Genomic DNA, 72089 nt, shown 5'->3' on the forward strand with positions numbered 1-72089 from the left:
GAGCTACTGAAAAGAGCAAATGAACAAAGTAGGTAAGTTACTTAGAACAGTTCTTGAAACATAATAAATACTAGCAATTATTGTTCATTTAAATTAATTTTTGTATTTTCCAGTAATTATACTCTCCCTGCTAAAAGTTTCTCAGCATGTGGTCTTTCTTTTAGGGGGTGGTACTGGATAGATGCCTGTGGCTGTTCTTTTCTGTGAGCACATATTCAATGAGCGCTCAAAGAGCTCTGATTCCCTGGAAAATAGTCACAGATTTCTGTTTAGATTTCCGTCAACTTTCTTACTTTTTTGCTACGGCCTGGGATAAATTCAGAGACAAAACCACCAGAGTCCAAAGTTAATCACCCATCTTCTCCTCTGAGGAGTCTATTGACGCTTTATTTTCCTGTTTAAATTATTGATAGGAGTAACAGGAAAGAGAGAATGTGGAATTCTAGCATGATGGCACTCAAAGGTGATGAGGGATAAGATATTGCAGTGTTGGACCTGCGAAGAAACATCCTCCTCCTCCCACCAAACACATGTACTGGCACGTTGAGCGCCTGAGTAAAAGTATTCAGGAATGAGGGTGTCAGAGGAAAAACAAGTGGAGAGGAAGGGGAAGTCTCATCTTAGGAGCAGACATGACCTAGTCCATCATATTGAAGAAAGATGGCTGGGAAATGAAGGAAAAAACCCCACTTGCACTTGCTTCTTACCTGACTGCACCTCTCACCCACGGTGCTCCATGTAAGCAAGATGCAAACATGCAGAGCTGCACCAGAAACATAACAGAACTGGAGATGTGTCTGTCATGTTCCACAAGGTGATGGTACCTCACAGTTCAAGCCAGATATTCTCAGTCGTGCCTACTGTGTCCATGTAATTTTTTTTTTTTTTTTTTTTTTTTTTTTTGAGAAAAACAAAAACACTGCATCACCCAGGCTGGAGTGCAGTGCTGCAATCTCAGCTCACTGCAACCTCTGCCTCCTGGGTTCAAGCAATTCTCATGCTTCAGCCTCCCGAGTAGCTGGGATTACAGGTGCATACCACCACACCCATCTAATTTTTGTATTTTTTATAGAGAGAGTTTAGCCATGTTGGCCAGGCTGGTCTCGAACACCTGACATCAAGTGATTCACCTGCCTTGACCTCCGGAATTGCTGGGATTACAGGCCTGAGTCACTGTGCCTGTTTCTGTGTAATTATTAATGACACCTCTTTCACTCCCAAGAATGGGTCCTTTTTGCATGATAATTATATCATTATATCTGTATCATATATCTGTACACTTTATAAACTGTTTAAAAATGCCACTAGAAATGTAGCATTTGAAGATGAAGCAATGCATTGGTTTTGTGTTGCTGCTGTCACAAATTACCACAAATTTAGTGTCTTAAAACAACAAAAATGTATTATCTTACAGTTGTGAAGGTTGGAAGTCCAAAATAAGGTTCAGCGGGTTAAGATGGAGCTGCCTGCAGAGCCTCATTCCTCCTGGAGACCCAGGGGAGAATTGTTCCCTTGCCTTTTCCAGCTTCCAGAGGTGCCCACGTTGTGAGGCTGGAGGCGCGCTACCCCTCTTCAAAGCCTGTGAAGGTGAGACAAGTGTTCTGATGTTGGGACACACTGACGTGGAGTCTCTTACCTCTTCTCTTCGTTTCTGAGAACCTTGTGATTACCTTGGGTTTCTCCAGATAACCCAGGATCATCTCCCCATTTTAAGCTCTTGACTATTCACATCTGTGTGGTCCCTTTTGTCATGTAAGGTGACAGAGTCCCAGGTTCTGGGAATTTGGGCTTGTACAGTTGGCGGGGGTAGAGGGGGCAGATGATTCTGCCTACCACAGGTGATTACAGAGGCTGTGACAGTCAGGTCTGACTCGGAAGTGGCAGCTTCCTCTTCCGAGGAGATGAACTCAGTGGGTTTGATGGAGCAGGACACTGCAGGCAGAGTCCTTCAGCTCAGACCAATGGGGACATTGGAGTGAGCATGTCCTTTCAGAGTTCTAAAGAAATAACACAGCAGCAACAACCACCACCTCACAGCCTTGCGTGGAGGACTAACAGAATGATCAGCATACGTATGGGGGTTAGGGAAGAAAATCGACAGCATGGCACAGGCAGCCCGAGTCCCTGGCACCCTCCATGCAGGAGGAATGAGCGCTCGCCACAGCGCCAGGAAAGGTGATCAGGAATACTCAGGGCTCATTACACTCAAGAAGGATGCAGGAAACAGCACCAAGAAGTCACTGTTTTATACCTCCAAGTAAAGGTGTAAAACACTGTTTTATACCTCCAAGTAAAGGTGTAAAACACTGTTTTATACCTCCAAGTAAAGGTGTAAAACACTGTTTTATACCTCCAAGTAAAGGTGTAAAACACTGTTTTATACCTCCAAGTAAAGGTGTAAAACACTGTTTTATACCTCCAAGTAAAGGTGTAAAACACTGTTTTATACCTCCAAGTATAAACAGTTTGAACTGTCCTGGGCCAGCTCAAAACTCCTCTGTTCTTCCTCTTTTGTTGTGCTTCAGCCTGCCTCTCAGCTAGTGGGAAACTTGTCCAGGGGGACACCCAGAGCCCATCCTCCACTGAACCCTGAGTCCTCGGCCGCCAGCCGCAGGGGCATTTTAGAAGCCTGCAGGTTGGGGACTGCAAAGGGGGTTGGTGGATTTCTTAAGGCATTGGAGCTAAAAACGATGTAGGAATGACTAGGGTAACACTGTCAGGATAGAATTATATCCGTCTTCAAAGCCTCATGTAACATTCCAGAAAGAGCATCTTGGCAATCCCATAGGGGCATCTTTAAAGCTGCCCCCAACCACTTGCAGGTGCCCTCCTGGCCTTTTCTTAGAGACTTCACAGAGTTACTCTGAGGTTTTGCTTCTTGTGAAAACAGTCTGAAGTGTCCTCTCCCAACAGGTGCCTGTGGCAGTGCATCTGGTTCGGTCACCTTCTGTCATTTGGTCTGGAAATCGCCGTAACAGAATTTCTATTTGCTTTATGTAGTATAAAGTATATACATATATGTAAATTATATGTACGTATTTATGTGTATATGTAATATCAAGTATGTGTACTATTAAGTATCTATACACAACATAATTAGATACAAAAATCACACACACACACATGAATTGTCTTTTCTGGGAGAAGCACATGGCTGCTGAAATGGTTGTTAAAGCAGGTGCACAAGGATTACCCATAGTGTAACAAATGTGCATAGTCACTTTAAGAACCTAGTTAGGATGTTAGCTTGTGTCCATGTGAAAGGATAAAAGATGGCATACAATGGTATGATTCGTTGTAGCACTAACTATTAATACCCATTGCCAAGGTTGTCGGTTTGTATGTCCCCTTCTGTGCCCTCTGTAAATGCACTCCAGTCCAGCATTTTATTCCTTCTATCTCCAGGCCAGAAATCCTTAAATGGCATGTAACTACCATTTAATGGTAGGAGCACAATCTCCTACCTTACTCAACAAAAGGACTAGAGTAGACCCTTTGCCCCATGTCTGCAGTTGCAGTGTAGCATGGGGTCAAATCTAGACTACAGGACCATCTGTCACACCACCACAGAAACATAGAGAATCTGAGACCAGGGTCACCTCAGCATAGTGCCAGATGCTGGATATGAAGCTGTTTCTGGACCCTTGCCTACTATTTCTTCCTACCACTACATTACATTCCAGGTTTATGCTCAGAGGAATGAAATTAATCCACCTTAATTTAATTGCTTAGCTTAGTTATTCACTGTCTATTCCACCAGACACCCTCTTTCTGTAGGGAAAATCAGCGCAATTCCTTGACTGTCCTGAGCTCTACTTCATGTCGGCAAGGCAGGATTCATTCTTGGGTGCTGTGTGTGCAAACGTGTCTGGCTGGTACACCATGGGCTGGAGTGTGAGTGAAAAACCAGCCCCACCCACATTTTCACTCTTGCTACTGAGCCATGTCACGTTTCTCCTGGCACAGGTTCATCTCTATTCTCCCACTGTCAATCATCTCAACTTGACTCAAAGATCCATCTTTCTGTTAGAAACTTTCTACCCTGCGTCCATGGGATTTCAAAGTTGTTGCATTGGCTGTCAGTTTACTGACTAAATCTGCAATGATGAAAGCATCCCTAAGAAAACTCTTGCAGAAAGATATGGTGCCCCAGAACCAATTTGCACTGCCCCTCATTTTAGTACCCCAAACATTTCACCTAAACATTTCAAGCTTCTGTTGTTGGAATGAGACAAAGGGGGCCTTTGACTTAATTATACTCTTTAAAAGCATCTTCACTCATCTCTGCCGAGGATTCTCTTCCCTGTGTGAAAATGGACCCACCTTGCACAGAAATACACCAGGGTGTAATGACCACAATTACAGGCAGTCAGAACAGCAGCACAGCAACCCCAGAGCTAAAAGCATATCTGATTTTCAAATGATGTTGGAGTTGCTCGCTAAAACCCATACTCTATCTTGCCTGGCAGGACTAGAGGAAAAAAGCAAATGTTCCTCATATTTGAAAATTCAATGACATTTTATTTCCATGTTACATTTGCATTTTTCAAATCTACGTTTTCTTTTTAATCAGGGTCATGGATTATACCTTCGCTGATTATATTTATACCCACTTACGTTTTCCTTTTACTTTCTTTTTTTCCCTCTCTTCCTGCCTTTCTTCCTGCTGTCCTGCCTTCTTCTCTGCATTTTTTCAGGTACATCTTCTTCATGTATTTTTAAATTTAGTGACATATGGTTGGCTTTTGCTTTTTTGGATATCTAGTCTGAGAGTGTTATCTTTTAATATTTTAAGCCACTCCCATTGAATGTTTTTAAAAAAGGAATAACACCAATGTGTCGATCATTTTGTTTTCTGTTTCCTTTCTTATACTCTTCTTTCTTCCTTTTCATTCCTGACTTTCTTTATGCTGTTCACCATTTTTCTAACACCTGCACCTTGCAGGCATAGTCGAATTCTTTCCCTTCCACAAATGTGGCCCAGTCTTTCCAGCTCTCTGTCTGGTACGCACCTCGTCTGTCTATTGTCACTGCCTTCACTTGGCTAGTTCTTATTCATCCTTGATCCTCATATTGAATGATTTTGCCCTGAGAGACCCTTCCTCAGCCCTCTGCTCCTATGACATCCCTGACTTCCTTATCTTAGAGGACTATACACTGTGTCCGTTTTCTGGGTATAAGGATAAGCTCCATGAAGTCAGGAATGATCTCATACACCAGTGCTTAGCATGGTTCCTAGGATAAAGTAGATATAATAAAAATTCAGGGAATAGTTAAATGAGTAGTTGATTAAGTTACTTAGACAGTCTAATTAGCCCACAGATTGTTGAAGACTGTAGGAATGGCTAGCAGCCTATGCTGAAGGAACTTGATCTTTGTTGACCTTCAGCTTCCTTTGTACCTGAAATCAGCTCTCCGTTTTCACATCCATCTTACGCTGGCCTCTACGGAGTGCAGTCCAGCAAAGTGGCACCACGTCAGTGAGTGGATCATTTTTGCAACCTGTGAGTCAGGGTATGAGCTATGTCAGTGTCTCTGAGCCCTGTGCCTCCTGGCTCCAAGTTTGGCAGTCTGGGCTTACTCTCTGTTTCCCGATTTCTCACCCACCAGGTGGAGAGAACAATGATCCCCTCGACTTCCTTCCCTGAAATGTTAGGAAAACTATAGGTTTATTTTCCACCAGAACCAGGTTAGACCATCAGAGCCTCTATACCTGGATCACACTGCTTTGCCTTTTCACAGAACTGCATTGAAGGACATTTTAAGAACCATTCTCCTGAAATTAAAGTTATTTAATATGGAAGTCCCCATGATTTCACATGTTCAATTTTTGAGGACCCATGGGAAAAATCCCACTTGTATATAAGTATTAGAAGAAGATTTGCGCTTCTTGTCCGGCTGCTCATTTGCTGTCTGTTTAATCTTATCATACTAGAAATCATGTATCCATCTTTGACTTGGTAGCAGGGAAGGCTTACAGCAGAAGGTGTGCCTGCCCCTCCACCTGTTTGGCCACAGGGGTCATCCTGGGTCCTGCCTTACTTGTATTTTCTACTCCTTGCCCAGATTGCCGTACCTATTGATTTTATCTCTTTTTTTGTCTTATAAGTATTTTGTAAAACTTCCTTTTTTAAATATTTTTTCTGCCCCAAGGACAGACAGCAAAAAAAAAAAAAAAGATTAATTTTTGAAACCTGGATTTTCACTGCTATTCCCAATCATCACAGTCAATAAGGAGCTGACAAAAATTTTCCTGGAAGTCTTGATCCTCACAAACCCTATTACCATTATGATTATAATCTTTTACTTAATAGAATGGAGAACATTTCTTCCTTTGTTTCATTTTCTGTTTCTCTATTTTCCATGAATTTATTTATATGTGATATAAATGCTTCTGTTTTAATATCAACTTTTTTGAGACAGGGCCTTGCTGTGTCACTAAGGCTGAAGTGCAGTGGTGTAATTACAGCTTACTGCAACCTCGACCTCCTGATCCTCCTGCCAGCCTCCCAAGCAGCTGGGATCACAGGCATGCGCCACTGTGCCCAGTTAATTTTGTTTTTAATTTTTAGAGATGGGGTCTCTTTATGTTACCTAGACTGGTCTCAAACTCCTGAGCTTAAGTCATCCTCCCCCCTCAACCCCTCAAAGTGCTGAGATTACAGGCATGAGCCACTGTGCTCAGCCCTACTATCAATTTTATAGGTTTGTTTGTATGTTTTTTAAAGACAGAGCCTTGCTCTGTCACCCAGGTTGGAGTGTAGCGGTACGATCTCAGCTCACTGCAACCTCCACCTCCCAGGCTCAAGTGATTCCTGTGGCTCAGCCTCCCGAGTAGCAGGATTACGGGTGCCCACCACCACACCCAGCTAACTTTTGTATTTTTAGTAGAGATGGAGTTTCACCATGTTTCCCAGGCTGGTTTTGAACCCCTGACCTCAAGTGATCTATCTGCCTTGGCCTCCCAAAGTGCTGGGATTACAGGCGTGAGCCTCCATGCCCAACCAATTTTGTGTACCATTGCTATTCTGTCAGCGGTCTGATACTCATAAATCCCAGGGCTAGAGAGAAAATGTGAGCTCTGCTGCCTCTCGTATGCAGTAAGCATGGATGCTCTGAGGACAGGCACAGTGCACTCGTGGCCTGGTTACCTCTCACCAGTTCCCCACTTCCAAACTGTGCTCTTTTCCTTCCTTCCTTTTTTATAAACCCATAATGCTTGTAAAGAATGTTCACATCTCTTTTGACAAACACTAAAATCCCCCGAGGGTGTTATTATCTTCATCCTCAATTTTTCACACAAGAAAACGGAAACTCTGATGGGAGTCTAAGGGTGGATGCTGTGTCATTTGCCCAAAGTTGTGCAGCTGGCAAGGGGGCGACTCAGCATCTTCATGGAGAGCATCCTCTCTGGGGCTGGCTGGAGGCGGGTTCAGATCGCAGCTTCTGCATGTTCTCTGTGTACCATTCTACTTAGCATCTCTGCCTTCATTTCCATAACAGCAAATGTGGGTAACAAGTGAACCTGCTTAAGGGCCGTTGTGAAGTTAAGGAGACAACGAATGCAAAAGTATCTAAAACATAAGCTCTCAACAGATGTTTGTCAAAAAGATAAATGATAAAACACTGGGTCTGAATGTAGGCCTTTTGACTCCAGATCCAGTATCCCTTTTCATTAAACTACCATCTCTCTTGGGAGGTGGTTGAGAGATTTGTGAGCCACGTGGAGAAGACTTGAAGGTGTGAATTGGATACCATGGCAGCTGATATCAGGACAGGCCATCGCTAGATGACCGTACCCTGCATCCAAAGTGAGCTTTCCTGTCAGTGTTTTGACTTCTCGTGTGAACAACGATTGACGTGGTTCATTCCTGCAGAGAAGCCCCTTGCTTCTCACTACGCACCTTCTGGGGGCTGGACTGCAAAGGTGAAATGAACAGTCAACACACTGGAAAAGTGATTGCTGGGCTGTAGGAAAGGGCAGGGCTCAGGGCCTTGCTGTCCAAACACTACTCACAAGTCCAGCAAAGGCCGGGTTAAATGAATCTTCAAAGCACTTTGAACGTTCAGGGGAGAATAAAACAGAAGGGAGAAGAGTAGAATAAAATAACCCAGACCAACCCACTCCAGGCCATAGTAACCCCAAGGAAAGACTTACTAATTGTGATCAGCAATCACTGAGATACTAGGTGAGCCTCTTCCATCATTGCTAGTGTCTCACTGGAGTACTACATCTTAGCAAATTCTTTTTTTTATTTTTATTACTATTATTTTTTGAGCCAGAGTCTCGCGGCAATGCCCAGGCTGAAGTGCAGTGGTACAATCTCAGCTCACTGCAACCTGTGCTTCTTGGGTTCTAGTCATTCTCCTGCCTCAGCCTCCTGAGTAGCTGGGACTACAGGTGTGCACCACCAAGCATGGCTAATTTTTGTATTTTTCGTAGAAACAGGGTTTCACCATGTTGGCCAGGCTGGCCTCGAACTCCTGGCCTCAAGTGATCCACCTGCCTCGACCTCCCAAAGCACTGGGATTACAGGAGTACGCCACCATACCCAACCCATCTTAGCAAATTCTTAAGCTGCATCTGCACTGAAAGGAAAGGCATTCACCCATCAGTGATGTTTGCTTTGAGCCCAGGAGAGGGGGAAATGTCCAAATGAAAAATCCTTGTCTGGAGATGAAGTCTGCCCTCACCATCCCACCTATGGAGTTATCTGTGGGAGCTGGATAGAGAACTGTGTTCTTCCTATCCATTAAATAACAGAACGTATTACAAAGGAAAATCGAGTATCCACAAGACAACATTATATTTTGGGGTGGTATGATACTACTATGGCTTTTCTGGTAATTGAAGGGTCTGAGCTATGCAAAATGATTCTCACTGGGAATAAAACATTTGCTTCAGGAACTTCTAAAGGTGAGGGCAAAACAATTTGTGTTTGTTTAAAACATAATGTCATCCATAATTAATGGGATAGCTCTGGCTCAGTAGAGCTTGAAACTACTGTATATATTTGAAGCTGGATTTCTGATTCCTGAGATAAGGAATAAATTTACCCTTAAGCTTTTATTTTATTTTTTTCATGGTAAAGGTTATTTCAGTGACTGAACATGTGGTTCCTTTTCAGTATGTTTTCTAGTGTTATTTACCATCAAGTTATAAGAGCAAGAAAATTGCTGAAACCAGCTTTCAAATGATAGGCCTGAAAACCAGGAGTATTAACTTAGGTTACCAAGAGTTCTTTTAATGCTGTTTCTCCATACCATAATTTGAACTCTTGATACAGTCTTTAGAAAGAGTGTCTTAAAAAAAAAATAGTTAAAAGGGTTTTTTTTCCATCTGGATATATATTTTTAAAAAATTAAAACTGCCATTTGTAAACCAGGGGCCAGAATTAAAAAGTAATCTATTATGACATCATTGAAATCTACTCAATAATTATACATCTAAATGCATGCAAGACAGCAATACAGAATGACTCTTAGATGATCTTATCCCAGTGCAAATGTTACTTAACCCATGTGCAGAACTGTGACAGGGAACATACAAGTGGAATTTTAAAAATTCATTTAGTCAGTCAGCCTTGAAAACTTTTTATTTTTTATTTGTTTGGCTACGTCCTGTATGTGAGTGTATTAGTCTATTTTCACACTACTATAAAGAACTAGCTGGGACTGGGTAATTTATAAAGAGAAGAGGTTTAACTGACTCACGGTTCCGCATGTCCTCAGGAAACTTACAATCAGGGTGGAAGTGAAGGGGAAGCAGGCACCTTCTTCACAAGGTGGCAGGAGAGAGAGAGTGTGAGGAGGGAAATGCCAAGAACTTTTAAACTGTGAGGTTCCTGGGAACACACTCACTATCAGGAGAAAAGCATAGGGGAAACTGCCCCTACGAGCCAATCATTTCCCACCAGTTCCCTCCCTCAATATGTAGGGATTGTAATTTGAGATGAGATTTGGGTGGGGACACAGAGCCAAACCATATCAGTGAGGTTTTATGCTTTGACTAGATTCATAGATAGGCACTTTCCTATGTGAATGCTCAAATAATTCCAACACAAGGAAGATTGTGGCTCCTGACTTAAGTAGAATATGGATATGAGTATCATGTATAAAGGTTCAGGAGGACAGGGATTCAGAGAGGTTCCATAAAGAAAGCTGGTGCACTTGTGGGAGGTGAAAGCATGGTACAGTGTTCACAGAAATCAATAAGAAGAGAAAAGGTAACCCAGGTAGGCAAATGGCTGGAGCAAAAGCAAAAATAGAAGGTTGCCTAAAATAATCAGCAAAGACTCATCTTTTCACCCTCCACAGAAAAGAGAATCACACCAGGAAGATGACTAGGTAAGGAAGAAATGGTTTTTGATACTAAATTGTAGGCCTCTTGAATGGCTAGCAAAGAGGGTTGAAATTTATTGCTGACATTATAAATCCTTAGAGCTGTGTGTGTATGTGGGTATATGTGTGTGTGTTGTTGTTGTTGTTGTTTGTTGAGCTGGAGAATGTCGTGATTAAAACTATGTTTGGTAATAGCAATTTGATAAAGTTAAGAATATTGGACATAAAACAAAGGAATTATCAAACAATTTCAAGTCAATTAGGGAAAAAATACTAAGAAAGAGCAAAAGACTAGCCAACATAATCCCATCAACACTTACACTCACGCAAGGAAGGCTGGCTGCACTCGGCCTGCAGAGGGCCCAAGGGGCCTGGTTAGGAGCTGGGAGAGTGAGCAGAACCATCAGGGGCGGGATGGGAATGATGGAGTGAAGGAAAATGCAAAGGGCCTAGAGAACAACGGTGGCAAGAACCAATGGGAAGGACAAGCCAGTGAGGCTTCTCCTGTCTGTGCTGGAAGGTGAGGCGGTGCCATCCTGTTGCCGTGACACCAACTCAAACCCTCTGCTCTTACGAGCTGGCTCTGTGAGACCCAGCCTCCACCCGCTTCAGACCAGGTGCCTGACCTGACCATTGCATCTTTGGTAACCTAACTCAAACTGTTGGCTGGTGATTATGTCTCCAATCCTTTTATTTGTACCTATCAATGTTCTCCATCTCTGGTTTCCAGTGTCATTAAAGAAGTGCTGACATTTTTGCTCGTCTGCTAAAAATGCTAGTCCATTTTTCACTCTACCTGCATCTTACATAAATCCTTTAACTTCTCCCTACTTCCATTTTTTAATAATTGAGGGGACAGGTTTGGACTGACATCCTTCAAATCTAAAATTCAATGGCTGTCTCCCTCATCTGTGAGGTCTTCCTTTTGTCCGGTAGCCTATGTCCTTTCATTAACTTTCCACAGTGTGGTTTCAGCCATTGAGTTAAATCCTCCAAGATTAGACGTACTGACTTGTACTTATCCAGGTGACCCAGACATTAAGGAAATGCTTTGCCCATAGATTTTTAATCATAACAATTTGTGGAATTAACACAGGAGACAAACATTGAGGAATAATTTTATATCTCTCTAACAGTATATAAAACTGTGCTAAAGAGAATTTTCTGCTGGCACTTTTACATCCAATTGGAGGATAAAAACTTCAATAGGTAACTATTGACAATCAGATGGCAAAAACTTTTTTAAAAACTGAAAAGGTGTAGTACTTAGAGATTTACAAATATGCAATCCTTCTGAAGTGGGGTAGCATTTTATGTAACTTGACATAGTTCCTAAAGTATCAATACTAAAAAGATAAGGAAATATCTGCCCTCTCTTTCCTAATAGGAAGAAACATACTTTATTCAGTTTTATCCTCAAGATTCTCCTGGAATATAAAATTCTCAGTAGCTTTTTGAACTAGAGCCAGTCTTCACTGCATCGGTCATTTTTTCATATTAACCTTTCTAATCGCTGGGCAGTTTGGTTGTCAGAGAGACCGTAAATAGCACACAATGCAAATCAGCAAAAGCAAGGCAACAGAAAATGTTTTGCTGATGGTCACACATTTTGATAGGTCATATTGAAAGTAGGCCTGCAATGCAGGTATGACAAGCTGTACCTCTGTAGACTTGCTGAATTGTCACAGCAAAATCTTGTGTTTATAGAGCTCCTTATCCTGGGGAATACCGATCTACTGGGCTATTCCCTGCCATTCTCTTTTGCACTTGATAACACTTGAAAGCACTAAGAAAGCAAGATCATTCCCATTCCACAAATCGGGAAAATGAGGTAGAGAAGGACAAATTCACTCATCCTAGAAACTAATGCCTGAGTTACATCTATCAGTTTCCAGAATGTGCACCAGCCTCTACCAAGCCCGCCTTCACCTCTGGCTTCAGTTTTGCTCTTAAACTCTCAAGAGTTTCAGCACCTTCTTCTTTCCCAAGGGCTACTTGTCACTTCCCAGTTCTTAACCCCTCAGTTTCTCTCCTTAACTTAAATTGCTGAGCCCCAAAACCTCCTTCCAAGGCGCTTCTTCTCCACCATCAGAGAATAGTTTTCCTCAATTTTTTATCACTGTTATCTGCATGCCATCATAATGCTGATGTAAGTAGAAACCCCTCTATTTCAACATTTGAACTTTTTTCTTTTCTTCAGTGGTCATTCTAATGCTAATGACTGGTTTATTTTATCTTCTGTGTGCCAGGCAGTGTTCTAAGTTCTTGGATAAACACACCTGAACAAAATAGACCCAACTGCCTTCCTTCATAGGTTGTCATTCTATCCAAAGGAAGGTAGATAACAAACACCTGGCGTAATAGACAATTACTTACATAACGTGTTAGAAAATGCTACATGATACAGAAAAACAAAAGTTATATCAGACTAAAGAGAACCAGAAGTGACAGCAGAAGGTCATCGTTTTAAACAGGGTTGCCTGGATGCACTTCATTGAGAAGACTTGGACAATGACTTGAAGGCTGTCTGGGGAAAGAGTGTTCTGGCAGAGGAGACAGGCAGTACAAAGGCCCTGAGGCTAGCACATCCTTCATTTGTTTAAAGAATAGGGAGTAAGTGAGGATGGCTGAAGCAGAGCGGGTAAGAGGAGGGAGAGTGTTGCCATCAATGATGTCAGACCAGGTAGGGCCTTGCAGTCCCTTTAAAAACTCTGGCAGTTATTCCAATTGAAAAGGTGAGCCTCTGTGGGGTTTTGATAAAAGGGTTCACTCTAGTTATTGTGTGAAAATAGAAAAGAAGCAAGGAAGAATAAAAGAAGGCAGACCAGTGAGGAGGTGATAAGAGCAATCCAGGCAAGAGTTTTTGAGGGCTTGGAGTAGAGGGGCCGCAGTGGAGGCGTGAAAAGTGTTTGGTTTTAAATGCAGAGTATTTGGAGGGCAAAACCAAAAGGATTTGCTAATAGGTGGTTTGGTGGCCTGAGCAATAGGAAAACTTGCTGCCTCGCTTAGACAGGGGAAGGCTGCAGACGGAGCAGCTTACATGGGACAGATTAGAAGTCAGTCTTGGACGTGATGACTTTGTGGTGTCCGTGAGACAGTCAAAGGGAGATACTGAGATGCCAGCTGATTAAACGGGGCTGGGGCTTGGGAAAGAGGCCTGCAGGGGCTTCAGCACACTAATGACATTTACATCCCCAGGAGTGGACAAAATTACCAGGAGAATGAGCAGTGATCCAGAAAAGAAGAGGGTCAAGACTGCTGCTCTTAAAGAATTGAAAAGATAGGCCAGGTGCGGTAGCTCACGCCTGTCATTCCAGCACTTTGGGAGGCCAAGGCAGGCGGATCACCTGAGGTCGGGCGTTCGAGACCAGCCTGACCAACATGAAGAAACCCTGTCTCTACTAAAAATACAAAAGTAGTCGGGGGTGGTGGCACATGCCTGTAATCCCAGCTACTCGGGAGGTTGAGGCAGGAGAACTGCTTGAACCCAGGAGGTGGAGGTTGCAGTGAGCTGAGATTGCACGATTGCACTCCAGCCTGGGTAACAAGAGCAAAACTCTGTCTCAAAAAAAAAAAAAAAAAAGGAAGTAACATTGTTTTGGCCACTACTATATCTTCATTACCATTCAATTCATATTTATTAATTTAATATTTTCAGCTTCATAACACAGAAAGCTTTATGTAACCACTGAATTCTCAGTATATACAAAGTTTACTTTGCTTTTGTACCACCCTACCCTTTATCCCTCCCTCAAACACTCATTTTCCACAAATGATAACACTAAAATAATTTTAAAATAAAACATTTTTCACATGGCAGTGATGGCTTAAGTGAAAGCAAAGCAAATCCCTCAGCATTTTTTTTCTCAAAATAGAGAAAAAGGGATCCAACTGTGTGATCAACCACTTAGAGAATTTTGCATCAAATCCATTTTTATGCCTAATTGTTTTAGTGTTAAATTTACAAAAGGATGTATTCATCAAGAAATACCTTGAGAAAACATAAAAAACATAATTAGAATTTGAGCTTTTCTATTTCTTCAAAGACTTTTGTGGAGGGAGACATCAAATTATCATTCTCTAGTGTTAAGAGCAATAAATAAAGGTAGCAGAAGGAATGATAATAGGACTATTATGAGGTCCACAGAGAGGAAGCCCCCATTGTTCACATTATAAGCAATAAAATAAAACATCCACTGCTGGGTTTGATGTCTGCTAGACAAGGAATGCAAGCTTACAGAATGGCTACTGATCCCTGTCCAGAACATATAGACAATTACCCTGAGATCTTTCTATTTGTTTTCCTTTCTGTGAAATGACAGCCAAGCACTACGTGAAACATTCACCAGCATCACTGTAATATCCTGGAAAACCCGAAGGGAACTAGGAATAACAAATCTGAAACACTTCAAAAGGAAGGAAATGTAATATGTGGAGCTATTCGTCTTTACTCAAATATACATATAGACTACACTGGGTGAATATTTGCCTCTAATTTTACAATGTACCTAGTTTAATGGAACAAAATTAACATTCCATTCTTCGTGCAGTTCAAGGTCCTTTTACGTTGTGGTAAAGCCTGAGAAAAATACTTCATAAAGTACTTTTCCTATGTACATAACTTGGGACATGCCAGTTAGCAAATATTTAGCAAACAAATCAGCATCTCTGCTGCTATGAGATAGGCAAGAGCACATTCATTTGGTTTCCAGCTTCATGGGGTTTACGATCCAGTGGGAGGGACAACGTGTGGACGGCAGTGGCACTGAGGGGCTTCCCTTGCTTTGGTCATAGTCCCCCTGTTCTCCATGGGACCTACAGGGCGTGAAACGCGCCACATCTGCAGACACCTCAGGTACCTCTCACCTGCTTGGTACAGTGTGCTTGAACCACAGTGGCCTCCTTTCCTTTTTTTTTTTTTTTTTTTTTTTTTTTTGAGATGGTGTCTTGCTCCCATTGCACAGGCTGGAGTGCAGTGGTGCCGTCTCAGCTTAGTGCAACCTCCACCTCCCAGGTTGAAGTGATTCTCCTTCCTCAGCCTCCTGAGAAGCTGAGATTACAGGTGTGCACCACCACGCCCGGCTAACTTTTGTATTTTTAGTAAAGACAGTGTTTTGCCATGTTGGTCAAGCTTGTCTTGAACTCCTGAACTCAGGTGATCTACCCACCTCGGCCTCCCAAAGTGCTGGGATTACAGGTATGAGTCACCGTACCCGGCACAATGGCCTCCATTCACACCCTCAACATAGTGGTTCTCACTCCAGGACTCCCCATGCTGCTCCCGTCCATCTGGAACATGCTGTCTTCTTCTCTGCTGGATTTACCCAACCATTCCTCAGATATCAGCTTCAATGTAATATTCTCAAAGAGGGCTACCCTGGTTCTGAAAATCCAACTGGACTCTCATGCTAATCTCCCTCAAAGCAGCTATTCGTACACATTTGTTTATGTATTTAAGTGTACTAGCTGCCTCTTCTATGTAATTGTAAGCTCCATGAGAGAGGAAGTGAATCTGCTATATTCGCCTCTCTTACACCTTGGCTAGCATCATTCATGGTCCATATTAGGTGCTTGACAAATAGGGTTTGATTAATAAATGCATTTAATTAAAAAATTCGTATAATAAAACTACCTACACATTATCATAATTCTATGTGGGATCAATATCATCATTCCTGATGTTTACAGAGGGAGAAATTAAGGCTGAGAGACCTCTAGTCATTTCTGGAAGGTCGTTTAATTAATAACTGGATTCTGAAAAGGTGATCTTTCCAACTGTCCACGCTGATGTAAACGTCTTGGTCTAAAATATCTGGGCTCCTGAGTCTGGAGGGAGAAGCAGTTTATAAGGCATGTGTGGTGAGAGTTAAACGAGACTGACTTTGCTTCCAGGTGCCACATCCTGCATCCTGGCGCTTGGAGCTGGACTTGGAAAGATGAAATGTGAAGAATGCACCCAGCTTCTATCCAGGTGAATCTCCAAGAAGCCTGAGGTCTCTTGTCATGTGAAAAATGAAAATACTAACAATGATGCATGGTGGGATGCTGGAAAATCTTGAGGAAGGCCAGTTTCCTTAATTCCATACACTTTTGTCTCAGATTAAGGCAGTGCCCAAAGCCCACACCCCCAAAGCCATGACTGGAATGCTTATGACGGACTTCCTGCCCAAGGGTGTGGCTGTAGCAACACTCTGACCATAACACCCAATACCCCAAGGCTCGAAGGCACCAACTGCAACCTCGTCTGAACATAGAGCGAGGAAATGCAACTTCAACTAGCAAATGTTTTCCACTTCAATTCCTCTAATGCTTGGGGAATCTTTATTTTAATATTTCCAGTTCTAGTTTTACCATCACTAAAGTGGTTAATGACAAGAAAACTATTAATTATCTGGGCAATAGTGTACACTACTGCCATGGACTGTATAATGAATAGCCATGAAATGGAAGAGGGGTGACATTTGGTGAAGGCCTGTTTCTTGGTTGCTTCTATAAAAACTACATTTCTTTCTACAAAACAAATGGAAATGTTTATATGAAATTGTGAGGCTACTTGGTCATTGTCACAACTTCCAAACCCTCATATCTGAGGGCTTCTTAAAAGACCAGATAAGAAACCTAAGAGTTAATATTGCTTTAGGTTGACCCATCTAAAATGACGTTCTCTCTCTTTTTATTGAAATGAAATTCATCATTCAAAGTTTAATTAAAATCCTGCCTCCAATACGGAATCTTCCCCGACTATGCCATATTAGCATCCTCGCTCTTGAACTTGCACAACATTACTCATGTATAAGGCTAATTTGCATTATCAATTATCACTTTGTTTAATCAGCGTCACTCTTGTCTGGACTCTAAGCTCCCTGAGGGCAGAATAATGTAGTCAGGGAAATCCGGCTCTTACGTGTATCCTTTTCATCCCCTTCATCCTCATGCCTAATGAGATTGGAGGCAGGGACTCACTTCTCTTTTCGCTCTGGGTCTGCCCAAAGGAGAAAGGGATTTGGGCTCAAAGCTCTCTCTCTGTTTCTCTCCATTTCTCTGGAGCTATGAGTGTGATACAGACATACACCTTCTGCTGAGAGCCACCTACCCTATGCTACATTGGAGGAAATTCTAATTTGACCAGGTAGACTCTTGGACCAGGCGTTAGTAGTGGGTGGGATTGCTGCCTCATGAAAAAAACACTCTTCCCTGAGGTTATTTTGGTAGGTGGCCTGATCTGTTGGCATTTTGCAGATGAGATCTGCAGTAAGTGGGCTGAGTGTGGCCCCTCATCCGCAGCCTGCCTTGATACCATCTGCAGTTACATGGCTAAATGGAGTCTGGCTTCAGGGAAAGACTAGGAAGCAAAAATCCTTGCTTACCGGCTCTTAGCTTTGCTGAATCATTAACGCAAATTGTTGAATTCAGCTTTCACCAGATATTAGGGAGCATTAGGGACTGGCCCCACTATCTGGAAACTCACATTCCGCTTCCCTGTCAGCTGTAGATATTTGTGTACGTAGTAAGCTCAGCAGGGATCTTCAGAGAACAGAAGGAGCAAGGAGGAATTCTGATCCCAAAACCCACCCCCAAATCACTGCAATCTTATATTAATAAATATTATTCATATGAAGATCTGTTCTAAAATTAGGAATATCAAAAATAGCACATTCTCCAAATAGAATGAATAGAATGGTGGTTGCTGGGGTCTGGGGGAGGTAGAAAGAGCAGCGATGCAGAGGTCAACAGGGACAGAGTTTCCGTCTCACAAGATGGAAAGCTCTGGAGATCTGCTGCACAGCACTGTCCGTGGAGTCAGTGCTGCTGTGCTGCACACTCAAAAACGTGTTCAGAGGGTGGGTCTTATGTGGTGCGTTTTTTGCAATAATAATAATAAGAAATAACACATTTTCAACAAATGCATTTAGAGCTATTCATCTCCAGAGACTCCTCACCCACTGAGTTCCTTTCAAAGGGAACTTCTGCTTTGTTTTCTGGTTTTGCCCTGTGTTTCCTCCCGCTTGAGGAAGGACAAAATGTTTGACTGATAAACACTCCTCCATGCTTGAAGGTCAGATTCCACTAAAATGGTCTCTCCGTGACTGTGAGCAAAGGCTTGTCCCTTGATGGGACACACACATCTGCACATCTGTTAAAGCTTCTGAACCACTCACCACACTGGGATTGGGTGAGTGGGTCTCTCTCGCTCTCTGATGGTGCATTTCCACAATCCCAGCATCTGTCTGTCTGTCAGAAGTACAGGGAGTAGGTGGGTATGCCAGTGAGGGCCACCGAGGTTGTCTGTGTCCACACATGCACCTCCCAAATGAGATCCTTCCGCTTTAACATAATTTGCAAGTCGTGTAACATAAAATATCTTGAAATTAGTTTTATTTTGTGTAACTTTTTTTTAAAATAAGCAATTGCTTGGGATTAGAAACCTTTTGCACAGACTTTTCTCTTGGTGCTCTATTAAAGCACTCACTCTATTGCACTGTAGCTGGGATCGCACAGAGTCGTCTTCCTAGAAGTGAATTTCATGACCGAAGATGATTTGACTCATTTCTGCATCTGTAGCCCTAGCAGAGCTTTGCAACAGATGGGGGGCTCACATATTATTGGCAGAACAAAGATAAACCTCATGCTCCCTCCTCCAACCACCATGTTATATAAACTGTGCACCTTCTGATAATGCTGGCTATTGAAGACCAACTTTCTTCTGCCTTCCTTTCTTTCTTCCGCCTTCCTTTCTGATGCTATCCCACGTGCAATTTTGGAAATTTACCAAGGAAAGTGCAAAACAGAAGGGGATGGATGAGCACTGATGGTGATGGATGTGATTCCAGGGACAGAGGGGTTCTGCGGGCAAGGGTGGCTTTGCTTCTGGAAAGCGCTCGTGAGTTGGAAACGTTCTGCTCTGAACAATAAAAGCATCTCATCTTTTCTATTTGAAGACAGAGCTGTGCACACGATTACTGAGCTGTGTGCTGTGATGCAGTGTTTTAGTCTGTCCATGCTGCTGTAACAAAATACACAGATGGGGAGATCGATAAGCAATGGGCATCTCGTTCTCATAGTTCTGGAGGCCGGGAGTCTAAGATGCAGACACAGTGAGGTTCGACTGTGGTGAGGGCTGCTCTCTGCTTCTCATTCCGGCCTTCAACATCGTGTCCTTGCAGGGAGAAGGCAAAAGGGCAGAACGAGAAGAGCTCCCTCAGTGAAGCCCTCTCTCAGGGTACCTAATCCTGGTCACAAGGAAGAGCCCTCATAGCCTCATCACAGCCTGAGGGCCCCACGTTTTAATACCATCACATTGGCAACACCTGAATTTGGGAGGGGACACATTCAAATCTAACGTGGGCGCATTTAATTATTTAGCTATGTGTTAAACGCCCAGGCCGGAGGGTAGTGGCGCAGTCTCCAATCACTGCAACCTCTGCCTCCCAAGTTCAAGCAATTCTTGTGCCTCAGACTCCAGAGAGCTGGGATTACAGGCACGCGCCACCACGCCCAGCTAATTTTTGTATTTTTCTTTTTTTTTAATCAAAGATGGGATTTTGCTATGTTGCCAGGCTGGTCTCAAACTCCTGGTCTCAAGCGATCCACCTGCCTTGGCCTCCATAATGCTGGGATTACTGGCATGAGCCACAGAGCCCAGCCTGTAATTTCATTTTTTTAAAACAGATTCCTTTACTAACATTTATTTCCTAATGCAGCCAGAAATGCAGGAGAGGTGCTTTAAATTGGAGGAAAAAAATGCTGAGCTATATGCCACAGAAATACTTTGTTTTACGTTTCTTACCCTCCATTTCTTCTTCTCACCAGGAATACTTTTCTTGTGATAGGGTTGCTATGTTGCCCCTCAGCCCAGGCCAGCCAAGCTTGGCTGTTGAGTCAAAGAACCCCACACCGTTCCACGCCACAGAACCTATGTGGCCAATCAAAGCCTGACCACCTGACCAAGGACTTTCCTACCAAAGCTGTCAGTAAACACTGACCAACTTTGCAGGCAATACTAAACTAGCAGTGAGTTAAGAATTCTTAGTGGGCTTCCCACCTGCCAAGAAGTTATTTATCTGCCCATCCTAGCTGCCATGATGCTAATTTACGCAGCTAGTCTCTCTGCCTACTTTACTGAACTGTTTTCAATGTGTCTTTTGGACACTTAATTGATTTTTCTGCTTCCTCATGTGTGCTTGCTCTGGTCTGTTTTCTCCTCAGCTGTCAGAGTCCAGCTTCTAATGTACAAAGATGATCATAGTCATCCATCAGTATTTTCAGAAGATTGGTTCCAGGATCTCCCTTGGATACCAAAATCTGAGGATACTCATGTCCCTGATATAAAATCTCATGGTATTGGTATACGACCAATGAACATCCTTCCATACACTTTAAATCACTTCTAGATTACTTATAGTTCTAATACAACATAAATGCTATGTGAATAGCTGTCACACTGTATTGCTTAGGAAATAATAACAAGAAAAAAGACTGCACATGTTCAGTACAGTTGCAATTTTGTCTGAATATTTTCTATCTGGTTGGTTGAATCCGTACATGTGGCACTCACAAATTCAGAGAGCTGACTATATTTATTCTTTTGCTGGAAATATTTAAGTGACTCATGCTAAAGTACCGACTCCTTTATAATAGTTTGTAAAATGCATCATAATCCTGTTCACATCCCCATCTCCTGCCTAGTACCACTTTACTCTTCCTTTTTTACTGTTTTCCAGCCGTGCTGAGCTACCTGCAGGTTTTGGAAGATAGTGCTCTTTTTTGTCTCTTTGTAAGAGACAAGAAATTACCCTTTCCTTCCTCTTCCTGTCAGCATTTCTCTGCCCAGCTTCCTCTTATGTGTTCCTGTGATGCTCTGTGTGCCCCTTATCTAACATTTATATCTCACTGCAGCATAAATGACAGTTTTCTTGTCTATCTCTTGTCTATCTGTCTCTCGGAGGCAGGGATGTCATAACATGTGCAGAAACAACTCCAAGACCAGGCGCAGGTGCCCTGTAGGTGCCATGAGTAATTCCAGAGGGAAAGGCTGGATGAGAGTTTGCAGCTTGAAGAATGAAGAGGTAGCCTCAGGAGTGCTAACATGTGTTGTTCAGGTAGGAAAAGAAGATTGAACAAAATAAATGGAGAACATTGTCCAAGAGACAGATAGGAAAAAAGGCATTCAAGTCATGTAGACAGAGGGAGGACATGGCGTCAGCATTAGGGAGTGTCTCCAGCAGGATTAGCAGATGCTCGCTCACCCACCTGCAGGTTAGGAAACTTCGGGTTGGGAAGAGTCTATTGGCTCCACTTCCATGAAAAGTTTCAGTGCAACAGTGGATTGGCAAGTTGGACGTGGTGGATCGTGGAAAGTAAAATGGAGAGTCAGAAGGAAGGATGAAAGAAGAGAGGGAGGAAAGGGGGAGAATGCACCAGAGGATTTTAAGTGTATGAATGATTTTCACAAACAGTTTCAATCACGTGGTAGGGCTAGAGGGCCAGTTGCACGTAGTCAGCGATTGGGAGTGATGATGAAGAGAGAGTTGCTTTTGCACACACCTGGACTTGAAGAGGAAGTCTGGAATATCCCGGATGATGGCACGGGGAGGAACAATGCTGGGGAGAGTACATTCCTAGCTGGAAAAGAAAGTGAGGGAAGAAGTAGAACGGGAGCTGCAAACACGAAAGGCCATAATCTGAGTGAGGAAAAGAGAGATCGAGTAACCTGACATCTTGATCTTACTTAGCTCATAGAGGAGGCCATCTGTTGAGAGTTATTGGGGCTTGGGTGGAGAACCTGAGGAATGGGGAAATATTTGGTGTGTCCTCTGTGAGGACACTGATAGGGAGTCCTCAGATGTTCAGGGCTCTGCCTCATGAGTCTCGGTCCTTGACGTTGTGTGTGTGTGAAGCAAATTTACACAATCCGATCAGACAAACCTCATCATGCACACCAAGACTTCCCAAAGATCTAAAAAATAAACTATTTAATGCAAAGTTGTGTGTGTGTGCATGTGTGTGGTGTGTGTGTGTGTGTGTGTGTGTATTGTAACAGGGCTTTGTAAGATAACCCCTCAAGCTTCCCATCCACCCCCTCCAAAACGAAAAAATGCCCAAGGAAAAAGTTTTTATTTCATTGAAAGCTTTGATAATTTTCAAATAAAATGATACTGATTAAAAACCTTTCTGCAATTCTAAATCCAGCCAGGCACAAACATTTGCAATGAAAGGTCTTTCATAACTCTAATGCCTACCCTGAGAGACTTTTCTTTTTCTGAAATATGAGTTGTATCTCAGGAAAATACACAAGCTACCAAAGAAATCATCAGAGAATTCTCTAGAAATCTCTTAAGCAAACATGTAGGTTAGGTCAAACCAGGCTGTCAGAGTTGCCATAAAAATTGCTTTCCAGGGTCATTTTAAATACCTTCCTCCACAGGGACAAAACAAAATTGAGATGGTTAACTTAGATGTACATTTCTGGACCTTTGACCTAATGTTTAAAAGATCTGTGTAAGTTTACTTTGCATGTGTAGAGTTTTAAAGCATTGGCCATTACTGCTTTTGACTTCAAACCATTTTTACAAGCTCTATAAATAGAAGGTATTGATGTTTCTTAAAAAGGTGTTTTCACTCTCTTGCATTTTCTCCAATGAAAAGCTAAGTAGAGGAGTGTGTGTTTCTGTCACAACTACAACTGTCCTTCACCTCAGGACCTAATTTCCATTCTCTCAAAAGAATAAACACAAAAGGAATGCATCCAGCTTGTTGAAAGAGAATCTCTAGAGAGTCGTTTCCCATTTACTTTGGAGCTCTCTTTTTTTCTCTGTCACCAATGCAATATTCCCTGCCTGCAACCCCATGCCACCTTTTGGAACAGACCACATGGCTCTTGGAGAGTCTCAAAGATCTTTAAAAGTGACACTAGCTTTGGTCTCTCCCAAGAGAACAGAGGGTCTCTCGTCTGTGATCATTGGAGTCTCTCTCAGCCCAGGGCACAGGATTCACTTCCTGATCAGGGTCCTCACATGCCACACTTCTTGACTGCAGAGGCTTCAGGAAGACTTATAAATATGCATTAGAAACACACCTCTGCAGAGGGCCAAGCATAAATCCCCATACACCGTCGCTATGCAAAAAGTAAATCGCAGCGCGCTTGCCTCAAGAGCTCACTCTTCTCTTTCTCCCCTTAAAACAATTTAACCTTTTTGTTTTAGAAAGCCAAGATTCTCTCTCTCTCTCTTTCAATTTGATTTTATAACCTTAAAATTTTCTCCCAGTGACAATGTTTGCTAGTCTACATCCTGTCAATGTTCTCCAAATTGCAGCTCATTCACCTACATTCTTTTTATGTCCTATCTACCATATTCATTTTAAAACAATATGCCACTGAGGGTTTTCTAGCATTATCACTTCCATACAGCATTGCCAATATCTGTCTAGGAAGCATTACAGAGTTTTGGGGGTTGTAATGATAGAAGGAAAGAGCCTCCCTTTTCTCAAATGCAGATATAAAAGATAAATACAAAATGATATTGCAGATTACATCTATGACAAAAAAGAGGGGATTAACCACAGGCCTTTCTCTTCCTTCTCCCAGATGCCTGCCCCTCCCCAACTCCGCCATCTGCACTGACTCCTGCACTGGGTTTCCTGATTAACAAAGCCCCACCTATTGATTCTGCTTTAATTCACCCACCCAACCTCCCCCCCTCTTCTTTCGCCCCCAGAAAACATAATTTCTAATGGTGATCCCTTTGTCTGCCGAGTGATGTCCTGAAAAAGCAGGTCCTCCCCTCGTAGGGAAGGTTTCCAATGGCAGAGGGTTTCCAAAGTCCACTCAGGTTACAAATCAGAAGAAAAAAATCAGAGTTTAACCCTTCGAATTTCTTTCAACAGTTTCTGAAACTAGCATGAGAAAGCATTCAACAAAGATTTTATTTAGTGCCCCCAAAATAATAAAGCCCTCCTGCTGAATATTGGAGCTTATTAGCAAACATTGTACTTCACCATACAATCAGTATGTTATTAAAAAATTAATGCCTGTGAAATGAGTTTTTGATACAAAGCTGCATGGCTGAGACTTTTTTTTATTTTTTAAAACATTAATATCCTCAATAATTCATCTTTTATTCCTTTAACCTTACTAAATATTAAACAGGTTAAAGTTAAATATTTGAAAACTAAATACCAGCTCAAGCCTCAGAGAAGGCATAGCCATGCCCCAGCTCTGAGGCTGCTGCCTCTTGCTAGCGTTTTGTCAGACACGGTAACTGGCACGCCTACTGGCCCTGGGCTAGTCACTTTCTTCTCTTGGATATTACCTGCTGGACAATTGAGCTTTTTGCATGCACCTTGTCACCTCTGAGCTGGTGATGACATTACAAAGGGTTACAACAAAAATAAGAACCCCAAAACATAAGAGGAGGTGTGCATTGATTGGCTACCTAGGTCGGGCTCAGAGAAAGGGAAAGCTAACAGTCATTGGCCACAGTCAGCACGGACAATCTGGCTGGGTTACCAGACCACCCTCTGGCCTTTGCTCACTCACCCCCAACCCCAGTCACCATCACATTACCCCCAGTAATCTGGTTAAGTGAGGCAACAGCAGGGGCTCTTCTCTGCTGAATAATCTACATAATTTTATCCGAGTTGATCTGAGTCAAGAGACTTACATTCCTCTCTCGTTTGGCCCCTTGATAGCAGACGCCTTTTCATTATTAGGAGTATTGTTTCTACTAGACTGAGAAATTAATTTTATGATGCATGCTTGGGACATAACTTTCAGGGCAATATTCATCCAAGGGTTTCCATTGCAATTTATCAACATTGCTTACCTATCAGCGTGAGACTTTGTTGAGATTGACAATTACTACACTACTGATGTTAAAAACAAATGATTTTTTTTCTTTGAAACAGTATATGCGTATGGACTGAGAGATGTGGTTACTTTGAAGTAAACAGCTTTCATTTTCAATGTCCGCAATAATAGCAACTCAGGAGTATTCTACAACGGCCTGCCAGAAACCTTCCAGCTAGAACTGAGAAAACTTGCACCTGCTTCTCAAAAACACACACCAAAGAATGAATGCCTCAAGGTCAAACCATGCGGCAATGACAATTCTGACTCCCACAACCTAATAATATTTCAACCTCATAGAAGAACATAAACTCTACCCTATCTAAATTTGACCTTCTGCTTAGCAAGCATCCATAAACAAGCTCATAATGTGATCACTCGAAAAATAAAGTGGAATTGGTAGGTGGCACCAGGATAGGCTGTGGTGACACTGAGGTTAACCCAACCATCCATCCTCTGTCCTCCTCCCGACCCTCCATCAGATCTCCCCAACCAGCATCAGCACAGACACTCTTCATGCTGTAACTACTAAATAGAGGTTTCTGATGACGGTAACACAGTTTTTCACAGTGCAGCGTACGCTGTAAGCTGCGACTGGACAGGAAATACAATGAAAATGCTAATTGGCATCACAGATCCCACTTTCATGTTTTATTAATGACATCTGCACCATATTTGTAAAATAATTTACATAATATGTTAATTCTCCAAAGAGGAGGGAATGGGAGCTCATAATTGCATATGGAATCAGCACTTTCTCTGCCTCTACCAAGACTGCATAATGCTTTAGATTTTTCTAATAGTGGCTCTTTTTAGGATGGGTTACATTTAAAAGTCAGTCAAGATTAAATTTTTAAATCTAGTTTTTGGGATACAGAAGCATTAGTAAATGTTCATGGTGGCTTTAGACCTGGCGGTGCACTAGTTTTATTTTAAAGAATTAGGGAGGATTCAATAGTAAATGAGTGCACACAGAATGAAATGCAAGACTTCTTGGAACTCATAAAAGCACTTGGAATCTGGTTGCTGATACTTTCGTAAGATTTGCTGGATTTCCAGTCTTTTAATTGATTTATTTTTTATTCTGGAACTTGTTTCATATGATTTGGAAATGCCACACTATGCCTTTTTTTTTTTTTTTTTTTTTTGAGACAGACTCTTGTTCTGTCACCCAGGCTGGAGTGCAGTGGGCTCCACTTCCCAGGTTCACGCCATTCTCCTGCCTCAACCTCCCAAGTAGCTGGGACTACAGGCACCTACCACCATGCCCAGTTAAATTTTTGTATTTTTAGTAGAGATGGGGTTTCACCGTGTTAGCCAGGATGGTCTTGATCTCCTGACCTCATGATCTGCCCGCCTTGGCCTCCCACAGTGTTGGGATTACAGGTGTGAGCCACCGCACCTGGCCCATGACCTTCTTAAACGGAGGGACTTGCCAAAATTGTTATAGAACTTTCAGTGAGTTAGGCAAACATACCACCAGCATAAGGAAACCAGAGTTCAGGCAGGGCTGTGCTCCATGGGCACATGATAAAGCTAGAAGAGCTGCCAACTCATAGAATCTAGTGTAATCTAGAGCTGCTTTCGATTTTTAAAATCATGGGCTATGGTTACATAGCCAGCCCTACATGGCTCAACTGACCTCAGCCTTTTTAAAGTTTATCAAGTTGCTCCTTTTTAAAAAAACATTAATGAATACTAGTCATATAAGCAGACCTATTTTGATGATTTTTAAAAACAAAATTGAAATTCTTATTCCCAGTTCACTGCCGGTTTGTGAGTTAAGTTTGTAATTATGGTGTAACTTACAAGCCAGGGTGGTAAGTAAAACCACTATGTTCTGAAACCTGATAAAGGAGACTTTCTAGAGAGCATTCCTCAGCCCTGGAAACATCACAGTAACTGGAAAATCTCGTTTTTCTCTGTATTCACTGCTCTCAAATGAAGAGGATCAAATAGGAAGATGGGGCTCCCTCAAGTTTGTGCCTTTGAATTCTGGAAGATGCTGCTTATTAAATCAAGGCAGTATGTAAAAGTGGCCAAATATATAGTAATGACAACTAAATAAGAAGATGCAGGAAAAGGAAAAAAAATACATTTTGATACATCACCTACTTTCTCCCCTATTTTAGGAGTTTAGGAGTCTCCCAGGAGCAGTGACTACTGAGAATCAAAGATTGTATTCTTCAACCCTGGTCCTAATAAAACACGTGTCACATAGAGCTGGTTACCTTGAGAGATACCAAATGGCCTAAGCGACACAGTTTCTCGCTTCATCTTTAGCAACAAGATAATTTCAGGCCCTTTTCAGGATTTAATTATTTTAGTTATTTCATGAGGTTATTCACATGTATAAGAAGTACATTTCACTCATTCTGTTACTTGTCGATTAATGAGTACATTCATTGAACACCTATTACATGTCAGGTACTGTGCTCTCTGATAGTACTGGTACCTCCAAAGGGTGCCTCACTGACAGAGGAAATTAATTTCTCCTTCCACCTTATTTCCCAATGTCAAATTTCTGAGTCCTAATTAGTGAGTTTGATTATTTGTTGTTTTTTGTTTTGTTTTGTTTTTTTGCCTTTGACAATCTGTTTTCTTTCTATGAAAATGGGAAATACAAAAGGATGCTTGGAATGTTGACACCACTTCTGGGTGGATTATTATCTCTCTAGAGCAACTCTGTCTTGGCTTCCTTATCTATTCAAACATCGGTACCCTTAGCTGACAACTGAACCAAAAAGCTACAGGAAAATTTGTGGGAGGCCTCGTGGTCCTTTCAACAGCAGAATTATTTTCATTGGAAAACTCAGCAGACAACTGATTCTTCAAATACTCTCCCCAACAATTCCCTCAAACAAGCCAAAGAACCTGAGACAAACGTCAATTCTAAGGAAGGCTATGTGTTCATTCCACCAGTGTGTAATACCACAGAGACAGGTGTGAGAGTACTTATCGAGGCCTGCATATCCATATTTAAAAGGTGCAAACCAAACTAGCAAACTACTGAATAAAATATCACCTGCCTTCTAACTGGATAAATATATCCTTATAATTGCAAAATTAATTGAATGTGCATAGACCTAAATGTCTCGCTAGTCTGGAGAGGTTTAGATAAGTAACAAAATAGTTACATACAAAATTCATAATTCTTTTCTTACCATTACTTTAGAAAATTCACTAATTAGGGGGCTACAATAGAGATTCTTCTGCATAATTTGTGTTCTACTGACACAAAGTAAGCAATTTTGGGGGATCATCATAGTTTTTAAATTTTTGCAGCAAGTTTTTTGTTATTTTAGATTGGAATAACATCACGCTGCTGAAGCAATAGACAATGGTATTATTAATAAAATTCACAAAGTAATTTGTAGATTTGAAAATAAGCCATGAGCTTTACATCTAGCATTCAGACATTGTAATCAGGTTGTATAGGATGAATCACCGTTGTTGTAGAAAATATGAAAACATTTTAATTTTATCATATAAATGACTACAATTTACAAAGCAGTTTTTAGTTAAATCAGTAACTAGATTCACAAAGTATTTTTAAAATTCTTCTTTCAAATTTTTCACTGCAAGAATTTTAAATTAAACCAAAAATAGAAGTATGTTGTTCATGGTCAGAGGAGTCTATATAGAAATCCATTTGAAGATCATTTGCATATGAATCTTCTTTATGATAGTCATGCAAAATTTAAATCATGATAATGAATAACAAAATTTTATACCAAAATATGTAAACAAGCTATAATGCCCTTTTGAAAATTTAATAAAACTCTTATTAAATACTTTTATTCTCAAAACTCACAATTTTGTGTTCAATAGCCATCGAGTTCCCATGTAAAAAATTGGTTAGGTGCTTCAAAATTAAATATTTGGAAACACATATGTATATATAAATTTAAGAGCAATTTGACGTATTTAATGTTGCAAAATGTTTCTCAGGCCATCTCATACAACTGTTGTGAAATGTGTGCTAATTCACAAATACCTTCCAAACAAAATTTAGTATATGAAGAGAAGGAGGAACCTAGGTGCTCAGCGTTGCTGAGGAATGATGCTTCATTATGCAAGAGTCTATTGCATCTGTGCTCTCTGAAAAGAAGAATTTGACAAGCTAATTAATTTGTCGTTTCTTTTATCTAAGTGTTTCTGCCTCATATCCCCTCTGCCCTGAAAAGCAGCATCTATCTTTGGTGTTGGCAGCAGCACAACCCCAAACCTTCATGCATTTAGTTTCCTTTATGTCAAGGACACAGCAATAGATGTGGGAAATGTATTTCTGGGAATCTACGGGGTGCTGTTGTGATGAGATATTTGGAGTTATGGGTTGCATTGGAACGTGCTTACAACCTCCATAGTAGCTGAGCAGAAGGTGGACGTGGAAAACTCAATGCAGGAGCTGTTTTACAACTATACAATCATGTGCCAGTGGAATAATGCATTTGCCTGGCACCTACAAGGCCATCACAATATTTATTAAATAAATTAATAAAAAATGAATGAAGACAGAATAAATGAAAAAACTGCCAAGGATAGTGTGCACAGCAAAGTTGTCCTTCAAAAGTGAAGGAAGGATAAAGACCTTCCCAGACATAGAAAAGCTGAAGGAGTTCACCAACACTAGACCTATCTTACAATAAATGCTAAAGAAAATTTTTCAAGCGGGAATAAAAGAACGCTAATTAGTAACACAAAAACACATAAAAATGTAAAACCCATTGGTAAAAGCAAGTACAGTGTCAAATTTAGAATACTCTAATAAGGTGTAGGTGGTATGTAAATCCCTTATATCTTTAGTATGAAGGTTAAAGGAAAACTATTAAAATATATAGCCCTAATAAATTAGGGTATTTTCTTTTTTTTTTTTTTTTTTTTTGAGACGGAGTCTCGCTCTGTCACCCAGGCTGGAGTGCTGTGGCCGGATCTCAGCTCACTGCAAGCTCCACCTCCCGGGTTCACGCCATTCTCCTGCCTCAGCCTCCCGAGTAGCTGGGACCACAGGCGCCACCTCGCCCGGCTAGTTTTTTGTAGTTTTTAGTAGAGATGGGGTTTCACCATGTTAGCCAGGATGGTCTCGATCTCCTGACCTCGTGATCCGCCCGTCTCGGCCTCCCAAAGTGCTGGGATTACAGGCTTGATCCACCACGCCCGGCCAAATTAGGGTATTTTCAATAGACTATTATTATGTAAATTGTGATATCAAAAACAAAGTGTGAGATTGAGGGTGGTAAAAATATAGCTATTTAGTGCAATCAAATTTAAGTTGTTATCAGTTTAAAATAGCCTGTTAGAAGTACGTCAGCCTTATAGTAACCACAAAGCAAAAAAACTATATTAGATACACAGAAAATTAAAAGTAAAGAATTAAAGCATACCACTAGAGAAAATAATCTAAACATAGAAAAAGGCAGCAAAAGAGAAAGAACAAAAGAATTTACAAAACAACAACAAAATAAAAATATGAGAATAGTCTTTCCCAATGAATAATTACCTTGAATGCAAATAGACTAAATGTTTTTATTAAGAATCATAGAGTGGATGAATGGATAAAAAATAAAGACCCGACCATATGCTGCCTATAAGAGACTCATCTTATTTTGAAGGATACAGATGGACTAAAAGTGAGGGGATAGAAAAAGATATTCCAAACAAATGGAACAAAAAGAGAGCAGGAATAGCTACACCTATATCAGATAAAATAGACTTTAAGTCAAAAACTTTAAAAATAGACAAAGTCCTTATATAACAATAAATGGATCAATGAATCAAGAAACTCTAACAATAATTAATACATATACACCCAATATAGGAGCACCTAAATGTACAAAGCAATTAGAGGGAGACTGCAATGCAATAATAATAAGGGACTTAAATATCCCCACTTTCTACCATGGACAAATGATCCAGACAGAAAATCAATAAGGAAACACTGGACTTGCACTGAGCCTTTGACCAAATGGACCTAACAGACATATACAGAACATTCCATCCAACTGCACCAAAATACAAATTCTCTTCAAATGCACACAGAACGTTCTCCAAGATAGGTCATATGTTAGGCCACAAAAAATGTCACAACACACTTTAAAAGATTGAAATCATAGCAAGTATCTTTTCTGATGACAAGAATATGAAACTAGAAATCAATAACGAGAATGTTGGAAAATTCACTAATATGTGGAAATTAAACATTTTTCTATACAAAAAATCAAATATGAAATTTAAAGAGAAAATTTAAAATATCTTGACATAAAAGAAAATGGTAATACAACATACCAAACTTATGAAATGCAGCAAAAGCATATCTAAGAGGGAAGCTTATAGCAATAAACATCTATATCAAAAAAAGAAAAAATATCTCAAATAAAAAACCTACAGTTCACCTCAAGGAACTAGAAAGAGATGAACAAACTAAGCCCAAAGTGAATAAAAGAAAGAAAAACAATAATGCTCAGAGCACAAATAAATGAAATGGAGACTAAATAAACATTAGTAAAGATGAACAAAACTAAGTGTTGGTTTCTTGAAAAGATAAACAAAATTGACAAATGATTATCTAGATTAACCAAGAAAAAAAGGAGAGAAGACTGAAATAAATAAAATTAGAATTGAAAGAGAAGACACTACAGTTGATACCACAGAAATACAAGGGACCATAAGAAACTACTATGAACAGTTATTCATCAAGAAGTTGGATAACCTAGAAGAAATACATAATTTCCTAGACCCACCTAACCTACCAAGATTGAATCATGAAGCAATCAACAATCTGAACCGACTAATAACTCATAAAAAATTAAATCTATAATAAAATATCCCCATCAAAGTTCAGAATCTGATAGCTTTGTTCCTGAATTCTACCAAACATTTAAAGAAAAACTAGTACCAATCCTTCTCACACTCTCTCAAAAAATTTAATAAAAGGGAATACCTCCAAACTCATTTTATAAGGCCAGCATTACAATCATACCAGTCAATGACAAGAAAACCAGAAGAAAATTACAGACCAATAACCTTGAAGAACATACATGCAAAAATCCACAACAAAATACTAGTAAACCTAATTCAATGCACATGAAGAATCATTCACTATGACCCAGTGAAATTTGTTCCTAGGATGCAAGGTGGTTCAAGATATGCAAATCAATAAATGCAATGCACCTCATTAACAGAATGAAGGACAAAAATAACATGATCACTTCAACAGATGCAGAAAAGTTATCCAACAAAATTCAACATCCTATTGTGACACAAACTCTCAACAAATTAGAAACAGAAAAAAAAATGTACTTCAACACAATAAAGGTCATATATACCAAGCCAATAACTAATATCATACTCCACAGTAGAAAGCTGAAATCTTTTCCCATGAGATCAGGACCAAAAAAAAGAATGTCCACTCTTGCCATTTTGCTTCAACATAGTAATGGAAGTCCTAGCCAGAGCAACTAGGCAAGAACAAGAATTTTAGGCTGGGCGCGGTGGCTCAAGCCTGTAATCCCAGCACTTTGGGAGGCCGAGACGGGCGGATCACGAGGTCAGGAGATCGAGACCATCCTGGCTAATACGGTGAAACCCCGCCTCTACTAAAAAATACAAAAAACCAGCCGGGCGACGAGGCGGGCGCCTGTAGTCCCAGCTACTCGGGAGGCTGAGACAGGAGAATGGCGTCAACCCAGAAGGCGGAGCTTGCAGTGAGCTGAGAGCCGGCCACTGCACTCCAGCCGGGGCGGCAGAGCAAGACTCCATCTCAAAAAAAAAAAAAAAAAAAAGAACAAGAATTTTAAAAAGCACAAATTGGAAAAGAATAAATTAAAGTTTCTGTTTTCATAAAACCTGATCTTATATGTAGAAAACTCTAAGGACTCTACAAAAGCAAACAAAAAAAATTGAAAAAAGTAATAAACAAATTCAGTGCAGTTGCAGGATACAAAATCAATATACAAAAATTAGTAGCATTCTATTTTTTTTTTTTTTTTTTGGTAGTGGATTCTATACCCTAACAACAAACTATTCAGGAAAAAGATTAAGAAAATAATCCCATTCATAATAGCAGCCAACAAACAAACAGGAATAAATGTAGCCGAAGAGGTAAAAGACTTGTACACTGCAACTATAAAATGCTGATGAAAGAAACTGAAGAAGACAAAAATAAGTGAGAAGATATCCTGTGTTCATGAACCAGAAGGATTATTTTGTTAAAATGTTCACCTTTTAACAAAATGTGAGCAATTTACAGATTTAATGCAATCTCTATCAAAATAACAATGACATTTTTCACAGAAATAGGAAAAAAATCGTAAAATCTGTATGGAACTTCAACAGACTTTCAATAGCAAAACCAATTGAGCAAAAAGAACAAAGCCAGAGGTATCACTCCACCTGACTTCCAAATATATGATAAAACTGTCATAATCAAAAGAGCATGGTATTGATGTAAAAACAGGCATACAGACCAGTGAAACAGAATAGAGAACATCAAAATAAATCTCCACTTGTATAGTTGATTAATTTCAACAAAGGTGCCAAGGATACATGATGGGGAGAGAGTTGTCTCTTCAATAAATGGTGTTAGGAAAACCGAATATCTACGTGCAGAAGGATGAAATTGAATGTTTATTTCATACCATATAGAAAAGTCAACTCAAAACACAAATAACTTAAATATAAGACCTGACACTGTAGAATTGCTAGAAGAAAACATAAGGAAAATATGACATTGGTCTGGGCAATTATTTCTTGTATAGGACTCCAAAGTACAACAATGAAAGTAACAATGGACAAATGGGATTACATGGAAATAAAAAGCTTCTGTGCAGCAAAGTAAACAATTAAGAGAGTGAAGAGAGAGCCCATGAAATGAAAGAGAATATTTATAAACCGAACATCTGACAAGGGGCTAATATCTGAAACATATAAGGAACTCAAACAACTCAATGACAAAAAAATACCCAACTTAAAAATGGGAAAAGAATCTTAAGGGATATTTCTCAAAAGAAGAGATATGAATAGCCAACAGATGTATTTAAAAAGTCAATGTCTCTAATCATCAGGGAAATGCTAATTAAAACAATGAGATGACATCTGACACCTGTTAGAGTGGCTACTATCAAAAAGATGAATGATAACAAGTGTTGGTAAAGACGTGGAGAACAGGGAACTCTTCTATACTGTTGATGGGAATGTAAATTAGTATGGCCATTTTGGAAAATAGTATGGTGACACCTCTAAAAACTAAAGACAGAATTCCCATATGATCCAACAATTTCACTTCTGGGCATGTATCCAAAGGAATTAATATCAGCACTCCCATGTTTAGTTTATCACTATTTACAATAGCCAAGATATGGAAGCAACCTAACTGATCATCAGTAGGTGAAGGGATAAAGAAAATGTGGTACACAATAGAGTACTATAATCTTTATCTTTTTTTTTCTTTTGAGACAGGGTCTTGCTCTGTTGCCCAGGCTAGAGTGTAGTGGTGAGATCATGGCTCACTGCAGCCTCAACCTCCCAGGATCAAGCAGCCTTCCCACCCCAGCCTCCTGAGTAGCTGGGACTACAGACATGCACCACCATGTGCCTGGCAAATTTTTGTATTTTTATGGAGACAATGTGATACTATTTGACTTTTCAAAAGAAGGAAATTCTGTCATTTGTGACAACACAGATGAGCCTGGAAGACAATGTGTTAAATGAAGTAAGCCTGGCACAGAAAAACAAAGACCACATGATCTCACTTATATGTGAAAAAAAAGTCAAACTCATAGAAACAGTAAAATGGTGGTTACCATAAGCTGAGGGATGAAGCAGTTGAGGAGATGTTCGTCAAAGGATACAAAATTTCAGGTAGACAGAAGGAATACATTCAAGATCTCTATTGTATGACATGGTGACTACAGTTAAAAACAACATATTGTATATCTGAAAAATGCTATGACAGATTTTAAGTGTTCTCACTACAAAAAAAAAAGTGTGTGATGTAATGCATATGTTAAATAGCTTGATTTCGCCATTCCACAATGTATACATATATTAAAACAATATGTTGTACACTATAAGCACACACAACTTTTACTTAATAAAGAAAGAGTAAGATTGGAAAAAGACAGAGGTTAAGTTTCACCTGACCCTCTAAAAAATTGAAAGAAAAAGAACTTGATATGGAAAAATAGAAAATGAACTCTAAAATGTGATCATGACCTACAGAGAAATTCTGCAGGAGCAATGGATGCACCTCTTCAGCTTACCCTTATCTGGCCTCCACTGCTGGGTCCTGAACTCTGTAAGGAAAGGACTTTGTACTATTCAGCCTTGAATTCCCAGGGTTCAGATCGTGTCTGGAAAACAATGCATGTGCAAAAAATGCCTGCTGTTGACTGAATCTCTGCAGGCTATGAGTGGCGTATTACAAGAATTCAGCATTAAACTCTCATGACAAACACTTTGCCTTGGGGCTTAAGTTATGTAACCCCCCCCTCTTTTTGTGCCAAATGGGTGTAGTTTCAGAAAGACTCTTAGTGAGATATATCTTTCACAAGCACTGATTCTATACTACAGTTTAAGAAGAAAGCATTTGAATTTTAAAAGTTTTAATGTAATGTATATTAAGTGAGGGTCTTTAAACAGGAACTTGAATCAGTTCAGGATATATATATATATACACACACACACACACATATATATATACACACACATATATATATACACATACTTTAAGTTCTGGGATATATGTATAGAACATGCAGGTTCATTACATAGGTATACACGTGCCTTGGTGGTTTGCTACACCCATCAACCCATCATCTACATTAGATATTTCTCCTAATGCTATCCCTCTCCTATCCCCGCACCCCCAACAGGCCCCAATGTGTGATGTTCCCCTCCCTGTGTCCATGTGTTCTCATTGTTCAGCTCCCACTTATGAGTGAGAGCATGCCGTGTTTGGTTTTCTCTTCCTATGTTAGTTTGCTGAGAATCATGGTTTCCATCTTCATCCATGTCCCTGCAAAGGACATGAGCTCATCCTTGTTTATGGCTGAAGAGTATTCCATGGTATATATACGCCACATTTTATTTATCCAGTCTATCGTTGATGGGCATTTGGGTTGGTTCCAAGTCTTTGCTATTGTGAATAGTGCTGCAATAAAATATATGTGTGTGTGTGTCTTTATAGTAGAATGATTTATAATCCTTTGGGTATATACCCAAGAATGGGATTGCTGGGTCAAATGGTATTTCTGGTTCTACATCCTTGAAAAATCACACTGTCTTCCACAATGGTTGAACTAATTTACACTCCCACCTGTCAGGTACCAGGAATGATTACAAGAAACAAGTGACCTTTGTTTATATCTAATACCAAAAAGATGGGCTGAACATTCACCAATCAAGCAGAGATATGCATGATGGTTCTTCTCCAACAGCAAAGTGATAAACATCAAATAATCCTGCAGAGCAGGCTATTTCAGTTCATTTTAAAAGATCTCTGTTGCAGTTAATTCTTCTCGTCAGTCACATTGGAAGTCATGTGGCTCAAGGCAGATGACTACCTTATGCATTTCTGTAGCCTCAATACTTTACATGGGGCCCTCAATATAGTAGCCACTCAATAAATGCACAAGGAAGAAAGGGAGAAAAGAAGAAAGAGGAAAAGAATATAGGAAGACAAACAAGAAATGAGGAATAGAAGGAAGGAATGATTCTTCCCAGAGTAACTGGCAACACCAGCTCTGAGATTTTTTTTTTTTCCCCAAGTGAAACCGTTTTTGGGCAGTAGTTACCAAATTTCAAAATGTCTAAGAATAACTGGGAAACACTTTAAACTACATGTTCCTGAGTCCTTCAGTCATCACCCTGTCAATATTCCTACTCAGCAGGTCTGGGGTAGGACCCAGGAGCCTGCTTACTCACAAGTACTACAGAAAATAGGGTCGAGAAGGTCAGGGGACAACACAAAGAAGCACTGCTCTGTGGTGGCGAGCTCTGAGTCCTTAGCAGAATTAATATACGTTCACACTCTGTAACAGACCCCACCCTGCTTTTGGAGAACAATTCTGTCTTTGCCTTTAGCTACCCCTCCACCCTACCTCTGTGTTCCATAGGGTGGACTTCCTATTGTATTCCCTGATTTTTTAAAGGAAAGAATGACTCTAGCCCTGCTTATCTGGCTGCCAGGGTCTATGTCTGTGTCCCTAATCAGCAATTAAAGCAATCGTATTCCAGCAAATTAATATAATTGTAATCGCCTGTCACTCAGCTGCTACCCGAAGCTTGATTTCCATCAAACAACACTTGAGCAAGATAATCTAAAGGATGCTACAATCTAAAGAGTCTAAGTTCCATCTTTGGACCAAATAAAAGACTAGATAAAATTAACATTTTAATAAAATAATACTTCCATATCGTATCTGACTTGCATGAACGGTTGCTTAGAGTTGTATGCAGATGAATACTATTTCTATGTTTACCGTGAAATGGTTGTGGCAAGAGTGTGCATCTTAGCCATCTGAGTCTCCCAGGTCAGTCAGGGGCATGAGAAGAGGAAAGTTCTCTCCTGAGGGTTTCTGAGTATGCCCAAGTTTTTACAATCGAGTTTGTACAGTGCTGTATTTACTGCTTTCCTGTGGCTGCCACAAAGCTTAAAGCTGGAAGTCTAACATGCACTTAGCTGCTTCATCCTGCTTGGTTTCCATTTATTTGGATTTTTCATTTGGTGGGATATTCTGTTTGTTTTATCTTTTTTGTTGTTGTTGTTTATATGATGCCTTAACTCCTTCCTTTTGGAAAAAGGAAAGATGTACATTCTTTAACAGTTGAAGTGTTATTTTAATAAATGGCAAAATCATGGAGGGCTACTTCATCATATATTGTTAATATGATCTACTAGTGAAAATAGTCATTGCTGCTAATTGCAGACAATACATGAGCGTATGAGCGCAGGCTTGGCCACCCAACCCTCATCATGTAGGAGGCTGATCCATCAAGACAAAGTCATTGTTTTCTCTTTACTCTTGTCTATCATTTTCTTGCATCTAATGAAGGAACCTAGCCAGACTGTTTTGTGAAAAATAGTCCACCCTGGAGTTCTGACCTTGTCTGTCTTCTAATCTCTACCTTGCTACGTCGGTGGGCTTATTCCCTCCTGTGGCTCTAACTGCCTCTCTGTGCTGGTGGGTCTCAATCCAAACTTCCAGCTGCAGAATCTCTTCAAGTTCCAGAACCTGTGAAAATCGAATAACCTCTCTGCTACTGTAGTGAAGCTCCTGAGTAAATACTGGACACATCAAGGCCTTGGTATTCCATTCAGAGAGTTACTGTCCTCAAGGAAGATGAACGAGCAGAAGTTAGGATGAGCTAATACCTGTGTGCTTTTAAAAGAAAGTTCTATTTTGCAATCAGGATTGTCTAGATTATTCTTTCTCTGTACATAGAAACTGCCAACAATTACTTTAAAATGAGCTCCATGATCAATTAGGTGTAATGTTCCTTGTCTCCTTAGACACTGGTTCCTGAGGATCTATACGGGCATCAAAGTACACCTGCGGTGTAGTGAATCCCAGACACCATTCATTAAGCTTGTCCAACCCATGGCCCATGGACCACGTGTGGCCCAGGATGGCTTTGAATGTGGCCCAACAAAAATTCATAAACTTTCTTAAAACTTTATGAGATTTTTGTGTGTGTGACTTTTTTTAACCCTCATCAGCTGTCATTAGTGTTGTATTTTATGTGTAGCCCAAGACAATTCTTCTTCCAATGTGGCTCAGGGAAGCCAAAAGATTGAACACCCCAGCCACTCATCACAGGGTGAGCTATTGTTCTATGTGCCACTAAGGAAGAAAAGCACCACCAAATAAACAATGCTGTAAAATGGTCTTCTCATTTCAAATTTCTAAGTTGTACTTATTGCGAGGTTTAATATCTTTATGAGTCATGATTGACACATAATAAACTGCATATCTTAAAAGCTTTGATACGTCTTACATATGGACATACCTGTGAAGCCAGCACCACAATCTAAGAAGGGAATCTGTCTACCACCTCCCAATCCAAATGTTCTCTCGTACCCTTTGTAGTTCCTCTCTGACATCCTTCCTTTCAAACTACACTCTTGTTCAAAGGCAAATACTAATCTGATTTGTCTCTCTCGAAAAATTTTCATTTACCAAAATGTTATTTAATTTTACACCATTGTACGAGTTTCTTTTTGGGTCTGCCTTCTTTCATGACACACAGTTATTTTGGAACTCACCCATGTTGTCATGTTTATCAGTGGCTTATTTAATTCTTTGCTGTATAGTGTTCCATTGTGTGGATGTATCACAGTATGTTTATCCACTCATCTGTGATGGCATTTTGACCTGTTTCCAGGTTTTGAATATTACATAGTAACCTGCAATAAATATTTTTATATATGTACTTGTGTGGACATGTGTCTTTATTTCTCTTATTTTATGGCGAAAAATATAGTCTTTTTGTGTGCATTTGAAACATTGTGTGCTTTGATTGGTCTATAAAAGTCAACTAGGTCAAATTGGTTGGTGATGCTGTTCAAATCTTCTATATTCTTAACAATTTTCTATCAATTATTAAGAGACAGGTATTGAAATCTCTGAATATAATTGTGGAGTTTTCTATTCTCCTTCTGTCTCTATCAGTTCTCCCTTCTTGTTCCATGTATTTATAAGCTCCATTAGGTGCATAAGCCTTTAGGATTAGTATGTTCTCTTGATGAATTAACCCCCTTCTTATAATGAAACATCTGTTTTTAATTCCTTAAGTGTTTTGTTGCCTGAAATGTTGAGGGGTTCCCATTACCCCAACATGACCTAGAATGACAGCTGAGGTCACACATGATGAGGGCAATGGCAACTCCTTTTTTTTTTTTTTTTTTTTTTGTGACAGGGTCTCACTCTATCACCCAGGCTGGAGTGCAGTGGCACAATCTCAGCTCAATGCAACCTTCATCTCCCAGGTTCAAGTGATTCTTGTCCCTCAGCCTTCCAAATAGCTGGGATTACTGGCATGTGTCACCATGCCTGGCTAATTTTCTTTTTTGGTAGAGACAGGGTATCACCATGTTAGCCAGGCTGGTCATGAACTCCTGGCCTCAAGTGATCCACCAGGCTCGGCCTCCCTAAGTCCTGGGATTACAGGCATGGGCCACAGCACCCAGCCGGCAACTCCATCTTGAGTGCTCCTGGCCATCAATGTCTCGAAGATGTGCACACTCTTCATAAATGTTAAAATGTAAAACATCAACGTGTGTTTGATAACCAATGACAATATTATGTGGTGTTTGTGAAGCTAATTAGCAACAGTGATTATTTTTAATGGAAATCTCTGAGGAATAGTCTCTGACAGGTCCTTAATTCACCTTGAGTGATGCCTGTTTAAATGGCCCAAACTCTATTTACCTATACTATAGAGTGATAAGGAAAATGGGCATCATCACTGTGGGCATGACTAAGTTAGGGTGAGAAGTCGTGACTATGCCTCTCTGAGGGGAAGAGGAGTCTCAGAGGTCAGTGAGGTGGCCCCAGACCCTGCTGCCCTCCCCTCTCAGGGGTATGGCTTTACCTGTGCCAGTCTTGAAGGCCCTGGGTCTATATTTTGTCAGAGATTTCCTTACCCTTGTAACTCCATCTGCATTCTAGTCATCTCTACACAGGGGTCTTACAGCATTTCAAACAGAAGACATCCAAAGTTGAAATTCTTATATTTGAGGGGCTGCTTCTCCATCTCTCTTGTCATCTCAGTTAGTGCATAAGCATGGATACAACCACACACGTGCATGTGCACACGCACGTGCTCGCGCGCGCGCACACACACACACGATGTTCCACAGAAGCCATTTCAAATACCATGGCCAGTCATTTCATCCCTTGCAGTCTTGCCTCAAACGCCCCTGTGAACCTCATCTCTCCCCATCCCATCCCATCCCATCCCATCCTCAAATGACACTTGTGATTCTGTCACCTTGAAATTCTCACTCTGTATCGGTGTCCCTTTTTCTTCAATTGACTCATGCCAAGAATATACTTAACTTTTAAATTTACATCTAGAAAGTTCTTCTCATCCTCTGCAACTGAACTCAAAATGTTTTCCCCAGCAAAGAACTCCTACAGTTCCCAGGCAGAGGGGGCTTCTCTCTACACAGCCCTGTTCTGCACTCCAAGCTGCATTTTGGGACAATTCTGTGCCCATGTGCTGACTTCCTGTGTGTTCCTGCTCTAGGCCATGCTCTGAGGAAACAAAGCATGTGTCTACTGATAAATGGAATAGGGAGGGCATTTCTCACCTACCTACCTGTCCCTGGAAATCCCTCTCTGTTTTGCTTCTTTCCTCTTACACTTGCCTATAGATAACTGGTTGATATGGTTTGGCTGTGCCCCACCCAAATCTCATGTTGAATTGTAGTTCCCACAATCCCCACGTGTCATGGGAGGACCCAGTGGGAGGTTATTGAATCATGGGGGCAGTTTCCCGCATGCTGTTCTCGTGATAGTGAGTGATTTCTCAGGAGATCTGATGGTTTTACAAGGGGCTTCCCCCTTTGTTCAGCTCTCATTCTTCTCATTCCTGTCACCATGTGAAGAAGGATGTGTTTGTTTCCCCTTCCACCATGATTGTAAGTTTCCTGAGGCCTCCCCAGCCCTGCAGAACTGTGAGTTGATTAAACGTCTTTCCTTTATACATGACCCAGTCTTGAGTATGTCCTTATAGCAGCATGAGAACAGACTGATACACTGGTTGCCTGTGAAGCACCTGCCTCCTAGTTCTTGCTGCTCCTGCTGCTCTCCCAGCCACTAATGCCTGGCGCACAGGTCTGGGACTGCTCTGTCCAAGCACCTATCTTGTGACCTGCCTGCCCTCAGTCTTTCTTGTGAGGAATCCATGCTTTGGGCGTATACTTGACACTGCCCTTGAGTGGATGTAGATAGTTCTCAGGTTATACTGTGAATTCTCCACTTGATGGGAGGGGATATTTACCTACTCCTTTTGGAAAAGAATTAATTCTGGGGAAAGGGCCTGGACTCCTGGCAGAGTGGACCCAGGAGGACCATTGCCCTGTAAACAGTCTCATGGCTGTCACATCTAAACTGCCAAAAGCAATAATTTGTGATGCTCACACTAAGTCATTATAAAATGAGAAATTAGTGGAACTGGTTGGTTTTAAATCTCAGTGTGTAAACACTATAAAGTTGTAGTTTCATATCATTGATCTTTAATTATGGCCATATGTGCAAATGGGATGCAAAATTGAGCAAGCACTATGTAAATCAGTTAAAAAATTGTGAGTAATCAAATGTCATTCACTATTTTATATATTTCTATCCATGCTACTTTAGTCAAATATTGGTCAGTCCTCTGCCGGGGCAAACAGAAATGAACAGAGCTTGATTCAGAGATTTCCAAAACAGTGAAAGTCATCATGGTTTTATGTATTATCCAAAATTGGGGGAACTTCTATTAATGTACTTATTTTAAAACACAGGAATTCTTCTTGGTTTTGTTTTTGAAGTAATTTGTCTAAAACTTCAGTCAATATTTTTATTTTACTTGAGAAAGTCCTCTTGAACATTTTAAAAGTCAGCCAGTTTTTTTACAATTAGACAAGTATCTTCCAAGAGTTGTGGAGCTTTTAGGCTGAGTTCCCCAGATTACAATGGGAAAGATAAACTTTAAACAGTTTTTATGTAGTCTAAACAAGTAAGTCTACATTCTAAGTTGTCATATAAATTTTATTCAGATGTCCAAAGGTTTTCCAATAGATATGTTAATGTTCTGAAAAGAAAATATTTTAATATACTGCCTCAAAGTATCTGGAATTTTAAAATTTAATATAATTTGTTTTCCCATTCAAAAAGTAATATCGTCTTTTAGTAAAAACAGTAATGCAATACAGAGGATTTCCTTCAGCTACATAATTTTTCTTATTAATTCATAATGCCTTAGCATTTACAAAAAAAACTCACCATATTGTTTACATTAATTTTTGCTTGGCCAAATTCAAAACTCATTTTGAGCCTCTTTTATATTAAGATTGTTTTTTTCCATTTATTAAACTTATTTATGCAAGAGTCAACAAAAGCTGTTTACTTGGAGTCTTGAACAGTGTATAATGTTTTCAGTGTGTTGAATAATTTTTGTTATCTTTGCCTTTGAATTATTGTGGGAAAAAAAGACACAACAGACTAGTCAGCTGGCCTAACTCCTTCTTGGAAATTTATAGTTAATTTCTGGTCCTACATTGACCATCTGTGCCCAAATATCCAACGTAGATGTTTTCAAAAACAGTTTCTGCTCTAACAAAACAAGAGTTTATGATTCACTTTTAGACTTTGTTCTTTCAACTAACTTGTTTGTTCAGGAAAACAGATTTCCAAGACTTGCACACACAGCAGGATCTCTGTGCCCTGTTTTCACTCCTCAGTTGCTCAGATGACACGTCTTTTGGTCCATAAAACACATGTTAGAGATAACTGGAGGAAAGCACAATAATCTCATGACTGTTTTTTCCAAAGATGCACCAGCCTCTGCCTAGGAAAAGCGCAGGCATGTAAAAAGACCCCGTGCCCATGAACAAGAGCTTTTATCATCACCCAGTCTGGAGGGAGGCCAGAATGCCTCTCTCTGTGTATCTCTTTTGCCTGGACCTGAGAATACATCAGCATTTCAATACACTTATCCAGGTTTCATTCCCATTTTTACCATTTTCCTCTAAACAGGCTGCCTCTACTCTCCGAGTTGACTCCATTCTATCGCTTGTGGCTGCTGCTTCCCTAACTCTGAGTCCTTGCCTTCTGCTCCATTTGGTTACAATTAATGTCCAGCTTGTCTTCTAGACCTCACCTACTCTGGGCTCTGGACCCAGGTGAGTAAGTCATCCTTTTTAGCCCTTACCAGTAAATCAAGTCCAACCTCAGGAGAACTACTTCAGACATTTCTAAGTGTATGGGAAAACAAAGCAAAATAAAACAAAAAACAACCAGAGAGGATGTGCTGTGCAAATCTACTGTAGTGTAGACGGCTCCCTCTCTGCAAATCTACTGGAGTGTAGACGGCTCCCTCTCTGTAAATCTATGGGAGGCAGACGTCTCCCTCTCTGTACTTCTAAGCAGTAGAGGAGAAAAGGGACAGGACATTTAGAGCACCTTGTCACTGAAGCATGAGATGGAAAGAATAGGGCCTGCTGGTAAGTTACAAAGTACACGACACAAGTATCCCACCGTGCCGTCCCCGCTCAGCGTGAGCTCCCCATGCACTGACTGTGGTAGCAACGGCATTGCCCTGCAACCTTTCAAGTCTAGTCACTGACGCAGCCCTCTGGTTGGAACTAGAGCTTTGGCCCTAGTTAGGCAAGAGAAGGAAAACTAAAAGACAAAAGACATGCTTGACTTATGCTTGAGTCAGGATTTTCCTTATGTGACAATTCAGGTAAAGACACCCAAGCCGAAGCTAAATTCTGAGGCCACAGGCCCTGTTCTTCCTGACCTTCAGGCCCTGCATGTATTTCCCACAGAGTTTCTCCAGCTTTTAGGAAGAAATGATATCCATGAGTGCTTTTCATACAGTTGGTGGGATAGAAAGCAAAACTGAAAGAACAGTCAGGTCGGCAGGTTTCTGCTTTCTCGTCCCCACTTCCTAGAGAGAGAACCACAGGCGGGTCCTGGGCCTCTTGGCAGCACAGTGTTCAGCTGCTCCTGACACTGCTGACACGTAGTGCTTCTCTCACAGGGTTGTTTGAGGATCAAATAAAAAAGAACTTGGTAAACACTAAATAAATTACCACGTGTTTCTTCCTGTCCCTTTCCTATTTCATTTCTTCTAGGTCCTTCTTTCACTCCTTTGTTCTGTTCCATCCCTTCTTTTTCTATTTTTTTAATTGATTTTTTTTTATTTCAGTAGGTTTCTTGGGGGAACAGCTGGTGTTAACCAGATTAATCTAAATTAGAAACTAAAACAAATTTCATATATATATATATATATATATATATATATATATATATATATATTTCTGCTTACTACGGAGTGAAGGATGAGATGGTACATCTTAGATAACTTTACCAATAGATGTTAATTAAGTATAATTTTCTGCCAAAGGTCTTCAGTCTGAAAATGAATTTATTCTGATGAGTCATTTTATTTAAATAGGCAGACACACAGACTTACAGACAAAGACACACACACACATGGGGAAGTAGTGGAGACGGAAAAGTGAGAGACAGGAAGAGAATAGAAAGAGGGAAAGAGAATCGGAGAAGAGTCAACTAAAATGTAAATACTTGGATGCATAATATGGAGCATTAGTTCTAAAAGTTCTGTGTATTTAAAAAAAAAAATGCCAGAAAAGCTTCATCTAGATTTTAAGCCCAGATCCTTGGCCCCCAGCTCATATGAACTGACTTAGTAGAGCTCGGTGTTAACCTGGAATCACTATTGCTTAACATGCACCCCAGGAACTTTTAACACAGTTGGTCATTTTTCAGGTCATTGAGATTGATTTCAGATCTGCTTTTTACAACAGATTCATCTGGGAAACTTTGACAATAAGGATGTCTGATGTTGAATGAGGTCCAGACATCCATCCATACCCTGAGTGATTCTAATACTCAGCTGCAGTTGGGAGTTATTACCCTGAAGGATTTCAACTTTGGGCTCAGAAAAGCCAGGGTGGTAATCATAGCTCCAACACTCAGATGTGTGGCCTTGAACAAATAACTAAATCTCCCTGGGCCTCTTTATTCTCATCCGTAAATTAGGTGACAGTAATTTTCACTTCAAGCATTGGATCAGTCGGCTCTCACACTTAGCTATATATTAAAATCATCCAGGGAAGTTTTGAACCATGCCGGGCCCCATCCTATCTGAATTTGAATCTTTGGCAGTGGACTAAGGCATTGGTGTTTTTATAAAGCTTCCTAGGTGATTTAAATGTACACTCAAATTTATGACCTGTAGATTGGGGAATGAAATGAGATCCTGCTCTCATTATTAATCAACTACTAGTAGTAATGGAAATAGTAACTGGCATGCACTGTGTCCTTACTAGGACCATTCTAGCATTCCACGTGGGATGTCTTGGTTTTATCACCAACACCCGTGTGGGATAGATTCTCTGTTTTTGTGAAGCATCTTCCTTAGTTACCAGTTGCTAGGTCAGATTTCTCTTTCCCAATGTAGGCAGAAAAAGAACCAAGGTGTGTCAAGGGAAGACACACCCCGCGGGCCTGTGGCAGCAGTGCCCTCTCTGCAGCCGTGGGTCTGTGGGCAGCCTGCCCTGGCCGGCCGGCCTTTGCTGGCAGTCGCAGAGCCTGTGTCTGCGGGTAAGGGGTCACCTACTGAAGGTAGGCACACATCCAAGTGGAATAGAGCATTCAGGAGGGAGACTAGCAAAATATTGTCTTAGGTCTGTGACAAAAGAGGAAAAACTGAAAAGATTGTATTTGATACCAATTAGCAAAAGCTTTGAATGAGACCCATTGCCATTTATTTTTAATGTCTTGAGGGGTCAGTGAGAAGTCAGGAGCATGTTAAATCTTCCTCCTTTCAGTTCGCACACTACTTTCTCTTCCTGGAAGAGTACTGACACTGATGTTTTCAATCTTTTCATCTAGGAAATGGGTATCTTTTTGGTATCCATCTGACCCAAGAGTCAGTACACATCTGACATAAGTAATTACATAGCATATAATTAATAGAAAGTCTCTAAAAGTGCATGTGAGCTGTAAAAGTTTCTCCCACTATGATTATCTATAAAAAATAAAAGAAAAAGAATATCTTGTGTTTTCCCTGCTCTTCATACATAAAAACCATGTTTTGGTACTGGCATAAAAACAGACATGTAGACCAATGGAACAGAATAGACAACGCAGAAATAAATACATGTATTTACAGCCAACTGATTTTTGACAAAAGCATCTGGAACATTTGGTGGGGAAAGGACAGCCAATACAATAAATAGTGCTGTGAAAACTGGATATCTGTATTCAGAAAAATAAAACTAACCCCTATCTCTTACCATACACAAAAAAGAAATCAAAATGAATTAAAGACTTAAATATAAGACTTGAAAGTATGAAATTACTAGAAGAAAACATAGGGAAAATGCTTCAGAACACTGGTCTGCACAAAAAATTTTATGAATAAGACTCAAAAGCACAGGCAACAAAACCAAAAATAGACAAATGGGATTACATCAAACTAAAAAGATTCTACACAGCAAAGGACGTAATCAACAGAGCACAGAGACAACTTACAGAATGGAAGAATATATTTGCAAACTATTCATCTGACAAGGGATTAATACCCAGAATATGTAAGGAACTCAATTCTGTGAAAAATCTAAATAGATATCACTGAAAAGATGACACATATTTGGCCAAAAAGTATATGAAAATGCTCAACATGACTAGTCATCAGGTAAAGCAAATCGAAACCACAACAAGCCACCATCTCACTTTAGTTAAGATGACTATTATCAAAAAGACAAAAAATAAATGCTAGAGAGGGTACAGAGAAAGGCAAACTCTTATGTACCGTAGGTGGGAATGTAAATTAGTACAGCCATTATGAAAAACAACAACAACAACATAGAGGTTCTTCAAGAAACTAAAACTAGAACTACCATTGTATCAGCCAGGGTTCTCTAAAGGGACAGAACTAATAGGATAGATGAATATCTGAAGGTGAGTTTATTAGGAGAATTGACTCACATAATCACAAGGTGAAGTCCCACCATATGCTGTCTTCAAGTTGAGGAGCAAAAAAGCCAGTCCAAGTCCCCAAACCCCAAAGTAGGGAAGCCAACAGTGCAGCCTTCAGTCTGTGGCCAAAGGCCTGAGAGCCGACGGCAAATCACTGGTAAGTCCAAGAGTCCAAAACCTGAAGAACTTGGAGTCTGATGTTCGAAGGCAGGAAGCATCCAGCACGGGAGAAAGATGAAGACCAGAAAACTCAGTGAGTCTGCTCATTCCACCTTCTGTCTGCTTTATTTTAGCTGCACTTGCAGCTGATTAGATGGTGCCCACCCAGATTGAGGGTGAGGCTGCCTCTCCCAGTCCCTTGACTCAAATGTTAATCTCCTTTGGCAACACCCTCACGGACACACCCAGGAACATTACTTGCATCCTTCAATCCAATCAAGTTGACACAATATCAACCATCACAACCATATTATCCAGCAATCCCACTACTGGCTATACATCCAAAGAAAATGAAATCAGGATGTCAAAGAGATATATCCACTCCCATTTTTTTATTTTGTTTTGTTTTGGTTTTGTTTTTGTTTTTTGCAGCACTTTCCACAAATAGCCAAGATACCAAGTTAACCTTGCCTATCAGCAGATGAATGAATAAAGAAAATATGGTACATATCCACAATGGAGTACTATTCAGCCAGAAAAAAGAATTAAAATCTTGTCATTCACGGCAGCATAGAAAGCCTGGATGACATTATGTTAAGTAAAATAAGTCAGGCACAGAGAAATAAAATACCACCCCTTCTCACTCATATGTGAAAACTAAAGAAGTTAATCTCCTAGAAGAGGGTGAATATTGAAAGCTGGGAAGTGAGAGGGGAAGGGTTAGAGGGAGAGGTTGGTTAAAGTATACAAAATGTCAGCTAGCCAGGAGGAACACATTCTAGCATTCTATAGAACTTTACAGTGACTATAGTTAACGACTTACCATATATTTTTAAATAGCTAGAAAAAAGAAGTTTGCATCTTCTTAACACAAATAAATGATAAATGTTCAAGGTGACAAATGTGTTAATTACACTGATTTGATCACTACAATAATTTAAAAAAATAAAAATATGCATACTTTTTCATGTATTTCTACAAAGAGAGTTCCACGTCAGTTTTATGATTGCTACTTACCATAAGAATTAAGTAACAAAAAGCTATGTGGAAGATTTTTTTTCCTCGAGAATCAGAAACGATCATGAAACAGGGCCAGTAATCTTCCTTTAATGAAATGGAGAGTCTAATCCACTACATTTTGTAAAGATGTTAAATCAGAGGAAGCAATCAAATGGGTTCCCATATCAATAAAATGCAATTCTTTATGTTGTTATTATGTAAAACAGTAAGTCAGGCTCTCTGAAGAAGACAGCGTCTAGTCTGATTGTGTTTTTCATGAGCACCTTACAAGTCTATTTCATACGCAGTTAGTGAATAAACAGGTCTGTTTATGAAAAAATCTGTTCATGATGCCAGTAGATTGCATCTGAGGCATTTTCAGTGGTAAAACAATTTGCACTGCAGATATATGTTTATGGGAAATTAGTGGAATGGTAGAGCTTAATGCATAGAAGTGGAGAATTAATGTAAAATAAGTAGGGGAACTCAAGCCACACTTTCTAGTAATCCTTTTAAACCTATATTTCATCCAGAAAGCTTTTTATTTTAAAACCAATTTAAAAAGTCAATAATTATTAAATATGCAGAGACATTTGTATGCTACCTGCTTTGTAGCATTTTATTTGACATGCTTCCAAATTAGGCTATTAGTGTTTTGGTTGTTTGTTTGTTTGGTGCATCTATAGGGATCTGGGTGATGTTGAAATCTATTACACCGGACTCCCAAAAGATAGTGCTTTTCCTGCACTCATAGAGAGGTTGTGTGACACCATAACCAACCCTATTCCTTGACTGGGCCCTTGAGGAACTAAATGAAGAGCAAACTCTTTGCTGCCAGGGTTTTCCAATTCCAGAATTCCACCGTCACTGCCCTGGTCCCTCCTACCATCTGGCCCAGTCATTAAACTCATGCCTGCCCTTTCCAGGATATTTATTTCCTGTTCTCTTCTCTGCTAGGAGAGCCCCGCATGTGGGCTGCAGTCTTCCTCACTGCTTCCTCTTGGATGGATTTCCTTTTGCCTGCTTTCCACCTTGACATTTTGACAAACCAGCAATGGCCCAGAGTTGTTCCTATGCTCTTTTCCCTGAGCTCAAGCCCACCCCTCTGATTGACAGGACTGGCTTTTAGCTTGGCAAGGTGATCCTTTTTTAAGGGCATGATCAGAGGGAGCACATAATGACCTCACTCTGGCCAGGACACTACCGGGTACAGAATATAACTCCTTGGTGTTTGGCCTCCTGAGTCACTCATTCATTACACAAAGTCTTTATCTTTGTGCACATCCTGGAACAATACTCTTAAATAAATACTCTCGGAGGCATTTTACTCCATGGTTATTTACTTTGCATTTCCATGATCTCAATGGAACACAGAAAGGGAGGAGGTAGAAAGCTTGGCAAACAATCATTTGCCACCATCTACGCACAAGGGGACAAATGCGAGGGATATTGTTTTGTTTAAAAGAGAGACACGTCATTGACTTGACATAATCCATCTGTGTTCCGACCAGAGTGGATTAGAAACTTCCACTTGGCAAAGCATGCTAGACAACCTCTATCTTGAGAGAACAGAGGCAATTTGGGTTTGGAGTTAAAAGTCCTGGTTTTATTTCCCAACTTATCCCCTTAGCCTTGAGACCTTGGGCAAGTCCTTGAACTTTTCTGAGTCTCAGTTACATTCCACCATCAAGAAATAATAATGGGCCTCCCATCTACTCCTTCAAATTGCTTTGAGATAAAATGAGAATCTTTGCCCTGAATGCTAAAGTGTGAAAAATCTGAAGAAAAAAATTTAAAGCCATGAATTAGCAGCCTGCTCTTAAAATGATTACTAATAGTGGTCATTATTACTAGCTTCAGCATCATCATATATGATTGTTTGATTTTTAAATAAAACCTGATTAGATTAAAACTTATTTTGAAAGGATGTTAAACTCACAAATAAAAATGCATTGGGCTATCAAAATTTTAGACCCACCGACATTTATCGGTGAGATCTTACCTGCTCCTTTTATCTATCTCTTCCTTCTATTTATCCTTCTCAATTCACTATGAACAGAAAGATTTATTTGCCCTCAACAAATAAATACAGATTCCCATGAAAACCTGCCAAAAGGAAAACCAAAAGAGGAAGAGGATATAAGATTTCTCAAGGTTCACTGTGTTTATTTCCAGTTAAGCCAACCTGACTCCATTCATGCGCTGAGACAGCATGTGCTTATTTTTACAACAATCGCCAGTCCATAGGCCATCCCAGAGGGCTGCTGGATGTCTTCCCAGGAACCCAGTGGAGGGGGAATCTGTGTTCTACTTCATTTTCAGAAAGTGGGGAGGATCCAGCCATTGGCTGCCCCCAGAATCTTTCTGGACTGACCCATGACTGGCACAGGTTGGAGACAGTTACAGAAGTTCAGTCATAACCAGGCTTCTCAAAATCTGACGGTGAATGAGAGTTACACACCTGGCCACTTTCTAGGTATTGGTACCCACCCCTTTCCCTTTACTCCAATAGGTAGACAACTACATGGTGTAAGATGTTGATGTGGTTTGGCTCTGTGTCCCCAGTCAAATCTCATCTCAAATTGTAATCCCCATGAGTTGATGGAGGGAGCTGGTGGGAGGTCACTGGACCACGGGGGTGGTTTCCTCCATGCTGTTCTCGTGACAGTGAGTGAGTTCTCATGAGATCTGATGGCTTAAAACTGGCACTTCCCACTTTTCTCTTTCTCTCCCCTCCCTCCATGCCAGATGAGCACCAGCAATAGCTGTCGAGGAGTGCGCTTCCCCTTCAGCCATGATTGTGAGTTCCCTAAGGCCTCCCCAGCCACGCGGAACTGTGAGTCAATTAAACCTCTTTTCTTTATAAATTACTTAGTCTCAGGTAGTCCTTTCTATCAGTGTGAAAATGGACTAATATAGCTGTCTTTTAAAAACTACAAACATAGGAGCTCAAATGCTTTCAACCTAATGCACCAAAGGCAATGTAATCACCTTTACATGCCTTTAATTCAGTTGTCCTTCCACTGTTCAAAACATCCTTGGAACTCATTTTTTAACAATTATCTTCAGAGAATGTAGCACTCTTCTGGATATCCTGAATGAATGAAGTTATCAAACTTTTAGCGTAAGTATGATTTTTGAAAGCAGTTAAAGACCGTGGTGCTAGTTTAGTAAATGTGGTCAGGTCTAAAGCTAAATACAATTTGTTTATAGTGTTAAAGGAAGTGCAATCATAAAGTCAAGGGATATTTTTGGAAGTGATTATAAAAATGGCTCTGAATGGAGCTAGACTTTATTGATAGCAGCATTCTCAGGGATAACTGAATGGCTTCCCAAAGTAAACTTTTGAGGGGGCCAAAAATTTACCTCTGTTACTTTACTCTGTAGTTGCCATGCATTTTATGAGATGATGACACTTATCCTTGCCGTAATAGATACTGGTAAAATAGCCTCTTCCCCACTGCAACCTCTACCACCACCAAGTTCACAATATGCATAGAAATGGTATGGGGTTGCCGAGGAAAGAAAGGAGACAAATTCATGCCCAAGTAGAGCGACTTCTTACACCTCTAGTGGAGAAATGATAAGGCTTCTGAGACCTTCATGAAGAAGGGATGGAGCCCAGAAACTTCTTTCTGCAGTGCACCCGAGTTCCACCTGCTGGACTCCCACAGTGGATCAGATCACTCCTCGGACAGCTATTGCGGGTGCCCATCTGGCATGCTGATTAAAAAGCAATACGTATGCCATGATGTCTTTGGAACCATTGCCTGATGTGGAAGGGAATTGTGTCAATAAATCAAGATAACAATTAATTCAAGTAATAAATATTTTTATGGTTGAATATTGCATTATTTGTTTTTAAGTCTGGCTGATAGCTATTATAATGAGATTTTCCTTTTCTGTTCCATTTCATTATGATTGACAGTATTTATCTGAAATATTGATGGGGCCCTGATAGCCACATTCAAAAACATAGTCAAGGTCTGTCATGGGGCATCCCATCTAAGACAGAGACTTCGGGGACAAGCCACAAAGGCACATACTGAAACAAAACCCTGGGGAATGCCTGAGCCAATATCAAATCGTAAGACAAGAAGCAAACTTACACTCAATGAAATTTGATGGGGGCATCTTGAGAGACAATGGTAGGGTCTTGAGGTTGCTGTTTAGACAGTATGGAAATGGATAAGAAATCATTGCCTCAGATTTGGTTGATAGCCAATAAAGGCTTAGGGATTAGCAAAAAGTTAGAAATTACTGAAAATAATGAAAAGCTAGGTTCTAGCCTTTACCATTTCAATACAAAAGAATTAATTTAATTTAGTACAATCCTATGAGGTCCTTTCCATCAACTATGATCATGAGCAAGGAAATAGTTAAAATGGAACCACGTGTTGTTTCACCTAAAGAAAAAAGCTTGAGTTTTTGGTAACTGTTCTACCCACAAAACAGTAAAGTTATAGATACCTATAGCATTAATGATGGCAGGGAGGAGATGATATTATGTCAGTGACAGCAAGCCAAGCCCCATCTAAAAGAAAGGTGAGCTGGGAGTTTCACTTAAAAAGCCTACCTAAATTGACAGCTCTCACAGAATGCACTGGAGTTTGGGGGTAAAGATAGAATCTTCCCTCAGGTTTGAAAAACAAGCTCTTATTCACATTTTCTATTTTCCCATTGACATGAAAATTGCCTAAGAAAAGTAGAAGAGATCCCAGGGGCACACTGCTTTTCAACTTGAATCTTTACTTTCCCTTCTCATTTTTTACTTACAGTGTGTACATGTGTGTATGTGTGCACTTGCGTATGTGTGTGTACACGTGTGTGTGTATGTGGCGGGGGTTGTCCATGGAGATTTTCTCTTAAAGGAAAGCCTATTTCCCTCAGCAGTAGGAAAATTGAAGCCTGCACCCTCCTAATACCAGACCTACTCTTTTCTTTAAAACATAGAAGACTTATCTTTGGAAATGGGGTAGCCACTTAAGGAACAGATAAATTCCCTGTGATATTTACTCCCAGAAAGAAAAAAAATAGTATAAAAAATAATTTTAATACTTGGCTCACTGAGATTTTGGAATGAGCCTCAGGCTGTCTCAGAGAAAAGTCTGTGTATTCAGGTTGCAAGGAGAACTGTGTGTGTCAGTTTATTTGGAAAGGCAAATTGTATTTGATATATTTGGAGTTATTCAATGTGCAAAATGCTGCAAAAGCCTATTGTATTCATACTTACTTGTTATACCCACATTTCATTAAACCCCACAGATATTATTACCCATAGTTCGCACTCTAGACTGCCAAGGGGTTACCACTCATTTCCTAATATACCAAAGATACCCCAAAAGAGATATGAGGGGCAGAGGTAACCCTCTTTTTCAACTATGACATCTTTAAGTATTTAAACTACTATAATATATTTAAGTATTTAGGGGGTATGATGATTAATGTTGTGCCTCAACTTGACTGGGCCATGGGGTGCCCAGACGTTTGATTGGACATTCTTCTGGGTGTTTGTCTGCCAGGGTGTTATTGGAAGAAATTTGCATTCGCGTCAGGAGACTGAGTACGGTAGATTGCCCTCCCTAATGTGGGCTGGCCTTGTCCAGTCAGTTGACAACCTGGACAGAACAAAATGGCAGAGTAAGAGAGAGCTCCTCCTGCCTGACTGCTGAGTTGGGACATCAGTCATTTCTGAACTTCAGACTAGGACTGAAATATCCACTTTTGTTGGGTCTCGAGCCTGCCTACTTTCAGACTGGACCTTACACCAGTGGCTCCTCTGTTTTCAGGTTTACAGACTTGGACTGGAACCACATGTGGTCTCTCCTGTTCTGCCAGTTGCAGAACTTGAGACCTCTTGGGCTCCATATCACATGAGTTAATTCCCGATAATAAATATGTATGTGTGCATGTGTGTATATGTGTGTGTTTGTGTGTGTCTTGTTAGTTCTGGTTCTCTGGAGAACCCTGACTAATATGGGAGGTAAGGGGTGCAACTAAGGTACATTTCCTTAGTTGTAAAATGAAAAAAATAAGCTAAACCATAGAATAATTTCGATGCTTACATGAGCTGTTACATTCCTTGTTAGATACTTGTATTAGTCTATTCTCACATTGCTATAAAGAAATACCTGAGACTGGGTAATTCATAAAGGAAGGAGGTTTAATTGTCGTACCGTTCTGCAGGCTGTACAGGAAGCGTGGTGCTGGCATCTGCTCAGCTTCTTGGGAGGCCTCAGGATCTTACAATCATGGTAGAAGATAAAGAGGAAACAGGCACATCACATGGCCAGAGCAGGAGCAAGAGAGAGGGAAGTGCCACACATATTTAAACAGCCAGATCTCATGAGGACTCACTGTACAGTACCAAAGAAGGATGGTGCTAAACCATTCATGAAAATCTGCCCCCAAGATGCAGGCACCTCCCACTAGGCCCCACCTCCAACACTGGGTATTTAATTGAACATGAGATTTGGGTGAGGACACAGATCCAAACCATATCAGTACTCCACACTGCATTAGGTATAAAGAAACCTAACCAGTGGTTCCACCATCACCTTCTCCCAACACCACATGTTCATCACCACAAACTTTCTTTCTGTCCCTAGATCTGCCACCCACCAAAGGAACAGCAGTACAATCTTCACTCAGTATTTGCAGGGAATTGGTTTCAGGAGTCCCAAAGATACCAAAATCCATTGATGCTCAAATCAATTAAATAAAATCATGTAGTGTTTACATATAACCTACTGCACATTCTCTTATATACTTTAAATCATCTCTAGATTATTTATAATATCTAACAAAGGTAAAGGCTATGCAAATATTTGTTGAGGTGTATTTTTTGTATCAGTTTTCATTGTACTTTTTATTTTTTAATTGTTTTTCTTGAATTTTTCAATCTATGGTTGTTGAATCTACAGATGCATAACTGCGGATATAGAAGGTTGACTGTATTCAGAATATTAAGAAATGAGAGAAAACAGGATACCATAATCAGTAGGGGACAGCTTAGCGAATGTCACAGAGATGCCAAAGAAAGGTTATCTTTTTGTGATTCTTGTGATTCCATTTTTAATAATAAATCACAGTAACATACACAAAGACCATTCATTCACACATACGTGGTGTATCAGTCTTATACAGAATCATTTTCTTTCATTTTTCCAGAGCAGTTTTGAAACACGCTTTTCCCAGTTCATAGCCCATGTGCAGGGTCACCATCAATGCTTCCCAGGGTGTGGGAGATGCTGATTTTTCTTCTGAAGATTTCCCACTCTTTTTCTGAACATCCTTTCTGGTAGTCCCAGATTGGGCATGGGGCAAGGGTTCCAATGAACATCAAAGCAATTTCAAGATCTTCTTAGTAAATATAGGTTATCATCAATACCAATGAGCTCTTATTTACAGGAGTATGTTCTTGTGTAAGGATGGAGTAATTACCTACAAAGAAGGCATGTAAGAAGAAAGCAAGGAAGAGCAGAACAACTTGAAAGAACAAAGCGGAGATGCAAAAGGTGTTTGGGGGTTGGGAGGGGTCAACTGGAAGATTAAATAAATATTCTGGCTGGGTGTGGTGGCTCATGCCTAAATCCCAGCACTTTGGGAGGCCGAGGTAGGCAGATCACCTGAGGTTGGGAGTTGGAGACCTGGCCAGCGTGGTGAAACCCCATCTCTACTAAAAATACAAAAATTAGCTGGACGTGGTGGCGGGCGCCTGTAATCTCAGCCACTTGGGAGGCTGAGGCAGGAGAATCACTTGAACCTGGGAGGTAGAGGTTGCAGTGAGCCCAGATAGCGCCACTGCACTCCAGCCTAACCAACAAGAGCGAAACTCCATCTTAAAAATATAAATAAATTAATTAAATAAATAAATATTCTGCTGCTGTAGAAGAAGGAGTGGTTTTTAACATAAGCCACTGCCTTTCACACTATGCCTTCTCTCCTTTTTCAAATATTCCTATGTCTACACATTGACAGCCAGTTTGTATTTTAGTGCCTTCAATTTAATCTACCAATATGAATATCAATCATTAATATGCTACACTTCATTCTATAACCAAATCAACTGGGGTAAAAAAAAAAAAGTCAATTTACTGCCAATAATATAAGGATCAGAGTCAAGGTTAGAACCCAAGAACTGCAAATAATGGCTGTGACCACTACCTAAAGGACATTCTTTATGCACCTGTACTACATTAGGGCTGTCAGGTGCCTCACCTGACAGGTGTAGCCACACCTGTACCCAGAAATTAATCCATGTCCAAGGTATCATTTTTCAGTGCCAGAATTAGTTGGTCTATAAGACTGAATGTGTGATGCCTACAGATCTCTCTTACCATAATGGTACTTTTGTCATTTATACGTGAAATATAAATACAAATGTGTGGCGTGGCTGGCATTAGTTTATTGATTTTGGATGGCTCCAGCTCCTTCGGAGGTCATTTCCTGAGTAATCCCATCTGGAAAAAGTAATTTGCCATTCACTAGTCACTGCAGTTTGGATTACTGTAATGACCTACTTGGGATGAAAGAAAAGGTCTTTCCATTTCTATTCAATACCTGGATTCCTTTCAACCATAACAGATACACACCTTTATTACCCTTTCCCAACTGGCCAGCATCGAAGGTGACAAACATCCCAGCTGTCAGTGGTACAGACAAGATTCTCTCCCTCCCCAGATTAGCTCTTGTAAGCCTAATGCCATTTCCTCCCCTGACTCTTAGGTCTGTCTTGGGAGATGGCCATCAATGTGTCCTTCTAAAAATACAGAATTATTAACAGTTTGGTTTTGTGTCATTGATCCTCGGAGCAAGTGATGGAAATTATAGGTTAGTATTGACATGAATAAAATATTTTGGAATAACCTGAATAGGATGCTTTCCCCTGTCACATTCTTAGAGAAGTTAATAAAGACTCATGAAGATATTGCAACAATTGGAAGCAGACTTGGGGTTTGTTTTCTTTTTTTTTTTTTTTTTTTTTTGAGACGGAGTCTCGCTCTGTCACCCAGGCTGGAGTGCAGTGGCCGGATCTCAGCTCACTGCAAGCTCCGCCTCCCGGGTTCCCGCCATTCTCCTGCCTCAGCCTCCCGAGTAGCTGGGACTACAGGCGCCCGCCACCTCGCCCGGCTAGTTTTTTGTAGTTTTAGTAGAGACGGGGTTTCACCGTGTTAGCCAGGATGGTCTCGATCTCCTGACCTCGTGATCCACCAGTCTCGGCCTCCCAAAGTGCTGGGATTACAGGCTTGAGCCACCGCGCGCCGGCCGGAGTTTGTTTTCAATAGTAAAAGATAAGTAGATGAAAATTGGAATTTATAACTCAAGCAGTATTTCCGAGCCTTAGCATGTGATGAGAGTACACCACATTCAATTGCTTAGAAGAGGCATAAAGGGAAGAAGAGAGGGCTAACTATTGAAACATGAGAGGTTTGTTCTTGTTGCTTGTGTGCATGTGTTTTTAAAAATAAATCTAAAGACTAAAAGCCAACATTTCAGGAGGTCTCCATTTGTTTAGAAACATTACCCATTTCTGCAGTGAGAACACATGCATAATTTATGGAAGTGCCAGAATGTCCAAATGTTTCTAACTGTCCCTTATAGCTGACTTTCTTCATGTACAGGATCTGACCTGGAATTTGTACCAAACATAATGTCATACCAGAACATACCATACGCGTACCAAAAAAATAAAAATAAAAATAAAAAAAAAACAAGAAGTAAGCATAAATATTCATTCTAGGCTCACCTACAAACTGAGCACAGGTAGATTGATGTGAATTTGTTCATTTTGTTTATTATACCTAATTAGACTGCTTAATTTTCTTATAAGCTATATCAGAATCTGTGTTTTATTTAGGCCAGCCTCTCACCTGCTAATCACCTGGCGACATAAATTCAGACACACATAGCTGTGATTTTGTAAAGGAATCTGGGAAACTTCATGACATTTCAGGAGAGAAAAGCTTTCTTGATTGCTCTGTATAGCCAAGAATAATTTTAAAAGTATGCAAGCCACAGAATTCCAGGAGTATATTTTATGTTATCAGAAACTGATCTTCACATCATAGTTCATTAAACTGGTTGCATAGTTTACACACAGGTAAACCATCTCACCTCAAGACTGGAAAAATATCTGCACTATAAGGAGAAGAAATAGAAAAACTGTGAACACATGAGCACCTCTTGAGTTAAGAATGCCAAAATATTGACATAAACATTCCAAAGCAGACAGGATCTCTATCGCTCTATCCTTTCTGAAACTACATTTTCTCCCAAAGCCCTTATCAAATGCCCCTCTTCACATAAGCTCCCCACTCTAGGGGGTATTAGAGTCCTTCTAGGGCTTTGGTAATCCCTGATAGCCATAGAGGGAATCTGTGTATTTCATCCACACTAACTCCTTCCTTTTCTTTCAGAAAAATAATGAACAAAGCGTGGTTTCCCCTTGGATTGAAATGTGCCCTGTACATGCAAGCTGTGAATCCTCGGGCAGGACGCAGAATCTTTCTCAGCCTCAGTTTCCTTTTCTGTACAACAAAGATGATATCTGTCTCATAGGGTGATGGTGGTGACTAAGCTAGGTAGGATCTGCTCAAGACCTAACACATCGCGGGGTCTCTGTCCCGGCCCCTTTCCCAGCTAATTCCCCTCCTCCCAGCCTCACCAGGATCCAGGCACATCCCGGCAGCTCTGCCCTCCCAGTTCCTAACTGTTCCTCAGCATGCATCCTCTTTCCTCTGTTTTCATTCCTCTTCTTAAGCATTCTTTTTTATTCTTCCTAGGCTCTTTTAAGTAAACCTTTAAGACTGAAGTATAACATAAATGCAGAAAAGATCACAAATTGCAAGTGCCCAGAGAATTTTGGGGAACACACATCTGTGCAATCTGAATTCAACTCAAGAGTCAATCACTGCCAGCACCCCAGAAGCCTCCCTTGAATACAGAGCCCACGCACCCAGAGCAAATCTCCATTGTGATTTATCTTACTGTAGATTAATTTTGCCTGACTATATGACGCGTACTCTTTAGGGACTAGCTTTATTCACTCACCATCATGTTTGTGAAAGTCTCCCTTGCTGTTTGTTAATTTTACTGCTGCTTAACAGGGGCTAGCAAACACTTTCTTAAAGAGCCATGTAGTAAGTATTTTGCCTTTCAGGCCGAAGGAGTCTCTCTGGCAGTGTAGCACAAAAAGCAGCCACAGACAATACATATGGAAATGAATCTTGCTGTGCCCTAATAGAAATGCATTTATGGACACTGAAATTTGACTTTTATATAACCTTCACATGGCATAAAATCTTCTACTTTCAAAAATTTTACATCTAAAATGTAAGAACCTTTTTTAGTTTGCAGGCTGTAAGAAGCAGGCGATGGGCCAGATTCGACCTACAGGATGGAGTTTGCAGACTCATGCTGTGTAGTATTCTTTTGCACGAATATACCATCGTTCATGTATGCATTCTACTCTTCGCAAATGTTTTCTTTCAAGTTTTGACCCAAAAAAAAAAAAAGATTTCTATTAAAGCGGATACATATAAAAGCAGTGGCAGTGATAATCCCACATCTAAAAGAAAATGAAAGCCACTAATTTTTAAGGAAAATTGGATATTTAAGGAAAAAATTTCTTTTTTTTAGTCAACAGCTAGTATTTTTAAAGATACATGTATTAATAAACTCTTTTGGAAAATCCACAAAATTGCCTATCATTTCATTTTCCCATAATAAAATCTGCTTCATCTGCTTTATCTCAAGTATGAGTATTTCCCTCAAAAGTAGAGGAGCCAACGCTCTAATTCATTTTTGTTTCAACTTTGGGCATTGCAAAACCTTGTTCTGTTTAATGTGGTCATTGCATCTGTGTGGATTTTCAAATGTTTTACTAGCACAATGGGCTTGGATAGAGTGATTTGGGGTCTTATCACCCTCTAGTTTCAATAGTGCCTATTACACAGGCAATTTAAAAATTCAGGATTGCCTATAAAGATAGTTCATTTAACTTTCTTTTTTTAAAAAAAGAAAAAAAAAAAAGCTACTTCCCCTTAAACTCCAAGAACTGATAAGGAGATAAGACAGGCTATTGTGGAGGAAAGAACGTATATGCAAACCCAATCCTGGCACTGTGAGGCATGCTGCTGGTCTTGACAAACATTGCTCTAATTAGGGGCATATCACAAACACTTCTGAAACTTTAGAAAAGGATTCCAGGTGGTATGTGATGAGGTACCAAGTGAGTCTAAGAGACGACCTGCACTCAAGAGCCCAGAGGTGGGAGACATCGGCACCAGAGAGTATAGGAAGGAATGGACTGATGAGTGTCAGGGAGAAGGCTAGAAATGAGCTCTGCTTTTGAGAATGGACACGGGGGAGGAGCCTTGTAGATGAAAGGTCATCTTGAACAGAGGAGATAATATGAGCCAAAGAACAGGGTGCGGAACAAAGCAAAGTGGACTTCCTTGTCAGAGGAAAACCCCATGGTGAGACCTAGGTAGAAGCTGGAGGTAGACTGCAGTCAGAGTTCGGTAGGTTAGGAAGACTGAAGAGTAAAGGATTGATAACAGCAACATTTTTAGGAATGATTGACCCCAAAGCTATACTAGATGGAAAAAAAAAAAAAAAAAAAAAGAAAGAAAATCTGTCAGTCTAAAAGCCAAGAAAATAAATAATGCAATGTGAAGTGATAAGATATGACAGCTATGAAAATAGAAATACACAGATGTGAGAAATATGGCAGTTCATGGAGAGGAGGAATCAAATATTCAACTCCATGTTGTTAAACGTGTATGAGTTGGAAAGTGTTGCTGTCATTGCCAGAAATAGGGAAATCTGGGGCGGGAGCTAATTTTAGTAGAAAAGGGAGTTTGGTTTTAACTGTATTAAACTTAAGCATGAATCCACAGGCCAATCCTGCTGGCTGAATGTTTTATAAATAAAGCTTTATTGGAACACACCTTGCCCCTTCATGAACATGTGGCCTCTGGCTGCTTTTTCACTACAACAGCAGTATTGAGTGTTTGTGAGAGAGATCATCATAGCCCACAAGGCTAAAATATTTACTATCTGGCCATTTACAGTAAAAAAGCTGCAGATCTTTAGTTAAAGTTACAGAGGGATGAAACCAGCAGGAAAGATATGAGGTTTTTGAAAAACGTCCTCAGACCAGACAAGACAAGACTTCCTGAGATGAAGTGTGTGGGATACCACAGAGCAGAGGACTGAACGGTCCTACTACGGCCAGCGTTTCACAAAATGGAAAAGAATCCTGGGATGAAACAGCTTGATCTGGTATGCCTCAGGCAACTACCATCATGCAAGAAGAGAAAAGAACCCGAGGTCAAGAGAAGGCCTTCCCAATGTGTGTCCTGGGAGCGCTATTTCCAGAGGGTGATATTCAGAATGTATACAGTTCCTGTCTCCTCCATGCAGGATTCCTGGAGAATTCTGTGGCTGGAGACAAGGGCCGGCGGCCTCTCATAGGTGTGTTAGTGCTTGATGAAGTTGTACAAATGGCAAAGAGAAGAGTCAGAGGGCAGCTTTGGGTGATCTTTTGCTAGAGACACATGAGACGGGAGTGTGTGTCTGAAGAAGGGCTTATCTCCGGGGGCTGTGAATGGGTCAAGGAGGTGGCAAACACAGGACTCAGATAAAACTCTGGAAAACACCCCCAAGTGTCACTTCCTTTCCTAATCAGTTTACCTAAAAAGTCCTCTTCTCCCCTCCTCCACCTTTCCCCAAGTGCCACTTAGCCTTCAGACTCTGCTTGTCTACACTTCTGCAGGAAGGGTTTCTCTGTCCCCAGGTGAGGTTAGGCCTTTCTAGCATAATAATAACTAACACTCAGAGATTACTTACTGTGTCTGGACCTGTTCTGGGAATTTCATGTGAATTCATTTAGTCTAGCCTTCCAATAATGCTGTGAAATGTTTACCGATAGTATACCCTTTCAACAGATGGGCAAACTGAGGCACAAAGAAGTAAGGCGATTGATCCATAGTCACAGATCTAGGAAGGAATACAGCCAAGTTTCAAAAGGCCACGTCCAAAACTCTCTGCATTTGTCTTTAGTACTTGTATAATGTCTGTCTTTGCTGCTAGACCTTAACCCCCATAAGAGTAAAGACTGCATCAGCTCTAGTCCTCATTGATCCCCGAGCACCTAGAACATTTCCTGGCACAAAGCAGATGCTCAGTGTAATGCAGAAAGATGTGTAGAGTGAACTGACAATACCTTGACATACTTAGATAAGGAAAATCAAACCAAGCAACAGCAACAACAACAAAAAGTGTGGTGGACCCATATGTCTATTGGCCAATACCCAATGCATAATTCATAATGTGAATTTGAGACTATAATTTAGGGTGGTATATGCAATCCTACAAATTACTTTGAGCTTTGGCCTGGTGGGATTTATGACTAGAAAATGGTGGCAGAAGAGTTTGCACTGTTAAATAGAAGCAGGTTTCCCAAGTTGAATTGTGTCCCCCCAAAAGTAATGTTGAAACCTTTAAACTCCCAGCACCTGTCAATGTGACCTAAATGGAAACAGTATCTTTGCAGATGTAATCAGGTTAAGAAGAGGGCATTACAATGAGTCTGAACCCAACAGGACTGGTGTCCTTATAGGTAGAAGAGACGGAGATGATAGAGAAAGGCAATGGCACGGGAGGGCAGAGGCAGAATTGGGGAGCTGCAGCTGCAAGCCCAGGAAGGGAAGAGGCAGGGAAGGACTCTAATCAGTCCCAGAGGGGCATGGCCCCCTTGGCACTCTGATTTGAGGCTCCTGGCCCCCAGAACCCAGTTCATGGTACTTATGGCAACCCTAGGAGACACAAGCACTGAGGGAGAAGATGGAGCTGTGATTTTGGAAAACTCGCAAGCTGGAGGGTTGAGTAAGTTGGTCAGGATCTCGGTGAAGATGAATGGTTATATTAACTTGGAAGAGAGTGCATCACAAATCACTTAGTGGAAGAAGGAAAAGGGAAAGTTTGACGCAGTGATCCTGGTTTACCTGTAAACCACACAGAAGCAAGATGGAGGAATGACTGGAGACCAACTCTCCACCTGCCAGGCTGAATCCAGAGTATTTAGCCTGTTACCGGCTCAGCATGCTGATCATTTGTCTCTCAGGTTTTGGAAAAAGCATTGATGTTGACTGCTAGTTGATAAAGGGGAAGAAATAGGTTCTTTGGGCAGCAGCCACCAAGAAAACAAAGGCTTCCCAAAGTGACACATGCAACTGGGCACTATCAGGGCTGCTGGAAAGTTTCCAAGGACAGGGAGGCTGATCCCATGAAATGAGGCTGGACAGGAAGTCTTCCCAACGGGGTTCTCATGCAAATGCAGAAGAGTGGGAAGTGCCCGAAGACAGGAGGCTGCCTGCCAGCGACTCCATGGGCTTAAGCTGTTTGCAGTTCATGTGTGTAATTTTTAAAGATAGACCTACCCCTGAAGATGAGTACAAGAGAGAAAGACAGGGCTCCAAAAATACTGCCACAGGCTCAAGTTCCAAAGTGCTGGAGTTACAAAAGGATAAAGGAAAACACAAAGGACTTTTTAGCCAAAGAACCAGAAAGGTAAAACAGAAAGCAGGAAAGAGTGTGGGCTCTGGAGCTGGCCGTATCTGTGTTTGGATCTTGGCTCTGTCCTTTACTTCCTGGTGAACTTGGGTGGCTTTCGAGCCTGCATACACCTCGATTTGACTGTGGTTTTCATTTGTAAAATGTTGACGATCCGTGGGCCTACCTCAGAGGTTTGACGTGAATTACATATGTTTGGTGGAGTGTGTGGACTGTAGCGAGAATGCATCACATATTTGCTCTTATCACGATTATTAACTAGAATAATTAAGAGCATAGTGTAAGAGCATTTAAGGAAGGGAAGCATACATGTAAAAAGTAAGCTACAAAATAGTATAAGAGTGTGGTTACACACACACACACACACACACACACACAGACACTTTAAAAAGAAACACACCAAAATGGTAATTTTAAAACACTTGACTGGTAAGTAAAAATAAACTGGAACACAATCAAAGGGGAACAATCGTATCTCCTGAGGAGCAGCTGAAAATGAGTCTATTTGCCATGGAGAGAAGTAGACCTGGAGGAATTTTCAAGGGGTTATTCTGGTTTTGTAGGGTTGCACCAGCTACATCTAGAATCAATGGGTGGAAGTTATATGGCATAAATTTCAGATCAGTGAGGTCAGTATCATTTGATGCTTATCTGAGCTTTCAGAAGGAGGAATACTTTATCAAATGAGTTCTTCATGCCCTGGGCCCTGCACTGAACGAGTTACATACATTCTCTTATTTAAAGGTTCTCTCCAACAGGAAGAGTCCTAGGAAATTGAAGACGTCGCAAAGGAATGTTGTAAGGAGAATTCAAGCCTAAAACAGTGATAAATCACAGCATCTACAACATCTTTTTGAAACTCATGGGCTTTGGCCTCCATGTTCTAGCCTCAGCAGGACAGAAGGGTGGCAAGAGCAGTATCTGGTAGGGGGTCAAGAGTCTGGGCTCATGGTGGAGGCCAAGCAGAAGAGTGACCTCATGGGGACTGCGCCTGGGTTTGTGTGCCCACTGGAGAGCCTGTTCCTATGGCAGGGCCATAACGTAAAGCAGAGGGTGCTTCCTTTCGGAAAGCTCACCTATAGCTCCTGCAGACCTGAACTCTTAGGAGGGAAAAAGGAAGGGAGTATAGGTTCTGTAACTTAAAGAAACAAAATGGATTATTCTGAAACATAAGGACTTTAGAGGACATGTGGGTTCATATTTTATGTCTTTCTATTTCTTTATTCCCTTTGCTTTCTAGGCTTCAACCATATATCTTGCCCTCACATCCAGAAGCTCCAGAGTTGATATGTTTTGTTGCTGTTTGTTGCTTACTTGTCCACAGATCTTGAGGCATGGGCCACAGTACTGGGGATAAGGAAGGTGTAGGGAGAAACAGCCAGAGTAGTTCCTTCTCTCCTCTTCCCAATGGCAGGGCTGAGAAACCATTTCTCAAGCATTTTTATTGACTGGGACAGCTTGAAAGCGCTGTCATTACCTGGGCCCATTTCTCTTCTGTTTTCATGGTAATTTCTGTAAGTCACTGAGGAAGCCCATATTCTGGCTGGTCCACAGATTCCTTATTGCAATCATTTATTTGCCTGCACTATAGGCTTAATTCTCCTCCCCTTTTGTACCAAGAGAGGTGCTAAAAATCCTATCAATATCGCAATTGACTCCTAAGCTGAGGAAGAAAGTTATTTTCCTATGTGATGTGTAAAGTGATCCTCCATGTAATTCCTAAAGTTGAACTTCAGAAATGTTTCGCGCCGCAGCAAAATTAGTGGAAAACATTTGCATAATCTTCCAAGAACACATGGGTCTTGGGATGACCACATGCATTAGACTATCTACATTCCTGCACATCTGTGGGGAGAAAAAATTTCTTTTTAAAAATATAGAGTCATACATTTATTCTTAGGCTACTCCAAAGATGTAACAACGTGTTTTGTATTTATTTTTTCACAATGGGTTTGACAGTCTTTCTGCCTACTGATTGTCATGGCTAATTGCTCTTTCATTTGCATGAGAAGAGAAAATATAAGAGAGGGACTGTGATGGCCCATTACAGCGGCTTCTGGGAGTGAATGTGTATACAATAATCTACTGAATGGAGCACAGAATGAAAGCAACACATAAGAATTCAAACAGTACATTTTAATGATGGGTGCATATATATTACCAACTTGGGGGTGCAGACATGGCACCTGCTACTCTAGTTTCACTCAAAGTGTTCAATGAAAACCTCCCCAAAATTAAAAGTCAGCTGTCTTATGACTGACATTTAATTTTAAAAGATGTGATTTTCTTCAGTATTTCCTGTGCTCTTTATGAACCTGTTTATCAAATGTATAGAACACTTTTGTTTATGATAGCTTATGATTAATCATTCACCAAGGACACAAGTCCTTTGTACCTATTATTGTCAAGCATTTGTTTGGACTGTGTTTGACCCTTTGTACCGAAGTGGTCTGTGTTGGAACCTTTTGAAAACAGTCTACCAGGCTGAATGTGCTCATGTCACTTACTGAAATCTCATGGCTGTGTCACTGTGACATCCTGTTACCTGGGAGAGACCAAAATTACAATTTTAGTCACAATATCAAATCCATTGTTACGCCAGGATAAATAGATTCATATCCAGTTAGTTGTAAGTATTCTAGAGTGAAATTTTAAAAAACATTTTAAGAAATACATAGCCGTTTTGTGACCAGAGTTACATGAATAGCATGCCTCTTTGCAAAAAGAGAAAAAAGAAAGAAAAAACAGAAAAGAAAACAAGAGCAATCTAGCGTCAGATCTGTACTCTGCTTTGTGGGACAATCAAAGTCCTTCCCAAAACATACCTCAAGGGAGTATATCCATATATCTGATTACTTAGTGACCAGAGAATCTCAGCTACCAAAACAACAGTGCAGGTCAAAAGGAAGAACAGTATGAGTTACTGCTTCTTGTTTAATCATTCACTATTTGGACACCTCTTCGATGAGTAACCACCTCAGTTTGAATCTCTTCTCATTCACTCATTCAGTCAACAGACGTTTATTGTAAGGTTGCTATGCATGCAGTACCTTGCAAATATCAATCTGGGCGGTTGATGACCTCCAAGAATTCATAATCTAGCACTGGGCACAAACATGCCCACATTTAACCTCAAAACAAAGTTGTAAATGCACATGCCACATGTCTGATACAGATAATAAATGTTAGGAGTTCAGAGCAAGGATAGATCCTTACAGTTTTCAGAAGCCATTGTACAGAAATAAATACATTTGAGATTAAGGAATGGCTAGTAAGATTTTCAGGGGAAAAAAATGCCAAGAAGAGCAAATGAAGGCAGTAACATCAGATGGGCAAGAATTAATTTAGAGAGTTTGGCTAGACAGAAGAGTTCATGAACAGGATTAGTTGGAGATTTGATTGAGAATGAAGTTGAAGGTCTCTCATTTTACTTTGAGGTATGATGAGCTGTCAAAGAATGGAGAGGGCATGCTGTGTTATGAAGCAAAACTAGAATACCTGTTTAAACTCAAGAAGGGTTAACAGTTTAATACCATCGTTCTCAGCAAAGTAACACAAGAAGAGAAAATCAAACACTGCATGTTCTCACTCATAAGTGGGAGTTGAACAATGAGAACACATGAACACAGGGAGGGGAGCATCACACACCGGGGCCTGTGGGGCTGGGGAAGGGATAGCGTTAGGAGATACACCTAATGTAAATGATGAGTTGATGTGTGCAGCAAACCAACATGGCACGTGTATACCTATGTAGTAAATCTGCATGTTGTGCACATGTACCCTAGAACTTAAAGTATAATAATAAACATAAATAAAGAAAACAATGTGATATTGACCAATATTGTAACATTTTTATACTTGAACTTAAGAATTTCCCTATGAGAAATCTGATGTTCTCGCTTGTTATGTGATCTTAGACTGCGCAAATCCATGCAAAAAAACAATGAGATACTCTCAAAACCTTTAAAGCAAATTAATCTGTCTTGCCACTTCTGCCCTCTCAGGTTCTGAGTACTGATTTCATCAAGCCAATGGAGGCAATAGTAAGTATGAATCCAGTCTCCGTATGTTGGTTATTTCAGAGAAAGTTCAATGATAATGACCTTCATGTTCTTTAAATAAGCAAATTGTCAGATGCAAATAACTATCACCTGAATCAGTACAACGAAATAAGTGAAGCCTGACAATTTTTGCTTTTTGCCAAAATACATTAAAAAATGGGCAGTGACCCAAATGACATTTGACATTCCTTTGACAAAGGAATCTCAATCAATAAAGGTTATGATAATATTCAGTAACAGCATTCCACTCGGCTCCCTTTACCCTCTGCAAACAATATACATTCCCAAAGTGTTATCCTATTGGGGAAAATATAGTACACACAGGCACACACACACACACACACACACACAGGCACACACACATGTACATAGGCACATATATATAGAATATTGGGTTAATGAAGCTTATGAGAGAAAACCAATCTTTATAGACTAAGGAAAAGCCCTGTGCTGTCTCAATACTTTTTTATTCCTATAGAAGTATTTTACAGTCACATGAGGTAACTAAGAACTAGGTTTCACTCCAAAATAATTACTTTTCAGGAAGCATTGTCCTCATTTTTGGTTCAAAGGATTATTACGTCGTGTCATGTCTTATTGCTAAAAGTTCTTAACATTACTGATTATAACTTAGGTAACAAATGAATCCTTTGGGATGTATTCTGTACACAAACCAAACCACAAATATTTTTAGATATTTCATTTGTTAAGAATGCTTCAAAATTTCAATGCTTATACTGGAAATGAAGGAAGAAGCGAACTTTAGAACTAGGGAGAGGGACAGCTCTGAAATCCACGTTTATATACTCTGCGTTGATCCATTCATATATGTATAACTTCAGACATTCGTTCATGAAACATGTATCAAGCATCAACTGCATTCCACAATGGGTTGTGCTTTAAAATTGTCTTAACTCAGAGTAATAGGATTTTTTTTTATTGCTGGTTGAAGGGGCTCCTCAAAAAGACACAGCTTTAAGATGATAATGCATTTAATCCTCCCGTAACTAGCACATAGTCTATGCCCCACAAAATACAAAGGCAAATAAGAAATGTTCCCTCAGATAACTTGCTCAGCTAGATCTCATATCCAAACCAGAATCTCGTATTATGTAACTCCATAAGCTTCTGTATTTATCATCACTGGAATGTGTTTAAATAAGACCATCTGTGAAAGTATTGCAAAAACATATCTATTATCATTCTGATTCATTTATAGATGATTTTCTTCAGATGTTTGAAAACATAAAGTTTCAACACATGTGAAAAAAAAAATCACTTCTTACTGCTTGGTTGTCTTTATCTTAAAAATTGGTTTTATTTCATCTAAAGGCCAAACGCATCCCAAAACAACTAGTTAGATAGTGATCATTTACAGAAATTAATCAGGACAAGGCTTGAATTATCTAAAAGAGCTAAGAAAGGTTTTTATAGCAATTTATTGAAATATAATTCACCTATTGTAAAATGCATCTTTAAAGGGTATAATTCAGTGATTTTCAGTTTATTCACCTAACTCTAAAACCATTGACACTATCTTTTATCATCCCCAAATAAAGCATGTTAGCAGTCCCTCTTCACTTTCTCCAAAGCTTCCCCAAAGCGCTTGACCTCCACTACTCAACTTTCTGCGTCTACGGATTTATCTGTTATGAACATTTCCCATAAATAGAATTATACAACATGTGGCGCATTAATACTGCTTCTTTCACTTACCATAGTGTTTTCGAGGTTCTTCTGTGTTAAGGCATTGATCAGAACCTCATTCTTTCTATAAAATGTCAAATAATATTCCATTGCACAGACATACCACATTTTGTTTATTCACGCATCTGTTGATGAACGTTTGAATTGTTTCCAATTTAGCTATTCTGAATAAAGCTGATAAGAATATTCGTGTACAAGTTTTTGTGCAGACGTAAGTTTTCAATTCTCTTGGGTCTATATTTAGGAGTAGAATTACTGGGTCTTATGTTAACTCTATGCTTGACATTTTGAGGGACTGTCAAACTGTTTTTCAATGTGGCTGCCCTAGTTTACATTCCCACCAGCAAAGTATGAGGGTTCCAATTTCCCCACATCCTCACCAACACTTGTTTCAGAAAGATTTCTATACTGGCATGTGAATAAAGTGTCTTAATTTCTAAGAATAGAATCAATTCATTTCAAAGAATATAATAAAAGCACAGTATGCCAATCTTATTTATGGGGAGATTAAAATAGTATCATTTTTCATCCTGACAGTTTCCCAAATCCCTGCACCAGGATTCTAGGAAGAGAATCTGTTGCAGCCATTGTATATTCTCCCTGTGGCAGAGTAATTCTTAAACTTTCCCTGGTGCAGGAAGGAGCATCATTTGGGGGTCTTCAGTGAACATCTCTCCTGCAGATAAAGAATATAGTGTCCAAGCTGTGAGCAATCAAGTGACATGTGTTCCTTAGGGCTGCAAGGTTGGAGAGTTGTTATTTGATTCCCATCTCATAGAGGTTATTTATGTATCCTAACTGGAATTTTGACTCTTGTTATGATTACTATGTATCTTTTATGAAGCCTATGCTCAGTCATTTGATACATTTTATAGTGTTAATGACCAAATATTTCCCTTAGACATGTTCCTTAGGGAAAATTAAGATGCATAGCATGCTTCAAAATGATGGCCAAGAACAACCAACTCAACAAACCTTCAGGAATTCATGATTTGAATATCATGTTTAAGGTAGGCACCTTTTTAAAGTTAGGACAATTATTAATGATTCACGAATACTTGAAATTCTATCAAAAGTCTATGATATGAGAATTTACCACTATGCTTTGGGGAAAGAATTCAGCCTTACTCATTCTAGAGCCAGTGTAAATGAACAACCACAAAATGTAATAACTTTAGACACGAGTATGTGTGAATGTATGTTGCATCTTAGGAGATTAGGTTGAGTCCTAGGTTAAGTTATGTTGGCGTGCATACATCGCACACTGCTATTTGAAGCTGTTAAATTACACACACATTCTCATGTTGTTGGACTAAACCATCCATAATTCTTACTCCCAACACACTGCTGTCATGAAGTGCTTGGTAGGTCCTGGAGTGGTTAGTCCCTCAAAACGTACTGTGGGTATTGAGTCGAAGTCATAAACTGTTGTTGATGGATTTTATTTGATGGACAGAATAAGAGGCAAATAGAAGTAGGTTTTATTCTATCTCTAGAGACCTCTAGTCTCTTCTGCTTTTAGCATGAGGACATTGTTGTTGGTCTCTGCTTCCAAGATCTTCACAATATATGGCCCAGATCTTTACAGTACTGGCCAAGATCTTTACAGTAGATGCAATGAAACTAGCAATGTACTTTCTTACTTGCTAAGGGCACTATAGATCACCACTGTCTGGT

Source organism: Rhinopithecus roxellana, chromosome 18 (assembly GCF_007565055.1).
Source record: "Rhinopithecus roxellana isolate Shanxi Qingling chromosome 18, ASM756505v1, whole genome shotgun sequence".
Classification (NCBI taxonomy): domain Eukaryota; kingdom Metazoa; phylum Chordata; class Mammalia; order Primates; family Cercopithecidae; genus Rhinopithecus; species Rhinopithecus roxellana.